We start from the raw sequence: 72,089 nt of genomic DNA on the forward strand, positions 1-72,089 counted from the left end.
CCCACCGCCTGGCTTCACTCACTGTGACTTTTCCACCGCCTAACATCCCATTTAGGACTTTCCCTCGTGCCAAGCTCCCTGCTTGGACTTCTCCGTGCCAAGTCTCCATACTTGGACTTTTCCAGTGCCATGTCTCCATACTTGGACTTTTCGCGTGCCAAGCTCCCTGCTTGGACTTTTCCAGTGCCAAGTCTCCATACTTGGACTTTTCGCGTGCCAAGCTCCCTGCTTGGACTTTTCCCGAATCAGGTCAACCAGGTCAACCTTGACCTAAGGTTGCACCTACAATCTCCCAAACACCTATTCTTGTCAAACATCAAGAATAGAACTCTCTCACGAGTGTCAAACATCAGCATGCAACTCAACTAGGTCAACCTAGACCTAAGGCTGCACCGACAATCTTCCCAAGTCAAACATCAAAATATAACTCGAGTCAAGTCACCTACTTAGGTCAACCATCTTCCAAGGTCCAACAATCTCCCCTTTGATGTTTGACAAAACCCATAATCAAGTTAGGTTAACCCGATAACCTAACTTAGGTTTTCCAGTGTCATCTTCCAATGTCCAATGTTCTTTCCTTGAACATTCTCTGGACATTCTCCCCTTAGGTTAACCCGATAACCTAACTCATCCTCCCCTTAGGTTAACCCGATAACCCAACTTGGGTTCTCATTTCTCCCTTTGACACACATCAAAAGAATTCCAATGTTCTTCCTAACATTCCTTGATATTCTTCCCTAGCTTAGGTTAACCCGATAACCCAACTTGGGTTCTCCAATAATTCTCCAATGAACACTCTCCCTTTGACACACATCAAAAGGAAAAGGAGGGTATCAAGGTCAAGAGTTTCTTCCCAATGAAAGTCCCATACCTTTCATTGAAACTCTTAATTTCCCTTGATACTAAACTCAACAATCAACTTAGTGATAATCCCATATCACTAATCCTCAAAAGTCTTAAGGAGTAAAACTCCCCTAAAAGTCAACTCCCCTTGACTAATAGGTAAAACTCTCCTAAAGGTCAACTCCCTTGACCATTGCACCAACAATGTCTTGGAGAGTTTCAAACCTTTAGAAACCCGAAACTCACTCCCAACTGAAATTTCAGATCACAAATGAAATTCAGAAACTGCACACACCGATCGTCACCGGACCGATCAGGACCCCTCTGGATCGGTCCCCAGACCGATCCAGCCTTCCCTGGATCGGTCCAGTGACCGATCCAGCCTTGGATCAGGCGGTTTCTGATTTCTTCGCTCCCGAAATTCAGAAACTCACAACAAATTCCAGAAAATTCGAAAAATTGTGAAATTTTGAGGATACATTCCTCATACCATATTCTATCAAGGAAAAATAGTTTTCTATGAAAATAGTTTCCATTTTTCAATCTTGATACAAAGTTCAAAAACTTTGAAATAGTTCAAAGTTTAACTCAACTTTGTATCACAATGTTCAATGATGAATGCTATCACGAGGATGACTTCATCAAGGTTTTTCAAATCAATTTCAAAATGATTTTAACCCTTTTGAATTTAGGACCATAATCTTAGGGCTAGATGTACATGACTTGTACACAAGCTTTCCCTATGATCCTTAATTTCTTGAATTAGGGTCATCTAGGTACAAGGACTATGCACCTTGATCCTAACTCATGATCCTAATATCTCACACACATCTAAGGTGTATCAAACCACATTCAAGTCAATTTGATGTGAGATATGGGTTAAGGTCAACTTAGGCTAAGTTCTCATGCATTTTCTAAACACCAATTTGATCTCAATATCAAATTATATGTTTGTCCTTAAATCAATTTCATTGATTATAATGCAAGAGATGATGACATGGCATATAATGATATCATAAGTAAAAACATGTGCCAATGTCATGATGTCATGGCATAAAGTTTGAAAACTTAAATAAAGCATGACATATAAACTAGCCTAAGCATTATCATGACATTTCAAATGATAATAAAATAAATATGATGTCATGGCATGGCATATGGCAACCAATCATGGCAAGTTAGCACAAATAAAATACCTAAATTCCCTATCTAAGTATCCTTAGCCTTAGCTAACTTAAAATCTAACCCTAGATTGCCCATATATCCCTAAGAGAAAACCAAAATCCCAATTATGGTATTTCTCTAGGTATTCTTAAATTGTGCCAAATAAGATTAAAATCGATATTTTTCAAATATGGCACAATTTACTCTTCAAGGAGTAAATAATAATTCTTTTTCATTTTCAAAGGTTATCAAAACCTTGAAAATGCTCCTTGAGTGTCAATTTCCTCAAAGTTGGGTTAACTACCCTTCTAATTGGAGTTGACACTCTCTAACCCATCTATGGAATAGAGAAGATGCTCCTAGGAACCCAATACCTATTTGAGCTCATTGGGTTCACTAAATATTCACTAGGGATGACTTCCCTAGCAACCCTCCTAATGACCCTCTTAGGCTTTGAAGCCTTGGTCATTTGGGTCTCATCAAGGTCAACTATAGGGGTGACTCCTCTTGTAACCTTGGTAATGGTCTTCCTAGCCCTAGGTTTTGTTCCATAATCGAATGGAACATTGTGGTAAGTGGGCTTGACCACTTGGGACTTAGATTTATGACCCAAACCTTTCTTGTCCTGGGATTTTTGACCCTTAGGCCCTAGGGTTGACTTCTCTAAATTTTTAAGGGCCTTTTCTAGGGTATCAAGCCTTAACCTCAAGACTTGATTCTCCTTTTCTATTATCTCAAGTTTTGATTTGTCATTCTTTCTTGAGGTGTTCCTAGGCATGTGTCTAGTTGATTTAGGGTTTCTACCTAGGTTTTCCTTAACCTTAGAAGTGTTAATCCTAGGGTTAGCATTCCTAGTAGTATCTCTATCTAGGTTGACATGTTTAGCACCTAAGCACATGTATTGATTTCTAGTGTTAACATGCTTATCATTATTGACTAATGTAATAAAATTACTAGCATGTATCCTACTAGAATTGCACGAATGAGCCTTAAATGTTACCTTAGGGTTTGCCTTAGCTCCCCCTATCAAAGTGCTCGGTCTCTTGTCCTTGTGAGATTGCCTCCCCCTCGGACATTGACTCCGATAATGTCCCCTTCGCTTGCATTGAAAGCACACCACGTGCTCTTTGCCTTTGCGTATCGGGACTCCGACTTTCTTGACCTTTGGCGCCGGTGGAGTCTTCCTAACCCTCTTTGGACACTTACTCTTGTAGTGCCCAAATTCCCTACACTCAAAGCACATTATGTGTAATTTGCTTGAAATCACAGTGTTTGAGTTACCTAGGGTTGTGGATGTAGATGAGCTTTCTTTTTCATCCCTTCCGGAGGTAGATGCCTCTTCTTGCTCCGATCTTGAACAAGAGCTCTCCTCCTCTTCTTCCTTGGATGTTGAGTAGCCCTCAACTTCCAATTCGCTTCCTCCATGATGTGAGCTACTTGGCTCACTAGGCTCCTTTTCATGGAATTTTGCCAAATTGTTCCACAATTCCTTGGCGTTGTTGTACTTATCTATCTTGCACAAAACATTATTAGGCAAAGCAAATTCAATAATTTTTGTTACCTCGTCATTGATTTCGGATTGTCGGATTTGCTCTTTCGTCCACTCCTTCTTCTTGATAGGTTTTCCTTCCTCATCCATCGGAGGGGAAAACCCTTCTTGTACACAAAACCAATGTAACATATTAGTTCTAAGAAAATACATCATCCTTACCTTCCAATATGTGAAGTTGTCGTGAGACTCGTAGAAGGGTTGAATCGTGACATCTTCTCCATAGAGATCCATCTCTAGCTTGTGCTCCCCCGGGTGTTGATCCGTCGAAGAGCAACCTCGCTCTGATACCACTTGTTAGGATCCTTCGTACGGCTAGAGAGGGGGGGTGTGAATAGCCGACCCCAAATTTTCGCGTTTCTTCCTACACTTCGTTAGCGCAGCGGAAAAATAAACTAGAAACGAAAGGAAGAATATCAAACCTTAACACAGCGATGTACGAGGTTCGGAGATGATACTCCTACTCCTCGGCGTGTCCGTAAGGTGGACGAGCCCTGTCAATCCGTCGGTGGATGAATCCCCGGAAACCCGGCTAAGATATACTCCTTCTGGGTGGAGAAACCTCGCCACAAAATCTTGCAACAGCAAGCAAAGAGTACACGAGATACAACAAGAAATACAAGACAATATGAATGCCACAACACTAGCTTGCCTTCTCGTTGTCGACTGAAGTCCCAGATGAAGCAACAACTTCACGGACGGATGCCAACAAGCAACTCAAAGAAGCTGATCCATGTGGAATGAAGCTCACGCGAAGCTTCAAGAAGAGCTCAAAAAGCTCAAGCACAACAGCACCAAGAGCAGAAGAAGAGGAAGAAGAGGTAATGCAGCAGCAGCTCTCGACCCCTTTATACCGGTGAAGAAGACAGCGAAGAAACTAGCCGCTGCAACGCAACGTTTAGAACTCGACCGATCAGCCACCGATCGGTCATTGCTCGACGGTCGTGGGGACCGATCAGTCCTCGGCTGATCGGTCCCCGCATCGATCCCAGCCTCCCACCGTGAGCGATTGCCTCCTGATCGGTCGTGGAGACCGATCAGATACCTGATCGGTCCTCGACCGATCAGAGCTTTTCTTCACTGATCGCTGCTCGACGGTTCAGGATCGATCAGAACCCACAAGATGCCATCGAGTGGAATTGATCGGTCACCGCACCATCAGAAACATCGAGTTTCACCGGATCGGTCCAGACCGATCCAACTCCTAGGTTTAGAGTGCCCTCTCTACCCTAGTTGGAGAACGAGCCACCGAGCCCTCTCCGACTCCATATGCCAAGCTTCACTCACTTGGACTTCTCAACACCGGATGTCCGATCACCCTTGATCTATCTCGGATTTTCCCTGCCCGCTCACTCACTCAGACTTTCCACCGCTTCACTCACCAGATTTCCACACCGCCAACATCCCAGCTTAGGACTTTCTCACCGCTCGGCTTCACTCACTGTGACTTTCCAACCGCCTAATATCTCGCTTAGTACTTTCCCACCGCCTCGGCTTCACTCACAGACTTTTCCACCGCCTAACATCCCGCTAGGTCTTTCCTCGTGCCAAGCTCCCCGCTTGGACTTCTCCGTACAAGTCTCCATACTTGGACTTTTCCAGTGCCAAGTCTCCATACTTGGACTTTTCCCGTGCCAAGTCTCCACACTTGGACTTCTCGCGTGCCAAGCTCCCTGCTTGGACTTTTCCAGTGCCAAGTCTCCATACTTGGACTTTTCGCGTGCCAAGCTTCCTGCTTAGACTTTTCCCGAATCAGGTCAACCAGGCCAACCTTGACCTAAGGTTGCACCTACAATCTCCCAAACACCTATTCTTGTCAAACATCAAGAATAGAACTCTCTCACGAGTGTCAAACATCAACATGCAACTCAACTAGGTCAACCTTGACCTAAGGTTGCACCGACAATCTTCCCAAGTCAAACATCAAAATACAACTCGAGTCAAGTCACCTCGAGTCGGGTCAACCAGGTTAACCTTGACCTAAGGTTGCACCAACAAACAGCTCGATGCTCTTTTACAGATCAGCCTTTAATTGAGCAGCCTCGGCAGTCAGCTACTCCAAGCGCGCCTCAGAAGTCGTTGATTGGTCGCTCGGAGTGCGTAGTTGCTGGACTTCGTGCTTCAAAAATGTGAGCCTCTGGCACACGGGCAGGCTCTCGACCTAGTACTACATCAACAAAGAAATTCTAAGAGCTAAGCGGATATAAACCAGTAAGTACAAAAGTAGTGCATATACTCCAATAGACATCTGGATGTGGCTGTTTGCGAGCTCCCTTGGAGAAATGACCGCCGCATGAGCCCGGGCATCAGCCCATATTTATATGGGCAGCCCTTGGATCTGTATTTGGTGCTCGGGTGTTCAGGACGCAATATCGTTCGGACTGCGCCACTCATCAATCGGCAAATAGATAATCACCGTTATCTGCCTCTGGCCGCTCAGATCAGAAGGTTCTGAGGTGGCTCTCATGTAGACTGGGGCATGAGGACTAGTTGGATACGGGACACTTAGGCCACCGATAAAGATTAGGGCTGCATGAAGGCGACCGGTGGTGCGCATATTATCCCCAGTGGTAGCCTGGACAACGACGGCATCCGATCGGATGACAGTGAGGTGTGGGGCGCCGTGGCTCCTTGCTCTAGAAGAGCTGGCATGGATGTCTCACCCCATTCAGAATACGGTCGTGAGCTGGCTTGGACTGGAGTTTGTAGGGTGGAATTGGCAGAACAGGAGGACGTTTCCACATGACGCCTCTTATGCTGTCTCAAGGTTCGCTGGAAGTGGCCAACTCAAAAGTTGTCGTGATCGACAGCATCGAGGGTCGTTAGGGAGGAAGATCCGCTATAGCGGTCGCCCCACTATCCACAGTTTGGCTTCTTCCTCCCTCGCTGGTCGGTGCTTCCGTTCCTTCGGGCTCATCGAGCGGATCCTCGTGGGAGCCGACCGGCTGTAAGCCTCATCTCTCCAGTTTGGCCATCACCGCAGCATTGATCTCGGCATCCGCGAGTTTACTCTTGCTGGCCAAACACGCGCTTAACATGATGTGAGATGCAAAAAAAGAAAGCAAAATCTGTTAGATTCAAGGATGAAGGGAAGAAAGAGCATACCTAGGCTGGACGGAAACCGTGTGCAGATCGGGCGCAAGGCGAACATGTAAAGGACGCCCTCCAAAACAACTGGTGAATGTGATATTTCTGACCGACCAAACTGGAAGCTGCCTAGAGAAAGTTCGATCAGCTTTTGTACTTCTCGAGTGATGGGGGATTCGTCACTTCTATCTGTCAATCGGTCGAGAAGTCTGGCCGCTCAGAAAATCGAAGAAAAAAGTAGTGGTCCTTCCAATGCTTATTGGAGGATGACCTCTTATCAAAAAACACCAAGCCCACTCGGGCTTGGAACAAGAAGGTCTCCGGCTCGGACAATTTAGGATAATAAAAATAATCAAAGAGTCGAGGAGTCAAAGGAATGTCGTGCAGGTAGAATAAGACAACGACCTTGCACATAAGCCTAAAGAAATTCAGCACTAACTGGTTAAGGGAAATATGGAAATATTTACAAATAGCGGAGAAGAATGAATAAACAAGGAACCGCAGGCCGATGATAAACTAGTCCTTAAAAAAACACAAAAAAACCGCGGGTGATTCGTGTGGCCGATCGTACGCAGAAGGAATAACAACTTGGTAGTCAGATGAAAATTCATAGATAGATTTCAGACTTTCAATATCGTCCCCATCGAACCTGAACTTGATGGAAGTATACTATAGCTCAGGGACAAGGACGGGGGGTTGTGAAGAACTGGCCATCGAAAATAAAAGAGGCAGGAAGGAGCAGCGAACGGATTCAGATAAGAAAAAGGTGAAGATGCTTACAAAAAAGATCGCCAGAGAATAAGAAAGGGTGAAGCATCGCAGAAGGCTCGAAAACGAAGGCACACGAAGTGAAGAAGACGACGATGCAAGCGAGGTTTATAAACCTCGTGGTCGATCGACCTGAGCCATCCGATCCAGGGCTTAAAAAATTAGGAGAAGATCTGATTATAGAATTTGAAAAGGCGTTTATCACATCACCAGCAAATATCCGCCTATCACGTCAAATATGCGGCGGCAGAAAGTGGGACACATGGCATTCAGCTAGCGGAAGGCATTAATGAGGCTTAATTAAAAGGTTTGGCCTTGTGTTCGGTCATCATTATCAGATATTTGCACGGTCTTCAAGAAATTTGGACGATGTCAGCTACTGTGAAAAGGCACTCATCCGAGGGAGTGCGGGGAAAATAAAAATTTCGCCAAGTATTGTCGCCCATTGTCCCGATCAGGCATAGAGAGTGGGTTATCACACTGCCAAGCGGCCGATTCACTATCTACCTCTGTAGGTATGATCCGAGCAGTAGCTACAAATCAAGCCTGGTGAAATAAAGCCGAACGGCGTGAACTCTTGTTCTAAACAGAAACTCGGGAGCGTATCTCGTCCGATCGGACGTGGAAGCCACCGAAGACTTTACTAGTCCAGTCAGTCGGATTTGCAGCCTCCTTCAACTAGACTTTTGGGGAGGCTTGTGATGCGGTGATAGAGGGACCCACCCGACACTGGTCAACTACCAAGGTGGAGGTCAAAATCAAGGTGGTCAATGCCAAGGTATCAAAAGGCTCACCTGCGGTGGCCGAGCGGAGGTCATCTACAACGGTCGGTCGATGCAATCAGGGTTCGATTGGTAAGAGACTACAAAGGTCGGTCGGGTAATAATTGTTCGGGTGGGCCAACCGTTTAGCTCGAATAATACAGCAAGACAGTCAAACGCTCAGTGCGAAGCAATAGGACGCTAAGGAGACCGGAGGAGCTTGCCCGAACGGGGAGGGCATGCTACTACACAATCACCAAAGGGAAGAGCAACGAAGATCGACAGAGCGGAGGGATCCCGACCGAGCGACTACCCCACTCGGCCAAGCAGCGAGATCATTGTCGTATCTCTCAATATCCTTCTCGGAAATAATATCGTTGACACGAGGCATGGTCGATAGGCGGATCGTACGGCGGAAGCTTCTACTGTCTTGTCAGGGATATGTATGCCCTGTTAAGATATGATGTCAGAGGTACTTTCCTAACAGGTCCCTTCATAGGACATATTGGAGAACGCATTAATACCTCGAGGAGTGTGCACGTCGCCCACTAGGGCTCTATATAAATGGAGGTTCATCATCGATGGGGGTATGTGTTATTACTATTTACACTTGTGTTACTATTGCTCTGTTTCTTTCTACACTTCCGATGACTGATTTAAACATTGGAAGGTCAATACCAAGAATCTCTTTCCTGACTCAGTGCTAAGATTATTTGTTTTACAAAGTGGAGCACATTTTATAACTAGTCAGTATAGTAACTACATCTTTAACTTTTCACCCTTCCATTTTCGGACAAAATCAAGAATTATCTTCTCTCATTTGTTTATATTTTAGGAACAGCAAAAGACGAGTCATGTCCACAACTTTAGGACCTTTTATTTAAAAAGGAAAAAATAATGATACAAAAAATTATTAACAGATAAAAATTAGTACAACATCCTTTATTTTCATCAAACTTTTTTTAAAAATATTATTATAATAATTTTTAATAAAAAATATTGTAATATTAATTAAAATTACTCTAATAATTTGATTAAAAATTTCTAAATCGATCTATTACTAGGACTGTAAACGAGCCGAGCCGAGTCAAATTTTGGAGTGTTCAAGTTTATTTGATAAGATAACCGAGCCGAGCCGAGGCGAGCTTAAAATGAACCAAACTTTTGAAATGAGTGTTCAAGCTTGGCTTGGTTTATTTTTTATAAACTTGAGCTTGTTTGAAGCTTAGCTTAAGCTTGGTTCGTTTAGATGCTATTGATCCGGTAGTAAGGGCAGGGGGCCCCGCCCTGTGAAGTCAACGCACACGTGGAAGCCACAGTGGCAATCGTCCATCCGGAGAGGGCCGGGTCCGAACGGACGGCCGGAGAGGGCAGGGTCCGACCGGACGTCCGGCCGGCCAATGGAATCGAACGCCCGGAGAGGGATGGGTCCGATCGGCTGGCCGACCGGACGATATACGGCTGATGGTTAAAGGCGCCCTGTCGAAATCAGGGTTCCGACGCTCAGTGGAAAAGGTCATGGGCCGAGCGGACCTCACGCTCGGCCAAAGCCATAAGGTAACACTGCTAATAGTCCCCATAAAGCACGTGATGGAGGATCTCCCCAAGTAAACCATCGCATATGTCCAGACAGATGTGGAGGAAGTTGTCCGCCCAGACGGCAGATTTGGAGCAAAGGGGAAAAGGACAAAGGAGGTCTTTTTCTGACAGCAGGTATGTTTCACGTGTAGGCCATGCTCCAAATCTCGTGACAGGGGATTCCGATGTCCCATCAAGGACATGCTGAGACTGTAGCAGTATGGGTTAGGGAAGCTCACTGGCTAGCCCTTACTGGGGTATGGGCCATGGACACGTGTACACCTCGGTAGGTGTACACTCACTTCTCCACTGCCCTATATAAGGGCCCTCATTCCTCGCCGGAGGTACGGTTTTTTACTACTACGAATTCTGAAGCCACTTCTTCTTTTTTGAGCTTCGTCTGACTTGAGCGTCGGAGGGTCGCCGCCGGGAACCCCTTCCCGGCCCGACTTCTGTGCAGGTTCGCCGGAGCTTCAGAGGCCTACGCCATCGACTGGGAGCGCGCCACGTGCCCAGCGTCCTTTGGTTCGGTGATTCGGACAAGATCAATTTGGCGCCGTCTGTGAGAACGCTCCTGCTTCCGACTGGAAACAATGGACGAAGCTGGACGACAACATATGGTGACGCTCTCGAATAAGGAACTCGACGCTCTGATCGAGATAAGGGCTGCCAATCTTGTGGAGCAAAAACAGAAAACAACAGCCGAGCGTCCAGAATAGCAAGCAACGTCAATGTCTGGTGGCCGAGCGGAAGCACCGCAGACCACCGTTGCATTTCATCGAGCCTTATTTCGCACCCCCGAAGCCACAGCAGCTCATAGAGATCGGGGATCCTCTTCGGATGAAATGCCCAGACGAGACGAGAGAAAAGGAAAAGCCCCCCGAGCGGACGCATCGCCCGAGCGGATCAATCGCCAATTTTCAGAGGCTATTCTACGAGATCCTCTGCCCAAGCACTACGTACCCCCCGCGATCGGCGAGTACAATGGGACAACCGACCCGGATGATCATCTGGGTAAGTTTGACAACACAGCTACTCTCCATCAATACACAGATGGAGTAAAGTGCCGAGTTTTCCTCACCACCCTCTCCGGGTCGGCTCAACGGTGGTTTCGGAGATTGCCGGATGGATCCATCACAAGCTTCAAAGATTTCCGAACGGCCTTCCTCCACCATTTTGCTAGCAGTCGACGTTACCAGAAAACGAGCATGAGCCTGTTCGCCATCAAACAAGAAGCCCGTGAATCGCTTCGAGCTTACATCCAGCGGTTCAATCAAGTGGCGATGGACATTCCAACGGCCACCTCAGAGACCATGATGAATGCCTTCATACAAGGCCTAGTGGATGGGGATTTCTTCCGAGCACTCATCCGAAAGCCGCCCCGAGATTATGATCACATGCTACACCGGGCTAATGAATACATTAACGTGGAAGAAGCACAAGCGGCTAGGAAAAAAGAAGCTCCAACCGAGCGGGCTCCTCCGGCCGAGCGGAAACCACACACCACTCATCAGCGGCCCAGAGGACCGAGGGTCGAAGCAATTCGATCCCTCCATGTCCGGTCCCACGTGCAAGAGGTAGCTGCCGCTCGGCCAAAGCCAAAGAAGAAATAGACCCCGATGTTCTGCTCCTTCCACCGGACGGATACGCACAATACAAGGGATTGTCGAAGTCTTCCCTTCGTGGCTCATCCCGTCCCCCAGAATACCAGACGACGATCTCCCTCCGTCGACAGGAGACAAAGAGCTCATAAAGCCGGTCGGACGCAAGCTGATAGGCCACAGCAGCAACAGACTCCCGATCGGCATCGTTCTCCAAGGCAGGAGAATCGCCGAGCGTCCAGGGAACGGTCTCGACCGTCCGCTCGGGAAGAGGAAAATAAAAGCAATACCTCCCGAGGCGAGATCAACGTTATTGCTGGCGGTCCGACCGGAGGAGACTCTAACAGAGCAAGAAAGGCGAACGTCCGCCAGCTCCAAATCCATGCCGTTGGCTGCAGCCAAGAACGGGCGATGAGCCCTGGGACTTGGAAGGAGTTGAAGTACCCACGACGATGCTCGCTTCATCAAAGCGGTAATAGCTAATTACACAATTCACCGTATTTGTTGACAGGGAGCTCAGTCAACATCTTATTCAAGAAGGCGCTCGATCACCGCAAATTGATCGAGCCGAGCGGTACCCATGACAACTCCGCCTACGGGTTTACGGTAACTAAGTTCACCGGCCGGACAACCTACTGGCTACCTCACTGGGAGAAGAGCCCCTCGTAAGGACAAGGACAACAAATTGTGGTGGTCGACTCTCCTCGTCCTACAACGTCATCTTGGGACGACCGGCTCTAAGAAGCGGTAGTCTCAACCCTTCCATGAAGATCAAGTTCCCAGTGGAGGACAAAGTTAGAGAGGTACGGGGAGATCACAGCTCGGCGATGTTACATCGAGATGGTCCGAGCAGAAGCCAACCGCTCGGAAGACGCCCGGATCGAGGTAAGCGCCATCACCGAAAAACCCCTCTTTAATTTATGAAGAAAAGAGGAAGCGCAGATTCACCCATCCCGATCGGAGGCCACAACCTTTATTGCGTCCGATCTGGAGGAGAAGAAAGAAGAGCCGATCCAATGCCTCCAAGAAATCATGATGTCTTCGCCTGGTCGATACATGAGCTGCCCGAATTTCGCCGAGCATAGCGCAAGACGAAGTTACATGTCCGACCGACGCCGGTAAAGCGTAGAAAAGAGATTTCACGAGCGTAACGTCATCATCCCAAGTGAGGTGGAGAAGCTCGAAGCCGCCATATTCGCGAGGTTCAGCTCCCGAGCTGGTCATGAACGTAGTATTAGTCTCCAAACCGGGCAACAAATGGAGAGTGTATAGATTTTCGGATCTCAACAAAGCTTGCCCGAAAGATTTTATCCTCCGCCGGATAGACCAATGGTGGACTCTACTACCGCTGAATTAATCAGATGCTCGACGCCTACTGGATATCACCAAGTGCCGCCGCCTGAAGATCAAGAAAAGGTCAGCATCACCAACGACACTTATTGCTATAATGTGATGCCGTTCGATTGAAATGCGGGAGCCACATATCAGCGTTTAATGAATAAAGTGTTCAGAGAGCAGATCGGGGAACCTAGAAGTTTATGTGGACGACATTCTTATCAAATCCGTCCGAGCGGCCGATCTCCGGAGGACATGGAGGAGACTTTCCGAACCGAGGAGGTATGGTGTCAAACTAAACCCCGAAGTGTCTGTTCGGAGAAGAACATTGTTACCTTGTTCTGAAGGACCGGTATTTCAGAAGGTGAAAGCTCGCAAGAGACGCAGCGGAAGCACGAGGGAAGTGCAGCGTTTGACCGGTCGGATAACGGCTCTCTCCAGGTTCATCTCCAAAACTGCCGACAGGAGCCTCCCTTTTTTCAAGATCTTACGCAAAGCTACAAAATTTCACTGGGACGAAGAATGCGACCGGGCGTTCGAAGATTTGATGGCATACTTGAACTCCCTCCCGGTATTAGCTAAGCCGACTGCGGGTGAGCCACTTCATATGTACTTGTCTTCAACCGAGCATGCAATCGGCTCAGCTTTAGTGAGGTCGAGCGGAGAAGAGCCTGTGTATTTCCTTAGTCACATTTTAAAAGATGCTGAATCTCGCTACACCGGGCTCGAAAAGCTAGCTTTCGCTCTGGTTCTCGCCGCTCGGCGCCTTCGTCCATACTTCCTGGCGCACACAATCGTTGTCAAAACCAATAGCCCGCTCGGACGTGTGCTACTAAATCCGGAGGCATCCGGATGGCTCATCAAATGGACGATGGAGTTGAGTGAATTTGACATCCAATACCAGCCCCGCTCGGCGATCAAAGCTCAATCCTTGACCGATTTTGTGACTGAAGTGCAAAGGCCGGAGCCAGAAGCTATGTGGAGAATATATGTGGATGGGTCATCCACACGGCTCGGAAGCGGGATTGGGATATTGTTACTCTCCCCTCAAGAAGAGAAGATGCACTTATCCGTCCGGCTGGATTACAAAGCTACCAACAATGAGGCAGAGTATGAGGCCCGCATAGCTGGCTTGCAGGCTGCCCGGCATGTGGGAGCTGGTCGGGTAACACTTCATTCAGATTCGCAGTTGGCCGCTCAGCAGTTAGCTGGTACATTCGAAATCAATAGTGTTCGGCTCAAGCTCTACGCTGAAGCCTTCGAGAAGCTCAAAGCAGATTTTAGAGAATTTATTGTCCAGAAGATACCCAGAGCAGAAAATCAAGCAGCTGATGAGTTAGCCAAACTCGCGAGCTCAATAACGCCGGCCGCCATTCAGCAGCCAATTGAAAAAGTACTGTTGGTAGCGCACGTCGACCGGATGGAAGACCTCACATTTCCAAGCGACTGGCGGACGCCCATCATAGAGTTCCTCCGCTCGGACGCCACACCATCCAATGAGTATGAAGCCCAGCTGCTAAGGAGGAGAGCCGGGCGGTTCACACTCATCGGCGATCAGCTTTATAAAAAGGCTTTCTCACGCCCGTTGTTGAAATGCGTGAGCTCGGAGGACTCGACTTACATCCTCCAAGAAGTACATCAAGGATCGTGCGGAGGACATCCGGGCGGACGAGCACTAGCTAAGAAGATCCTGCTAGCTGGATACGGCCGACTTACAAGCGATGCTGGCCGATTGTCAACGTGCCTTTCATGCCAAAAGTACCATAACTTCAACCACCGGCCAGAAGAAATGAAGGCATCAACGGTTTCATGTCCGTTCGATCAATGGGGAATGGATATTGTTGGTCCATTCCCGATAGCGACCGGGCAGGAAATTTTTGCTAGTGGCGGTTGATTACTTCTCCAAGTGGGTGGAGGCCGAGTCATAGCCAAGACCATCGAATGATGGTCAAAAATTATCCGCAACACATCATCTCGGTTCGGCATCCTCGCCGATTGGTCTCGCATAATGGGCGCAATTCATGTGGAAGATGCTAGAGGATTGGTGCAAAAGCTACAGATCGAGCAACACTTCACGTCCGTGGCTTATCCCCAAAGCAACGGCAAGCGAAGTGGCCAATCGGGAAATTCTTCGCACTCGGCTCGACCATTTGGGAGGAAGTTGGCCGATGAAGTCGGCGCCTTATGGGCCATCCGAACGACCAGGACGGGCGTCACACCGTTCCACTTGGTGTATGGCGGCGAGGCGGTCATTCCGGTTGAAGTCGGTGTTGAGTCCGTCCGGAGGATGAGCTATGATGATGGCAACGCCGAACGGAGGAATATGGAGTTGGATTTGGTCGACGAGGAGCGAGCCAAGGCGTCCGTTCGGCTGATGGCGTACCGGCAGCGGATGAAGCAAAACTACAATCGCCGCGTAATCCCAAGATCATTCCAGGTCGGCGATCTTGTCTGGAAGAAAGTCAAGCCGGTCGGCGACGTCGGCAAATTGGAGGCACCGTTGGCGGGCCCCTTCAAAGTTATTGAAAAGCTCCGCTCGGGCGCATATTATTTGGAGGATGAAGACGGGCGGCAGCTGGATCGACCGTGGAGTGCAAATCATCTCCAGCCTTATCGAGCGGGGTGAAAGGTGCACAAATGTAAATCATTTTTGTATATGTCAGTTGCCCATGTCCTTGTAATGCAGGAAGCAAAATTAATGCAAAGGACGACCAATGGATTCTCCGATCGGCAGCGTCAAAATTAACCTGGAAGACCGTCGAGCTCCGACGTTAAATATCGAGAGACGAGCCGGCGTCTATAAACCCTCCGAGCGGAATATCGTCGAGCTCCGACGTTAAATATCGAGAGACGAGACGGCGTCTATAAACCATCCGAGTGGAATACCGTCGAGCTCCGACGTTAAATATCGAGAGACGAGCCGGCGTCTATAAACCCTCCGAGCGGAAGACCGTCGAGCTCCGACGTTAAATATCGAGAGACGAGCCGACGTCTATAAACCATCCGAGCGGAATACCGTCGAGCTCCGACGTTAAATATCGAGAGACGAGCCAGCGTCTATAAACCATCCGAGCGGAATACCGTCGAGCTCCGACGTTAAATATCGCGAGACGAGCCGGCGTATAAACCCTCCGAAGGAAGACCGCCGAGCTCCGACGTTAAATATCGAGAGCCGGCGTCTATAAACCATCCGAGCGGAATACCGTCGAGCTCCGACGTTAAATATCGAGAGACGAGCCGGCGTCTATAAACCCTCCGAGCGGAAGACCGTCGAGCTCCGACGTTAAATATCGAGAGACGAGCCGGCGTCTATAAACCATCCGAGCGGAATACCGTCGAGCTCCGACGTTAAATATCGAGAGACGAGCCGGCGTCTATAAACCATCCGAGCGGAATACCGTCGAGCTCCGACGTTAAATATCGAGAGACGAGCCGGCGTCTATAAACCCTCCGAGCGGAAGACCGTCGAGCTCCGACGTTAAATATCGAGACGAGCCGGCGCCTATAAACCCTCCAAGCGGAAGACCGCCGAGCTCGACGTTAAATATCGAGAGATGAGCCGCCGTCTATACATCCGAGCGGAATACCGCCGAGCTCCGACGTTAAATATCGAGAGACGAGTGCGTCTATAAACCCTCCGAAGGAAGACCGCCGAGCTCCGACGTTAAATATCGAGAGACGAGCCGCCGTCTATAAACCATCCGAGCGGAAGACCCCCGATCTCCGACGATAAATATCGAGAGACGAGCCGGCGTCTATAAACCATCCGAGCGGAATACCGTCGAGCTCCGACGTTAAATATCGAGAGACGAGCCGGCGTCTATAAACCCTCCGAGCGGAAGACCGTCGAGCTCCGACGTTAAATATCGAGAGACGAGCCGGCGTCTATAAACCTTCCGAGCGGAAGACCGTCGAGCTCCGACGTTAAATATCGAGAGACGAGCCGGCGTCTATAAACCATCCGAGCGGAATACCGTCGAGCTCCGACGTTAAATATCGAGAGACGAGCCGGCGTCTATAAACCCTCCGAGCGGAAGACCGTCGAGCTCCGATGTTAAGTGTCCGAGAAGTTCGCCGCCAATATTGTTCGACCGACCCTACGTTCCGCTCAGCTCAATGACCAAAAGTTCTGGTCGGCCTATAGCGAGCGATCCTTGCTAGCAAAACAGAATGCGACGCGTCCGAAATATTTGCCCGAGCGGAAGGGCGTGGCCAAGTACTTCGCAAGAATGCCTTTCGAATGCCAGAGGTGCGATAATAGGCGAGCGGGCAATACACATATTAATTAGCAAAAGGACAGAGTGCAAAAAGATGGAGTGCACGAAAGGAAAGCATTGCATTAAAAATAAAATCCCAGGCCGAGCGGCCTAAGTACAAAAGGGATCATATTTGGTCGAGTGGCCAAATTACAAAAACTACTCGATATAATCGTAGAGGGTCTTGGGAATATCCTCTAGGAGCGCCACCTGATCGCCGGCCTGAATATTGGCGGACTCCGGAAGAAGGCCCTTCGACTTCAGATAGGTCATAGTGGCAGTCATGGCCAAGTCGAAGGCTGAGTACATCCGCTCGCAAATTTTCTCCGAGAATGCGGGCGATCGGATGTAGCTCTGTCGCAGAGCGGTGACTCGGCTCGGCTCAGCATCTTGATATTCTTTGAAAGCCGCCTGGGAGCCTGTGAGGGCCTCGTTCAGATTCTTAAGCTTTTCCGCGTCGGCCGAGCGGCCCGCCCTCTCCCTGTCGAGCTGCTCCGTCAACTCTTTTATCTTCAGCTCCAGGCCCCGAGCCTCCACGTTCTTCTTCTCCAGATCGGAGATAGCTGTATTTTTCTGAGTGGTGGCCAAAGTTACTTTAGTGTCGAGCGACTTGACTTGTCGCTCGGACTCAGCTAAGGCGTGGGCCTGGTCGGCAGTCTTCTTCTGCTCGGCATCCAGCATATCTTGGGCCTTCTTCAGTTCCTTCTGTAGATCGGAATATGAGGGGCCCTGAAGGCCGGACGGACCAACCGCTGCCTTCAGTTGTCGCAGCTCTTCATCCGCCATAGCCAGGCGGTTAGAGACTGCTATCTCTTCCACCCATCGCTGATGCAAAAAGGCGAAAGTGTTAAAGGCCGAGCGGAGAAATGCGAGTGAAGCTCCAGAAAAACAAACTTACCCCCGTGGACTCCTGCATGTGGCTGTTGGCCAAGTTCCGGAGGGGGATCATTGCAACGCGCGCCCGCGCGTCGGCCCACATCTCGGCCAGGGGCCCTTTCAAGGTGATGGTGTGCTCGGGCACGGTTGGTCGGTCGGCTTCTGGCAGCAACTCTTCAGTCGGAAGATGAAGAGTGACCCGTATGGTGCGGCCATGACCAGGTATCGTCCGACCGGGATCAGAAGCCGGCGCAGAAAACTACGAATGAATGGTAGAGCGTTGGACTGGTTGGCGAACGGGCGGAAGGGTGCTGATTGGAACAGCCTCCACTGGAGCAGCTGGCTCGTCCCAATCCGAAGGAGTCCGGTCGGACGAGATGTTTCGCCTCAGCACCGCAGTGACCCGCCGGTGGTTGGACCACAGAGGTTGCCGACCGCATGGAGTCTCCACCGACGCCTCTTGTAAAGGCCTCCTCTCGAGCGGAACCTTCCTCGGGCGTTGGTTCTCCGTAAGGAGTGGCTCCGGCCACGCTTTGCTAAGAAGCGGAGCTCGACTCACCTGAGTCCCGCCTTCCTTCGTGGGATCCACCGCCGATACCCAAAGCTTCCATTTCTTTGGTCGCCGCGGCTTCCAAAGCGGCGGCCTTCCTCTTCAAAACACCGGCCATGACCGAATCCATAACGATGTCCGCTGCAAAGAAAGAAAAAGAAATCAGTTAGCAATCAAAGCAAATGCCCAACCAAAGTTCTTACCGAAGCCGGCCGGAAGAGGGGTCCGTATAGGACTCAGCCCGAAGATGTACATCACTCCCTCGTGGAGAAGTTTGTTGATGTCAAGTCGCAGACCGGCTAGTATATTTGCAACGTGGAGGTAGTCCGGTCGGGTCTTGAACTTCTTCAACTCGGGAGTGGGGGGCAGACTGACTTGCCACTGGGTCGGGAAGCTTGCCTGATTGGGCATACGGATGTAGAAAAAATAATCCTTCCAATGTTTATTGGAAGTAGGGAGTTTGTTGAAAAAGACCAAGTCGGGCCGAGCTTGGAACATGAAGGTGCCCGGCTCGGCTTGCTTGGGGTAATAAAAATAAAAAAAGACCTCCGGTCGGAGGGGGATGTTGTGAATCTTAAACAAAACGACAACACCGCAGAGGAGACGGAAGGTGTTGGGTACTAAACTGCCGAGCGGCACACCGAAAAAATTACATACATCTATAATGAAGGGGTGCACAGGAAAACGAAGACCGGCGGTAAACTGGTCCCGGAAGACACAGAAAGCTCCGCGCGGCGGTCTGTGAGGCCGAGCGGAAGGACCAGCTAAACGAATTTCGAAATCCTATGGGATTTCAAAATTGTCTGTCAAAATATCAAAGTCCCGCTGTTCGAATCGGGACTGCATGGTGGTGTACCATGGGCCGAGCGACTGATCCGCGGGATTGGAAGAACTAGCCATGGGCCGATCGGAAGGAATCAAAAGGCAAAAAGGCAGGAAAAGAACAACGGCAAACGAAAGGAGGCTTCAAGGATCGAAACTGAAGAAGAAATGCGGAGGAAACACCGGAAAGGAGGAAGGAAAGCTATAAAACCTTACTGCGGGGAAAGGGATCGCGAAAGAGGCGCCGGAGAGCGTCGGAGAGCAGAAACAGGATCGCCGGAGCTCCAAAGCGCAGGGGGCAATGGTTGGAATCGCGGAGGCAAATGAGGAAGAGAAGGAAAAACGAAGAATTTATAGGGTGAGGGTCGGGCGGCCTCCACCGTTGGATCCAGGTCACGGGAATCAAAGCATGCATCGAGCCGTCCATTTCGAATCGCTTCGATCACATCAAAACACCACGCCACCGCCGTCGTACACCGATGGCATTGCTCCACGTGGCATTCAATCATTCGGAGCATTTAATGAAAGCATGCTCAACCTTAATGTCGAAGATTGGCGCAGAATACGAGGAGATCCGGTGAAGACCATTGTTGATTCGCTCAAGACTGTCTCTATGGTCGGCCGAGCGGATGATACAAGCACGGAGGAATTGCTCGGCCGGATTCTTAGTCCAGTCAGTCGGACTATCCGCCTCCTTCGACTAGACTTGAAGGGGAGGCAAGTGATCCGGTAGTAAGGGCAGGGGGCCCCGCCTTGTGAAGTCAACGCGCACGTGGAAGCCACAGTGGCAATCGTCCATCTGGAGAGGGTCGGGTCCGACCGGACGGCCGGAGAGGGCAGGGTCCGACCGGACGTCCGGCCGGCCAATGGAATCGAACGCCCGGAGAGGGATGGGTCCGATCGGCCGGCCGACCGGACGATATACGGATGATGGTTAAAGGCGCTCAGTGGAAAAGGTCATGGGCCGAGCGGACCTCACGCTCGGCCAAAGCCATAAGGTAACACTGCTAATAGTCCCCATAAAGCACGTGATGGAGGATCTCCCCAAGTAAACCATCGCATATGTCCGGACAGATGTGGAGGAAGTTGTCCGCCCAGACGGCAGATTTGGAGCAAAGGGGAAAAGGACAAAGAAGGTCTTTTTCTGACAGCAGGTATGTTTCACGTGTAGGCCATGCTCCAAATCTCGTGACAGGGGATTCCGATGTCCCATCAAGGACATGTTGAGACTGTAGCAGTATGGGTTAGGGAAGCTCACTGGCAAGCCCTTACTGGGGTATGGGCCATGGACACGTGTACACCTCGGTAGGTGTACACTCACTTCTTCACTGCCCTATATAAGGGCCCTCATTCCTCGCCGGAGGTACGGTTTTTTACTACTACGAATTCTGAAGTCACTTCTTCTTTTTTGAGCTTCGCCTGACTTGAGCGTCGGAGGGTCGCCGCCGGGAACCCCTTCCCGGCCCGACTTCTGTGCAGGTTCGCCGGAGCTTCAGAGGCCTACGCCATCGACTAGGAGCGCGCCACGTGCCCAGCGTCCTTTGGTTCGGTGATTCGGACAGGATCAGCTATCAATGTCATACTTGAGATTTTGATGGCATGAGTCGAGCTTAAAAAAAATGCCCCCCTCTTATAATATCTTATTACTATTTTAATTTAAAAATTTATCCACACTTTAAAATATGAAAGCCAAAAGTCTTGTCTTATTTCACTATCAAAATCAATAAACCCATAATCCAAATCTCTAAAAGGATAAATAATATCAATGTCATATGCTACAAATTATGTAACAATATGAAGTAAAGACTATAAATTACTATGTGCATTTTTTGCCTCGAACAATAGACATTTTGAAGCAAGTTCCACTAGCTTTGTAGCATCCTCATTGGCATATTGCCCATCCAGGGATGAATCCATTATCATCAACATGCTCTTTTCTCTTATCAAATCTAGTGTCTGACAAAAGACAACAAAAATTCAGTTTGATCATAATCAAATAATATTAGACTAGTAAAAATAAATTATCAGACAATCAAATATATCAAAAAACAACTTGAGATTTATTTATAAACATAAGCATTAAGAAATACAAATAAAATTGAACTAATTGCAATGTGCACAAAGAACTACTAAGCAACAAAAATAAAATAGACCACTGTCATTAAAAAAAAGGTAAGACAATAGTAAACATATAAATATAAATATCAAAATGTAAAATAAAATACACCAATGAAGATTCAATGGTAAGATAGATTTAAGCCTAAAAGAATAATGCAAAATAATATTTACAATGATCTATTAGAAACGTATCTAATTAGAAGTAAAGAATTTCAAATACAACAAGCAAACAAATTTAATGACGTAAACTAATCAAATCGAATTGGATGGAGTTAATAGGAATTAAGCAGGAGTAGAAGCATAGCAGAAGAGAACAAGAATAATTGGCCTTGCTTAATTGCTCTTGTCTCCCTCTCACGATCTCACCTTTTCCCTTGATTTTGTAACTGCACAGAACATTAAACACACAACGCTTCAAAAGCAAGAGAACTAACACCGCAAGCAAGAGCAGTGAGCCAGCAAAGTTGATCGAAAACAAAAACTGGACAAATCGAACAGAATTACATAAACTTACCAAAATAGAAGATGAATCGAAGAGGCTGCTATCGTTGGCCGTGTAGGAGACGAGCACCCTTGAAGAGTAGGAGCTTAGTATCGACGACGAGGGAGGGCCGGAAGTGGAAAATGATCCCTACCGCCCCACGCACGAGGTGGCAGCGCGAAAGAAGTGGAAGGGGAGAAGGAGGTTGGCGGAGGAGAAGACTGAAGGGGGAAGGGAAGGGCGGGCCCGAGGATGACGAAAAAGGCAAAGCCGACGGAGGGCACGATAGAGCCCTTGAGGACAGTGTCCGATTCGACAAAAAGTATCTCGGCAAGTCGACGTCGGGTTACTCACGACAAAATTAGGGTGGAACCATAATTTTGAGCCCCTCTTAAAAATGGGCCTGAGGCGAGCGCCTCCTGGGCCTCACCTCAGGTCCGGGCCTGGATGTTATCAAGCTCTCAATTCAAGCTTAGCTTGAGCTTGGTTTGAGCTTGGTTCATTTAGATGTTATCAAACTCTCAATTCAAGCTTGTTTGTTTGTTTGAAATTTTTAATTATTTGATTGACTATTAAGATTGATAATTTAAATTTATTTATTTATTTTATTTTATTTTATTATTTATTTAGCATATTGAAAAGAGTTTTATTAATAAATATGGTTTGTGAACATTGTTCATGAACGTTGTTCACGAACGTTAACGAACTGAACACATATGTGTTCAAGCTTTTTTGTTTAATTAACGAACTGTTCAAACTTATTTGTTTAATTAATCTTATGTATATTGAACGAACATAAACAAACTCTTACCAAACCGAACACCAAACTTGTTCACGAACGCTTGATTCATTGACAGCCCTATCTATTACAACTATGTAATAACTTATATTATTTTTATTAAAAACTGTTCTAATATGAACTGACTAATTAAAATTATTTAAATTTAATTGAAATTATATTAATTTAGTCAAAATGAATGTATTCTTAATGAAAAATTTCTTAATTTACAGATCATTAATTGAATTGTAAAAAATTTTACAAAAAATTATTACTATTATTATTTTTTTCCGATTATTGATTAATTAATAAAATAACTACGGAGGCGTGGAATTCGAAGGTTAGTTTACAAGATGGAGCCCCCCTGAGGATCGTCGGCGGAAAGCGACGCACACCGAGGTTGGGAGGCTACCGGCTACCTGCTGTAGCCAGTGGATGCATGCGTACAAAAAAAAAAAAAGTGGATAGGGAGGTTTTTTAAGGTCGATGGAAAGAGGTTTCTGTACAAGGAAAGTGGCGGATGAGGGTGCCTGGGGCGACGGTTCTATTCTTAATTATAATATATTTATAAAATAAATTTTCTTAATTAAAATTTATAATTAAAATATATTAAACTTTTAATTTGTTCATCATAAATATTTTTGATTTATTTTAATAACTAATCAAAAAATTAGATACTAAACTTCTGTGTTATTCATCATAAGTACATTTTAATTTATTAATTTACCTTAATAGTCTAGAGAAAATTTTTATAGGGCAGAATAAATCATTCCTTGTTTGACGTTATCTGATTAATCAATTTGTATAGAAAAATGGGGATATCAAATAATAAATAACTGTAATAATTTTTATTTATTAAAGTTTATTCATATAATTAGATAGACAAATTTTTAGTATTTAAATATATCTTAAAATTTATTTTTAGTTTTAAAAAATTAAGAAAGTTTGATAGAAAAATCTTGAAGGCATTCCTCTATATTGACTTTGATCGAAAGGGCTAATTCAAGGACCTTATAACAAGTCAATCTCTAGAATTTTTTAGCAAGGTTCATAAAATATTTATATTATTCCTAAAACATGTAAAATAGAATTACTTTTTATAATAATTTTACTATTTTATTTTTTTTTATTTTGGTTTTAATCAGGCACTCAGGAATCAAATATTTTTTTCAAAAAAATAAGAATTTTTTAGTAAAATTAGTATTTTTCTTAATTTTAAGGGTGCAATTGGAAAGATTCCTCTCATCTTTGGTTGCAAAAAGATCTTATTATCGTCCGTTTAAAAAAAAATAATTGATTAATCAAGTTGAATAACGTTAAGTCTGGGATGATTAATTCAATCCCACGGAAGTTTTCAATCGACCATCAGGATAAATCTGAAAGTGCTCGCAATGGGGAGCCCAGGAGCCCAACATCCTTTAATTATATGTCCTATTTGGAAAATTTTTTTTTATAAATTCATCATAATTAGGATTCAAATCGTGGATATCTGAATGATAATATGAATATCTTATTACTATATCATAATCATGGGGTTATTATTGTCCTTCCTAAGACCGTATAGAAAGAAGATAAATTATATACGATATCAATTAACTTTTTAAGTAGGAGGAACTAATTCTTTAGGGAAATGAATCTCAAGTAATTTGAACTGTACTCTTTAGTTACAGATCTACCATTCAAATTTCAACTCAATTATGTCAACAGAGCCAAGTGGATGGAGTCCAGATCCTCTGCGCCCGCCTCCCGTGCGCCCTCTGTGTCCGTCACTACGCGACAGAAAACCCACGCGCTAAGCACGTGCGTTTCTCCGCTCCAGTAATAAAACCCAACTCCAACGCACACATATCGCTTCCTGCTGATCGGTCTGTTGACCGATCAGCATTCCCTGCACCGCCCTCAATTAATGAATTTAATTTTGAAATCCTTCAAATTCACCCACGTTGTGACGTTTCACATGCTCGTCATATAAATTATCGGTGCCCATTGTATGGGAAACACTCAAATTTAAAGAGCAGTAAAAGGATTAAATTATATAAACAAAATTATATATATATATAAATTTTAACTCATACATACCTGATATATTAAGAATATCTAAAATACTATAAAAACAAAAATTACTAAAAAATAAAAAAAAAAATATTTATGTGTAAGAGTCAACGATGTACTCTATTATTTATTTTAGTCTATTTGAAGATGATAAAATATTATTGAAAGAATTAATTAGAAAATGATCTTTGTCTCTAAGAAATAAGACTCATGTTGTACTTGATTTGAATCAAACGAGACCCGTAGTAATGCAAACTAGCATAGTCAGCAGTGTCAATGTAAATTAAGCACATACAAAGAGAGAGTAGAGAATAGAGAAAAAAAAGTTGCATGCATAAAGGGTGTAAGAACATGAGATAAAGAAAAAAAAAAGTGAGATTTGACAAAGGCACAAAATAGGAAAAAGGTGCTGCTCATTTATTAAAAAAAATTAATAAAGCTGGAATGTTGATCGGTCAGCAAGACCGATCAGCATTCCAGCAGACCGATCAGCAGGAAGCGATATGTGTGTGTTGGAGTTGAGTTTTATTACTGGAGCGGAGGAACGCACGTGCTTAGCGCGTGGATTTTTTGTCGCGTAGCGACGGGCACAGAGGGCGCACGGGAGGCGGGCGCAGAGGATCTGGACTCAAGTGGATGACTATTTAATGTGAGTTATTTGGCCCATCTCTCCTATTTTTGATTCGTTCTTCACAGTATTAATTTTGAATATAAATAAATAAAATCTCTTATTCTTATGATCATTAATTTATTTTAAAAATATCTATTGTTTATCTAAGAATATCCTCTTTGTTTCTTAATATTATCATACCAAAACACCCTTATTCAAATTTAGTCAAAATCCGTAGTTTAAATTATTTTAATACTATTTCATAATATTTATTCAAAATTACTATATATTATAGCATTTTCAACTTTAAAATATTATTTGTTATAATAATTTTCATTAACCTACTATAATATTACTACTTATTATAGTAATTTTAGTCGAAATTTTGTATAATTATATCATAATAAGAATATTTTTAAATAAAAAATATGATGAATATTTTTTAATATTTATTTATTTATTTATTGAATATGCTTTCTTTCTTCCTATTAAATTTTACCAATTGAACCTCATAATTACTTAATTTAAATTATAGGTTCATAAAAAATGGCAACTAAAATGACATTGCCTGTACATGGAGTAAAAATTAAAATTTAGAAAAAGGAGGGTGTTTATTAATGAACTTTCTAAATTATTTATATTTTGGAAAATTGGAGATTTATCCAAAACATCTTTAATTCATGAGGACACTAGCTCCCATTAATTAGGATGTCATGTTACTTACAATGTTAAAAGTTGATTAAGAATCATTAAGATTATGAAAATCACCGACTGTCTAATTTTAGCAAGTGGATGCGTTCCCTTTCTCACTCCACTAAACTCACCATACTGACCCAAATGCGGTTATCTCTTCTCCATCCGTCCGATCGTCTTGTGACGGTCAAGATTAGTCCGCACGAGAAGTTGCTGGAATGAAGCATCTCCAAGTGGACCGGAGTACCGGCTTCTTCCGGTCGGCCTTATTCTTCATTTCGCTGCGTGTATTTATAGAGCAAGCCATGGAGGCTGCCTTATCTCTCCTTCCTCCGCCCCTTCCGCCGCTGCTGCTCGCCGTCGCCGGATATTCCACTTCGTCGCTCCCGTCGTCGGCGTTCGGTGATCGATTGGAGGGTTTTCGGTTGACCCTAGTATGGTATGCTTCGATCTCTATGTTATTTTTTATTTTTTTTGGCTTTTGGAACTTCGATCTCGTTGTTCTTCGTCGTCTCTTTTACTGCTGATCAGATCTGGTGTCGAGTGTTTTAGTTTCGTCTTTGTGGTGGTTCGATGGCTGTTTAGAGGAAGGTCTAGCTTGTAGGGTTGGAATCTGCGAGAGGAGATCCAATGGGAAGTTGATAGGCTTGGCGATGGAGAGCCTAAAACTATTGGTGAACCCTGAAATCAACAAGAGGGTTCTGATCATATCGCCTGGAGTTCATTATCATTTTGGTGCCCTTCTTTCTATCCTTTACCTTTTCCTTGAACGTCGTCTTCCCTCGTTACTTTTTTTTTTCTGTCGGATGCCGACCAGTTGCAGATGGTTATTAGGTGAGGCTACGGCAGCAGCGACTTGATACACCACTGTGTCTGGTTTGCCGGTGGACTCATCAGCTAGCGCCGCCATTTTTTCAAGACATATAGCAATAGTTGAATTGTGAACATATAACTTGCTTTGATTGTGTCTGGCTAATTTGTCCGTATATAGAAATTGGATACGGGTACTCCTTGTACTCGGATCAATCTTTTGTAGATATGATGCGTACTGAAATTTGGTGAATGATTGAGTTTTCGGTTCATTTTTGTAGTCAACAGGTTACCACTTCCTGGTCTTTAGTAAGAATTCAGCTCTAAGTGGGAGATCACAAATTTAGTCTTGGAAATCTTGACGTAGATGTTTCGTAAGAATAATTCACCTTTATCCTGCTTCTACTTCTACCTTCTCTGGCTATTCTTCCTGGTATTCAAGTATCAATCTTGAGTTATTTACATTCAAGAAGAGGTTAAATCCTGTTGAGGAAGGTTGCCCTTTCTTATTTTCATCAGCATCAGTTGAGTAGCAATGGTGTTGGACCTTAACTTGGCTTCTTCTAGTGAATCAACAGCCTTTCAAAATAAGACTGACCCCAAGGGTTCTGTGGAGGTGGAAATGGATGATTCTGGGACAACTAATTCATCCGTCCTTAATGCTGAGGTTTCTGCCGATGTAGCTGAAGAGTACTCTTGCTCAACACGACCTGCAGCTACCTTCAGGTTTGGTATCTTGAAGAGCTCTTCGTCAGTAGCAAACAAAATTGAAGTTGAAGAGGAGTGTGAAGAGGATGGAAGTGAAGCCCAACAACCACTTGAATTGATCACCAAGCAACTCTTTCCTTCAGTGCCTGTGATTCTGGGTGTTTGTCAAGTTCCAGTAACAACTTTGTCTTCATCATCGTGTAAGTTGCCTTTGATGGATCTTACCTTTAGCCAAGATGATTCATCACCAGGATCACAACCACCATATAACCAGCACCTGCTGCATCAACCACAACAACAGCCAAAGAAGAGTCGCAGAGGGCCAAGATCTAAGAGTTCTCAGTACCGTGGAGTTACGTTCTATCGCAGGACTGGGAGATGGGAGTCTCATATCTGGTTTAGCACCTTAATCTTTTTCAATCTTAATTCTTCTCCAATGATATCTGAAAATTAATTAAAACTATCTCTTTGGATAGGGACTGTGGGAAGCAAGTGTACTTGGGTAAGCAGTTAGTCTCCCATATCAAACGTTAGCTTATTCATACTTATACTGAAAAATAAAAAAAATTCTGATGTTTGCATGTTTTTGCATCTATTTGGACAATATTAGGAGGCTTTGACACTGCTCATGCTGCTGCAAGGTGTGACCAGTGCTGTTGCTTTCTGTTATTTTCTTTGCCTATTTAGTCAAAGAATATTCAGCATCAGTATCTACTTCCAGGGCATATGACTGAGCTGCAATTAAGTTTCGGGGAGCTGATGCTGATATCAATTTCAATCTGAGCGACTATGAAGATCTCAGCCAGGTACCTATAGTGCAAATAAACTGAACCTTTTCTTCATTATATTTGTCAATCATTTATATTTTCCTTTTTTATGGATTTGCTTTTCATTTTTTAGATGAAAAATATGCCAAAGGAAGAATTTATCCATATTCTTCGTCGCCAGAGTACAGGATTCTCTAGAGGAAGTTCAAAATACAGGGGTGTGACCCTTCACAAGTGTGGTCGTTGGGAAGCTCGCATGGGACAGTTCCTCGGAAAGAAGTATGAAACTTATATTGAGAGTTTTATCCCACAAATTGTTTAAGAAGATAAAGATGACTTCTTGTTTATGCATGTTTCTTTGTAGATCTCATTTTGTGGCTTGATTCTTACAATCATTAGTTGTATATTTGCATATGGTGGAACACACTGCATGTTAAGTTATATTTTTAGTAGCTATTGTTATTTGGCATACACAAGGATCGATGAAAAACCATCCTTTATTAATGAGAATGCTACGGACAATGTGTAGGTACATATATCTTGGGCTATTTGAAAGTGAAATAGAAGCTGCAAGGTCTTTCCTTAGCATGATTTTTTTCAATGCTTATTTTGGGTTCTTCATAATTTTATGTTCATATAATTTTGTTCCACAAATTTCCCCCTTTCTCTATGTTGTTTCTCCTGATAAGGGCTTACGACAAGGCAGCCATAAAATATAATGGAAGAGAGGCAGCTACCAATTTTGATCCAAGTACCTATGAAGGGGAAATAGTTCCTGAGGGTGATACTGAGGGTATTCTTCACAAATTTCAATCTCTCTCTAAAATAATTTTATATTTAAGCGCTTCACCGGATAAATTACATGGCTTATTGCTTGAATATTTCCAATTTACATGGTCTAGAATTTTCTGAATTGCTTGCAGGACTTGACATCGATCTAAATTTGAGGATTTCTCAACCATCTATTCCCATTCCCAGTGGCAACCAATATTCACTTGGTAGCCAGTTGGAAGGTTTCCACATTGACAAGGCAAGTGTTGCACATTGAGATATTTTGTCATTCTATCTCACTATTACATTCTCTTGCATTTTTTTTTCTCCCTATCCGTTCCTTAATAAATTTTGTTTTGTTCAAAGCAATCTGAGACCACTATGTTTGATGAATTTAGCTGCTAAAAACATGTCCAACCCATTTCTGTTTCGTTCTACTAAACAGTCTATATTGGGGTTGAGAGTTATGCAACTAAACATTCAAAATTGCTCTTCTTTTTCTGCTACTAATTCCTACTCAAAAATTCATGGTAATATCTTGCTCTTCTATTTCATTTTCTCTCAACAAGATTGACTATCCTTCCTTTATTAAATACCCTTGTAGCCAAATGGTGATGATAAGATATCTTCTCAATCACTAAGGTTAATTATCTTATGGATCAGGAGATGACTTCGATTCAAATTCACATGAACCATTTATGTTAATTGGTAATGTAGTTTGAGAAGGCTATGGTTATATGGTTTTCTAGCACTCAACCTTTTTAATTGCACTTCATTTAACTTAAGAAGTCGAAACTAAATTGATAGCTGCATGATTATCTTTGTAGTCTGAACCAAATTACCCTGAATTATTCCCATGAGTCATTCTGTATTCTATCGGATATTATGTCGAGTAAGAATCCTGAGTTATGAGTTTCCCACTAATGCAGGCGAGAGAGAATGACAAGAAGCCTGCGGTTGGTTTCCAAACTCTCCCAATGTGGAGTCAGCCAACAACTACGCCTTCTCCATTTCCAATGTTCCCTTCTGCAGCATCATCAGGATTCCCTACCAACAAGGTGACAGTTGCTGTTGCTCTGCCGCAAACACAAGCTTCGGCAACTCACCATCTCCTTTCCTCTCATGGTTCCGCACCAAATTACTATTTTGGAAACTCGACTTATTAGAGTCAAACATGGAGCAGATTTGTTCATCTGACCCAAGAAATGCTCACCCACATCAGTACCAGCAGAGTGAGACATCCCAATTATTTGCCAAAAAATATTACTTGGTGGCATTCGATAAGCTGAAACCACCGTTACATGTACTATATTTTATACATCTCTCACAATAAGATTTCAGAGCCTTAAATCTTGATTGGCCATTGCATTTGGTCAGATACAATTTCAAGTGTGATTTGTCAACTCTTTTCATTTAATTCTACTTCAAATTGTAAGATCACGAGGGCATTTCACCTCTCTCTCTCTCTCTCTCTCTCTAAATTTTTTATTATTATTATTTCTGCTGTTTTCCTGCAATTACCAGTGTAATGCAGACACTGTAAAGGCGTTAATCCAAACAATGCTGGGCATGGATGATGGAACACAGGTAAGCTTTGCCTACCTGCTCGCCAATGAAGAAAAGAGACATATTTTGACCTCAATTTTGTCAAACGATTGTATGATTCAGGTACAAATGGAACTTCATTCCAAGCATTTCTCCAGTATTCCAGTTATCTCAGACAGGTAACTTACAAAATTCATGCAAAAACTTTATCAAATTTTTTATTCTGCTCTAGATAAACATCCAATCATGATGGAACCTTGTCTCATTTTGTAGTCTTGACCAACTACTAGATAATAATCATAAGGTCTTTTGAAAAACATGATTTTTCCTCTGTAGATTCCTTTTGTTGTGTAGTACGTCACTGCTTATGCAAGCTATCATATTGTTTATTATATGTTATCCTCTTGGCTGATCATCAATCTCCAGACTGGAAATTGGAGGATGTGTTTCGGTGCCATATCAGTGAAAGGGTTTACTTTTTAATAAATTATGATAAACATAATTTAATAGTATTAGAGATGATTATGTGTTTCTTTAATTATTTGATTAGAATAATTAAATGTTGGATTCTTTGTACTTTCTAAACTACCTGTTGTAGCTAGAACCTTTGTGTAGTCTACTATGAAGTCTCATCAAGTGTGGTAGTAGTCTAATTAGTTCAATGCGATTAGTAAGGTAATAACCAAATTTGGCAATCAAGATCTGATGATTTATGGTAGGTTAAGGAAAGTAGTAGGGCAAAATGCCATGCACTAAAAACAAAGATCATTCTGTTTGTTCGCCTAGTCATTAGACATCAAACATTTTGTCGAGCTTAGATCGACATGACTTCAGTTGACTAAACTTGTTTAGAAACGTAGAACACTCGGCAACTTCTTGACTATTAGAGAAAGATGAATACTATTCTAAGTTGGAAAAATATGCTTATTATTTACATTGTGTTCAAATATTTCAAAGAAGCTATGAAACCTTGGAAGTTATTTTAATAATTCTCCTTTTTTTTTTGAATCAAGCTTAAAAAAAGTTATTACAGCTGAAAATTCTCTACTAATTGAATTAGAAAAATATAAGTATGAAAAATAATATGCCAACGCCATACAAAATTGCCAGCATCACGAATATCCAACTACTGCTGCAGTAAATTCCATGCATACTTCATTGTTAGGGTTAAAGGGTGGTAGATTTGTTATAATCAATAAGAAGATTAATTATTGATAGACTATTGATAGACGCATGCTCTCAGGAAAAAAAATCCCTCATACCCCTAATCAACTTAACGATCAATTATAAGTTAACTCCGTGATTAACTTCTTTTTACATAATCTGGCGTCTGATATACGCTTAATTATCTTTTGTTACAATAGAAGAACAATATGTAGTATACAATTTTCTTTATGATAGATGTCATCTCTCCTGAAAATTCAGTTAATCTCTGGAGGCAAGAAGATCAGCCTCTGGAGTGATTGAAAATAATTGATTCTCTGGGCTAATTCAACATAAAATAATGAAAAATTTCTACAGCTTCCAGGGAATTTGTGATATCTTCATAAGTGCCTTGAGAAGTGCTACCTGTTATCGGCATCCATCAGGATTCATGAATGACCAACAAAGAGTGACTAAACAAATTGTTTCTTATAGACAAGTGAAAACAGTAAAAATGTGCTAGATCCATCAAAGTCAGGAAATATATGGAATCCAGAGAGTCTATTTCATGCCAGTAAGCGTCCTTTAAAGAGAATTAATTGTAAAATGGAGAAGGATATTTATTCAATATTGAGGCGACTCAATATGGGCATTGGGCTGTGCCGCTGACTTCCGGCGCAGCAGCGGCAAAGGTTTTTGGCTGCTGATGGAGGGAACACGCTGAATGCGGAGAAGAATAAAAACCAGCAATTTATCAAATGATGCATCTAACTTTATCAAATGATGCATAATTGATCAAAAGATAGGTAATAACGCATCTAACTTTCTAAATTGATCAAAAGGTATGTTCTATTTTAATATTTACTAAAAGAAATATCTTTTTAAATCCACTTCTCATTTTATCCTCATGATGCATTTAACTTTTTCTATATTTTTTTTCTCAATTATTTTTTTCTCAATTATTTTTTTCTCTTCTCTTTTTCTCTCTCCTATGCATGTAACTTTCTTTTATTTTTTTTCCCTCTTCTCTTTCTTCTCTTTGCATAGATGAATTACGTATGATAATATTTTATAAGGTTTGATTGATTTTTTTTATAACATTTAAATATCTTTGGAGAGACCATATTAGGTTCATGTTGAGTCTGATGTGATTTTATATCAAGTCTAACGTAGAAAATTTTGATGATTTTTTCTTATTATATTTTAACACATCCGAGAAGTCAAAATAAACAATGAATAACATATTTGAACTTATTGTAACCCTAAAAATTTACAGAAACTGAAATCGGTACAATCGAAGTTATCTATGTCTATAAGTGGATTTTGACCTAAAGAGTTCCGATTACACTTATTTCAGTTTATGTAGATTTCTGGAGTTGCAAGGAATTCAAATATACTATTCATTATTTATTTTGACTTTTCAGATATGTTAAAATATAATATAAAAGAATCGTTAAAATTTTTAATATTAGACCTGATAGTATATTTTAATTTTTTATAATCTTAGAAATTTATAGAAATTGAAAGAGATGTAATCTAATAAATTTATAGAATTGAAATAGATGTAATCTAATAAATTTAGGGAGAAAAAGAGAAGAGAGAAAATTAATTTAATATATATATAAAAAATAGATTTATCAGAAGATAGAATTGAAAATGCACTTACAAAGCGACATGTATTTTTGATCCATTCATATTAGATGTACTATTTGGTAAATTGCTGAATAAAAAGAAGGTTCGCATTTTGACCATTGTATTGGATACATATGCCGGTCGGTTCGCGGAAGAACGCGCTTTTCACGAGAAGCTGTTGCACTCGCTTGAATGGTACAAGTGTTCATCATCGAGAAGCCTCCCATTTTAAGCTCTTCCTATTTTTCTTCCTCGGCCGTTCCCGTTTCCCCTCTTGCTTCAATCGCCGAAGCGAGGCGGAAGAAGGCGAGCAGTAGGAAGGAGTCCGAGGAGCATCCGTGGTGGCGCTGTCATGGGTGGCTGCATTCCCTGGAACAAACCGCTCACGGCCGACGATTTGGCTCAGCGGATCCCCCGGCCACCGCTGGGTAGTGTGAGAAATCCCTGCCGCAAAATGCCCTCTTTTTCCCCGCAATTTGATTCGATTAGGGTTTCTCCTTCCACGACGGCGACAAGGGTGGCGGAATCTGGTGGTTTGATTTCGTTGTCTTCCTTGAACTCATGGATTTTTCTAGTTTCTTTCTGGAAGTTGGATTTTTTATCCTCGGCTACTTTTGGAGCATTGAATTGAATTTTGCCTTCTTGTGCATGTTTCTGTTGTTGAATCACTGATATCAACTTTGTTCTTCAAGGGAATCAAATGTCATAGACCTCCTTGTGAATTCTGTTTGATGCTATTTAACAACAATGTGACCCTTCATGTAATTTCTTCAAAGATGGATTTCTTTGTTCTGATAAAAACTGTCTGATTAGCAATCAGTTGATTGTTAATGTATGATTGGGTGTTAAGTTTTGGGCAAACGATTGACTATAAAAGTGTGAACCTTGATCAGCTTGTACCTACTCTTTGCATTGCTGATGGGAAAATTAATCATTTCTGTGTCTAATATCAGGAAATTCAAAGTCAGAATCAAAATTCTCAATCAACTTGACGAAGAAAGGTTCAGTTAAGGAAAAGAAAATCTCAAGATGTGGTTCTAAAGGTTCAGTTAAGGAAAAGAAATCTCAAGATGTGGTTCTTCGCAAGCTACTCCCAAGACATCTCCATTTAAAGAGCTGGCTGCGGCAACTGACAATTTCAGGGATGATTGTCTCTTGGGTGAAGGTGGATTTGGTCGAGTTTATAAAGGCAGGTTGGAAAGCATCCAACAGGTTAGTTTTTAATATGATAGTCTTGTCCATTCACTGTCCTAGTAAAGTTGTAACTTTGAAGTCTGTTTTTATATCTTAACTTCAAATAATAAGTCTGAACTTTGAATATCATTAACTTGGAACACAAAGTTAACCTATTTTTTCATCCTAAAATTTTCTATTAATACGTTTCCTATCTCGCTTCTCTTTTTGTTCCCTTACATAACAAACTGTTATTGTATTTTCATACTATAACATATGAACTAAAATAAGTAGAATTCTTATCGACACCAGAATTCATAGGGAAGGAAATAGATTCATGGACATACCGGGCTGACCTAAGTGTGATCTTGATTGATCCTCCACTTAAGGTAAGAGTAAAACAAGGTCACATTTGTAAATTTTATTTGGTTTATTTACACTAGTTTCCTGTAGAGTACATGAAGACCTGCTTTATGATGGTAACCAAGAATCTATGTTTCTTTTGACAGACAGTAGCAATAAGGCAGCTCGATCTCAATGGTGCACAAGGAAAGAGGGAGTTCCTTGTTGAAGTTATGATCTTTGGTCTACTTCACCATCCTAACCTTGTTAATCTGATTGGGTATTGTGTTGATGGAGATCTAAGGCTTTTGGTTTATGAATATATGCCGCTTGGATCCTTGGAAGATCACCTCCATGGTATTCATAAACAGTTCTTTTAGTGCATTACTGATAGTGAATATGGTTATATGTGAATTCTGATTGAAGAATAAAGTTCATGTTGAATTGTTGATGCAGGAGACCTTTCTTCAGATAAGAGGCAGCTCAACTGGCATCACAGAATGAAAATAGCTGCTGGGGCAGCGAAAGGATTAGAGTACCTGCATGACATGGTAAATCCTCCTGTGATTTATCATAATCTAAAATGGTCGAACATTCTGCTCGACGAGAACTATGACCCCAAGTTGTCAGATTTTGGACTGGCAGAGCTTGGTCCTATTGGTGATAATACTCATGTCTCCACCCGAGTGATGGGCACATATGGGTACTGTGCACCTTTTAATATTCAAGGACCGGGCAACTAACAATAAAGTCTGATATTTATAGCTTTGGAGTTGTTCTTTAAAAACTTATAACCGGAAGAATAGCAATTTATTGTTCTAGACGTCCAGGCGAGCAGAATCTTGTTTCCTGGGTATCTTTTTTGTTTCCTTTCCCGACCATTTTATTGTTCTAATATGTATTAGCCATCTCTATTCTGTTTCATTTTAAGCATTCAGTTAATATTTGCAATTATCATGTAGCACTTTTGTTCAGCACTTCAGAATGTTTTTCTTTGTTCCATGCTTGATCAAAGCCATTGTTCAAGGACCGAAAGAAGAGGGGTTCCCCTCGATGATTGACCCAATGCTTCAGGGCCAGTACCCCATCCACGGCTTATACCAGGCACTTGTCATTGCTGCAATGTGTGTGCAGTCTTAACCGAGTTTGAGACCTCAGATAGCAGACGGCAATTCTACCGGACAAAAACCAAGCAGTCAATCCAAAAGTGATTTATAGAGAGGGCAGAATAGAGCTGATCAGTTCATTCGAACTTCTACGCCAAATACTCTTTTGCGATTCCTGTTCTGTTTGTTAACTCAGTCTCACCTTCAATCTCTCCTTTGGTTCTTTTAGTTTTAGGGTCAGCAAATTTTCACTATAAATTTTTAGATAAGGTGATTGTTGGTTCTTGTATCGAAACTTCAATTATTTTACTTCATCTATCTTATCCAAACCAAGGGATATAAATTGCTACTTATCTGTGAATAGGGATCCTTTGCTCGATACATCATATTGTTTTTCCCTTGGCCCGTCTCGCCTTGCGGTTCGTAAATATTCGTAAATGAACTCGAATACTGGTGAGCTTGGTTTTGAAGACTTCATAAGCAAAGCTTAAGATGGTTAGGCATATATTTGTTTATTTATTTATCTAAGGCTTCTTGCGATTTGATTATCGATACCTTTTATAAGTGTCGGTAATCTTGTATGGCGATGAATAATTGCATTAGCATTGAAATGACTTAACATAAGCAGAATTATATAATTAGAAAACCATGGATAAAATTTGAGCAATTAAGCATCGATTGCTTTAAGATTCGTGCTTTTCAATGCAATATTGATAGATTCGTGCTTTTATATTGATCGACTGCTTTAAGTTAATTTACCGATATTTTATCATATATTAATGATTAATAATCGTTCATAATTTATCTTCTTCAATTATGATAAAAGATGAATATGTTCGTTTCAACACCCCGTCAATTAGTCTCAGGATCAACAGGGAGGAAATAAATCACGGATAACTACTAACCTTTGAAATAATGACTAATACATAAAAAAAAAATATATTTACCTTGACTAGCACATAATTTATCTTCTTCAATAACATTAAGACGAATAAATTATTTTTTACCACATATTCGTTCAATAATCATACCTCTACTAAAAATTTAACGCAACAGCCAGCGAAAATACAAATAAACGCACAATAATAGAAACAGGTACAACACAAACTAATTTAACGCGTTTTGGATCTTCGTTTCCTACTTCTCATCCTACTGTCCTAGCAAAATCACCATTAATTCTCTCTTGATAATTAGATACTTTTTGAAAGCGGAAAAATATCTTACAAAACCTATATACAAGCAATATAAAAATAAAACAATCATACAAAATGCGAAGAATTAAATAAATAATTTACATTAAAATAATTTTACTTTCAGCTCTTTGTTATTGCTTTATAATGTCTGTTGGGAAATATAATAACACTTGTCTATAAAATCCCAATCGGCTTCGAAATCTCTTTAAAATCCTTTTTTATAGTCTGTAGGTTGAGATTGATTTTCGATTATTAATCATCACCATTAATTTATTGTTTCATTGATTGAATTCAACTGTTGTACAAGCAAAATGACTCTTAACAATTCTATTTTACCATGAATAATTGAATGTAATTGTTCATTAGTCGATTGATTTCTAAACAATCGAGTATTGCAGTTGATTTAGAAATCTTTTATTTGTTGCTATGAGTCGGTCCTAGATTTTAAATAGTCCGGTAAAAAAAAATTATGTTTTCTGTATTCATATAAAAAATAATAAAATTAATATTATAAAAATAATTTTATTAACTGAACACATAAATTAAATTGATATTTAAGAATTTTATGATTTAGGGAGATGACAATAGTAAAAGGCTAAGGAAAAAAAGTCCGTTGTTGCGTGCATATTTCATATTTTCCTTTTTTTATTGGACACTTTTATAAAAAATTTATAATATTTTAAAATTTATATTTAGATTATTTTAATTTAAATTTTTTTCCGAATACGACGTGGTTTTGTTAGCATTTATTTTAAAAAAAAATACCAAAATTAAAAAAAAGGGCCCGCCATTATTATTTAATTAAAAAAATAGGGTCCGTTTATTATTTTCCACTAATTAACATTTACTTTTAAAATATTAAAAAAAAAAGGTCATGTCGGAGGTGAGGCCCTATGCACTAGCCCCATCTTGACCACCTTAGGACCACTTTGTTAGTAAAACCTAGCATAATAAGGAAGGTAGAAGTCAATGCAAAAATAACATGTATCCTTCAATGCAGCCTTACAAAGGAGGAGCTGAATCAAGTCGGCTCATTCTTTTGCACTTGAGAATGGGTCGGCCCCTTCTTTTGCACTTGAGAATGAGCCGACTCGATTCAGCTCCTCCTTTATAAAGTCGCATTAAATGATACACGTTGTTTTTGCGTTGGCTTCTACCTTCCTTATTATGTTGGGTTTCCAGTTTACGCATGATACAGGTTTTCTTGCGCCGTCAAGTGGAAGCGAGATGCCGGTCTTGATGATTATCCATACCTCAAATTGAGTTTAGAGGTAGGACTCCATTCGGCCCTTCTAGTAGCTGAAGTCTTCCCCGGAGAAAAGTGGTGGTCGGGCTGTGCTATAGCCTTCTTGATGAGCTATTTGAGAAATAAATCTCGCACACAGAAAACAAATAACAAAAATTCCAATACTAGGTCTTGGATTTAGTAGTGCAGGTTAAAAGAAAACAAACACGTGAGCTTGAGTGGTGTTGCACTAACTTCGAGAAAAAATTAGAATACTAAAAAAAACAAGATCGAAAGGCGGCAATAATACTGATCCCGATTGACTCCGAAAAACTGAAAATCACCACGAAAAATATGCTTGATTGGCTATTGCACCAAATCGAAGTGACCCCGCTTTGATACCAATTGTTGGATCGAGATGCGCTAGAGGGGGGTGAATAGTGCCCGTGACTTTCACTTTTCGTTTCGGAAAAACAACGAGTAACGCAGCGGAAATAAAGTAAACAAGAACAATCGCAAACACCAACGATTTACTTGGTTCGGAGCTTGTGGCGACTCCTACTCCAAGGCCTACGCTCGTTGAGCGTTTACTTTGGCCAACAACTATAATCGCACAAATATTACAATTTAACTGAACTGAAATTATACCGGCAATAGGAATTTGAAATTCGCAGCTTCGGGTCGTCGGGGTCTTGTTATGGCTCAGTCGGATCGTCTCGTTAGCAACAAACAGTTGAACGATGCTCAGAAAGTGATGATCTCCAAACTGCTGGTCGAGACAGGTATATAAAGCCCGTTGAGGGCGCCTTCAACCTCTTTGAGGGTGCCCTCAACTCCGTCGATTTCGCAGCGAAGATAAGGGTTGAAGAAGTCGCTGCTCATCCTCTTGAAGGCGCCTCAAATGTCATGGAGGGCGCCTTCAAGGCCATCCGAGGTGCCTCAGTACTCCTTGAGGGCGCCTCCAGCTTGACTCCGCGCGCTCCTTCTTCCAAAGCATCCGAGGCACCTCTAAACTCCATGGAAGTGCCCTGGACATTGTTCATCCGGGAATTTGAGCTCTTTCTTCGTCCTGCAAGCTACGTTAGTCCACAAAACAACAACATGTCCTGCAAAACAAAGTTAGCACATAATAAACATGATAACAGAAGTGTTTGACAGTCTCCGGACTGTCCAGTTTTGACTTCGGATTTCTGACCGAAAATCCTAGGTCGAACCGACACCTACTGTTCCCTCTTCGGGAAACGCGTCCTCACCTACTCCACTCAGGAGAGTATACCTGTTGCCAGTTCAATCCTCCAGATCGACTGAACTTTTGCTCAGCGTCCGAGTCTTCTGGTCTTTTCGCTGGACGTCCGCTCCACGACCCGCCCAGACTTTCCATCAGATCTGTGACACCGGGATTTTCACCTAGAGTATCTGACTCTAGGACTTTTGCCCAAAGATCTCGACCCGCCAAGGCTTTCCGCCTAGGGTTACCACCCTCTAGGACCTAGGGTTACCATCTCCTAGGATTTTCCTGCCTACCTAACCGCAGCTAGAACTTTTGCCTAAGATACCTTAGAACTTTTCCTGCAAACTTATTCAATATATTAGATCACAAATAATCTTAACTTTGAATCCTTTGCCATTATCAAAATTCAGGTTCGATCGTCGAGTGATTCCCGCACCAACAAATAAAAGACTTTGAAATCGAGTGCCCCAAAGATACCTGAGAATATGAAGAATAGCAGCCCAACGAAATGTAGTTAGTGCAGTGACAAATTGACTAACCACATGAACAGTATACGCAATATCTGAACGAGTCACAGTGAGATAAACTAAACTTCCAACAATAGTTCTGTACAAACTAGGATCCAACAAACTAGAGCATTAATATCAATAGGAGTATCAACGACTCTATTATCAGTAAGACGAGCACGCTCAAACAGATCAGATATATATTTTGACTGAGATAAAAGATAATTTTTCAAGGAATAAGCAACCTCAATGCTCAGAAAGTAGCGTAGTATACCCAAGTCTTTCATACCAAAATGACGAGCCAACTCAGACTTCAGCAAAGCAATTCTATCATAATCATCACTAGTAATAATCATATCATCAACATATAATGATAAAAGAATATTACCTGCACTCGTACATCTAACAAACAATGTTGAATCATGATTACTAGGATGAAAACCAAGCGAACTAATCACTATAGAGAACTTCTCAAACCAAGCACAAGGTGCTTATTTGAGACCATAAAACGCTTTACGAAGCCTGCAAACTTCGCTAGATTAGTGTGAAATACCAGGAGGAGGTGTCATATAAACTTCTTCATGAAGATCACCATTTAGAAATGCATTCTTGACATTCATCTAAGATATTCTCCATCGACGAACAAAAGCAACAACAATCAAAGTATGAACGGTCGTCATTTTTACAACAGGAGCAAATATTTCCTCATAATCCATGTCATACTCCTGAGAATAACCTTTAACAACAAGACGAGCTTTGTATCGCGTGATAGATTTATCAGGTTTAGTTTTGATCTTATATACTCAACGAGAACCAATAGTATGCTTTTCTGGTGGCAACAGAACGAAATCCCATGTATAAGTCTGATGCAAAACAGTTAGTTTCTCAGCCATAGCACTCTACCAAAGTGGGTTACAAACAGCTTCTCTATAGGATACATGCTCAGAAAGGCAATGAATAGATCCAAAAAAAAATGAAGCAAAAGAATAAGAATAACATGAGTAAGTAAAATTTGGCAGTTTAGTAGACTTAAGAACATGACTGGATTGATGACAGTGGAGAGAATCCGCAATCTCAGGAGATGATTGGGTAGTGGCAGAAGGAGGAGTATGTAGCGTGGATATCTCAGGAACCAAAGTACCAGATTCAGTTGAGCTACCAGTAGGAGCTGTGGGTGAAACTTCATCAGTGTCGGTATTGAAATGATCAATACAAAGTAAACCTGACTTTGTCATATTATGCAAACTAGCTGGAATAGAAAAGAATGAAATATGCTTAAGAAACATAATATGATGAGAGACATACAAATTTTGACTAACGGGATCAAAACAACGATATCCTTTTTGAGTAATACTATAACCCAAAAAGACACAAAAAGCATACCGAGAGGCTAATTTATTACGCTCAACATGTGGACAAACCAAGTACAACAAAAAACACGCAAAGAGGAATAGAGAGAAGCATACCCATATAATTTTTCAAAAGGTGACAAGTCTAAATTGTGTGAGGTTGAAATTCTATTAATCACGTGAGAAGCGGTAAGGATTGCTTCCCCCCAAAAGGTACTAGGAGCACTGGTAGAGAATAAAAATAAACGGGATATTTCAATAAGATGCCTATATTTTCGTTCAGACACACCATTCTGTTCAGGAGTATCTATACAAGAGGTTTGATGAATAGTACTATCATAAGCAATTAATTATGAAAAATGATTCGAAATGTATTCACCCCCAAATCACAACGAAAATACCTTATGACACTAGAATGTTGAGTTTTCACAAGAGCTCTGAAGTTGTTGAAAATGGTAAGATAATCAGACTTGTGTTTCATAAGATAGACTCATGTGTAACGAGTGCAATCATCAATAAACGAAACATAATACCCTCTTCCCCCTTTTGTAGAATAGGAGAGGGTCCCCACACATCAGAATGGATAAGATCAAATGGAGTAGAAGAAAAAGAAAGACTTTTAGAAAATGGTAAGGTAGAAAAATTGGCCAGTTTACAACCACTACAATCAGAAATATCGAAACTTTTTAAAGGTCCTAATACTCCTGTAGAAAATAAAAACTATAAACGAGATGCTGAAACATGACTTAAAAGGGAGTGTCATAAATAAAAATTAGAAGATGAATGATTCAGATGAAAAGATGATAGATCTATACTCCAAGCTACAACTTCTGATATTTTGAGTTACTCTAAAACATAGAGTCCTCCTTGCCTACGACCTGTCCAAATCAGTCTTTGAAATTGCAGGTCCTGAACATAACAATTAGATGAAGAAAAAGAGACTAGGTATCCATACTCACATAATTGACTAACAGAAACAAGATTTAAAGTAAGACTCGGAATATAATAAACATCAGTAAGAGATAAACAAGATGTAACAATTGAACCGACACCTACTAATAACATAGGAGTACCATCAGCAGTCACAATAGATATAGATAAACATGAAGAAAAAGAAATAAAAGATGATAAATTAGATGACATATGATGAGAGGTACCAGAGTCTAAAATCTATAAGAATGAAGATATACCTGAAATACCAGACGATGACAAACCTATATGAGAGAAAGCTGACATGGTAGAGGGCTGTGAAGCAAGAAACTGTTGCAACTGCTCCAACATATACGGATTAGACTTCCATAAAGTATCTGCACGACCTGGTATGATAATAGAACGAATAATGCTTAGAATAACCAAACTGTAAGGATACACATCTATATGATTCGTAAAAACTGGTGTTAGGACGACTCGTGGTCTCACAGAGAATTTGAGGTAGAAAAGGATGTCAAACGTAGAAATCGGCGGCACAGGGCGTCGGTGTCAAAATCAATAGAAAAGGATGTCAATACTAAAATCGGTAACATAGGGCGTCGGCACTGAAATTGACAAAAAAAGAGCGTTGACGTCAAAATCAGAAGCATAGGACGTCGGCACCGAAATCGACAGAAAAAAGCGTCGACGCCGAAATTGGCAGGGTAGGTCGTCGGCATCAAAATCAATAGGACAGGGCATCGACACCGAAATCTGCAGCAGCAGGAGGAGGCGGCAAAAAATTAGGTCAGAAAAAGAGAAACTTGCTCTGATACTATGTAGAAATTAAGAAAATGAAAAAATTAGTCATATTATTGAATCCAAAATTGATGATTGGAAATACAGAGTATAAGGTTTTTATATAGTTTAGTTAAGAAACCCTAAACTCTAAATATAAAAGGAAAAAAATGATCAAATTGCCTTAAAAGCTATAAATAAATAAATAAATATATATATATATATATATATATATATATATAATCTAACAAAAAGGATTATGGATGAAAAAAAAATATATTATTATAATGAATATATGATAATGGACCCCATGATTTTTTGATAAGATGATGAATATTATAATGATGATGCATTATGGATACTTTAAGAGTATCTACATTCATGTTAAAGTATGAGTATTATAACCGTCTTCCTCGAATATCTACATTCATGTTAAAGTATGAGTATTATAACCGTCTTCCTCGTTTAAACAAATATGAGTACATGGCATTGAATACATTCAATGATACATGCAGGATTAAAAAATAATAATAATAAAGAGTGTCACATGGTAAAAGCATGGGAGGGTCGCATGGGTGCCCTCCCATGCATTTTTTTTTAAAATTAAAAAAAGTTAAAAAATTAAAAATTAAAATTTAAAAATTAAAACTTAAAAAATAAAAAATAAAAAATAAAAATTTAAAAATACAATTGAACTAATGGTATTTTTTATGAGATTAAATAAAAAATTAAACAGCTAGTTAATAGCCGGTAGATCCAATAACGACTAGTTAACAATTAGTAAATTTACACAACAGTTAGTTAATGACTATTTTAATAAAAAAATTAAAATTTCATTTATAAATATTCATCATCTTGCACAACTTATTTCAATCATACAAACACCTAAATGCCTCTAAAAATCCTCTCTCTACTATTTTCCTCCAAAATGAATGAAAATAATCGAGGATTTTTTAGAACAGTAAATCTAGTTGGCTAGAATCTGACCAACTAGAAATGAATTATAATGTATACATGTACATACATGTAATTAATATATGAATATGATATTACTAAAATGCCCTTAATAACTTATAAAATATATTCTGGCGGGCCAGATTCTGGCCATTTAGTACTACCTTTTTAAAAAATGATTCTTCTCAAAATAATATTATTTAAAAATAATAATATTATTTATTTTAAATAATAATAATTTAAATTGTGTAAGTAATTAAAATTAATTTATTTAATGTAAAATAATATTAAAGATGAATGAGTATACAGAGGGACCCACAAATAATGAGTGTTAATGTTAAATTGAATGTGAGAATGAATATATTAATATAATGTGCATGTGATATGTGGACTCAATAATAATGAGTGTTAATATTAAAATGAATGTGAGAATGAATATGCTAATATAATATGTATATGGTATATGCATCCCATAATAATGAGTATTAATGTTAAAATAAATGTAAGAATGAATATGTTAATATAATATGTATATTTTATGTGGATTTCATAATAATAAGTGTTAATGTTAAAATGAATATGAGAATGAATATATTAATATAATATGAATACGATATATGGACCACTTAATAATGAATATGAGATAATATAGATGTTAATATAATATATATATATATATATATATATATATGGCATATGAACTTTATATTATTTTGACAAGATAATAACTATTATAACACCTATTAATATGGATGCTCTTATCCGAGAGATCATACACTCAAAACACTAGAAATTATTGACTTAAATGATTTATCTAATGAAACAAGCTTCTAAAATAATTGTTATTTTGACTTTTTAGAAGTTTGACTACTCTGGCAATTTAAGCTGTTTTAATATTTGTGTGAATTTTGGAATTAGAAAAGTGTTTGAAGTCAAATTTATTTTTGTCAACTCTAGTTACGTTTAGAAGAAAACATGCATGCTAATATAAGAGTACAGCGAAGGTTCAGTTGTAGAATACAAATAATTACAACAAAAATTACGGGTAAAAATAAAATATATATCCCTTTTTTATTGTCATTATCATAAAAGATGCTCTATTTAAAATATACTTTATTCTTTTTTTAAATTTTTTTTATTATAGTAATGATTATGATTGATATAATAATCTTAAAAGAAGAGTATTTTAAAATATAAATACAATATAATGTTATTTTATTTTATTTTTATAATAGGACACTTTTTCTTATTTTTTTATTTCAAAAATGATCATGTGATTTCTTTTCTCTTCCTCTTAACACAATTAAATATTTGACAAATCAAGGGCCTTCACGCAAAAAGTAATGATCCTTCTAGAATATACGCCGCCCAGATGACTAGTATAAGTCTTCAAGTCAAAATCATAATTACCAAAATGGAAAGAAATTAGATATGAACTCATTGTTCGATTGGATGAGCCGCAAAAACGTGGGGCCCATTTAATCACATCAAATAATAAATTTGTTTTTTTTTTCAATATAAAATCGTCATTTTCGTCTCAATTATTTATCGAATTATTCACCAAATTAATTTAATTATTATGATGTATATTTTCACATAATAATAAAAAAACTTAACTAGATTGATCTTTAATTTTCAATTAAAAAATTATCCAAACAAAATTAATTGAATCGATTAGAAATTTTAATTTTCAAGAAATTATTAAATGTGACAAAGAGATTATTACATCTAGGATTTTAGATTGGAGGTGCATATTAAATGATGAGTATCATATTAATTATATATATTTATCTTCAGAGTAGATTCTAGGAGAATAATCGAAGTACTTCAGTTTATAAGTAGACAATTTCTACATTTCATCTTACTCTTCTTTTGTTTTGATGTTCATGTCTTCCGTTTTCTTGTTCAGCGGTTGGCAATTGTGTCATGAAAAAGATTTCAGTACTTTATTTTGTGTTTTGGTGGAATTGATTGTGAAATCGAGAAAACAAAAGATTTTCATAGCCTATTAGGATAGATATGGGAGCACAAATATGGCAATTAGATTAGAGAAGTCTGATGGGAGTTGAGGAAATAAATAAGGGGTCCCTTGTGGGAGATTTCTTTCTTCTTGATTATTAAATCAAGAGTAATTATTTTGTCATGAACTTATGTAAAGTCATCAGTCTTTTGAAAACATGTTTTTATCATCGTGTCTCTTCCTATAAGTCAGTACAAACAATGTTAAATTAGCGAGTGTTATCTAAATCTTCTGTTCGTATGCAACTGTGAAAGTTATACTAATTATAACCTTCTATGTTAATAAATCCTCTGAACATGGAGTTGTTTTCTGAATTACCTTCTGAAGATTAAAATTTTCTTAACTCTATTATGATAAAAAAGTGATTCAAATCAATTCTTATTAGCCTATAATTTTAGATGAAAATTAGATAATTTAATTTTGAAACTTTAGGGGAATAATGAAATTTAGCATAATTACAAACAACTAAAACTATTTCATCCTTACAAATCCTCTTTAAGAAAATTTAATTTTTGAGATTAAATAATTTCTTTAATCAATTAAAAATAAAAAAAACTTCTCCCTCTTCGCTCTTCCCTTTCTATGCCTCCCATCTATTCTCTCTCCTATCTTCTCTCTCATCTCTTCTATTTTTGTTTTCACAGTGAACACCACAAAAACAAAAACAATCAACTTTAGCGACCTAATATTCGGTCGCTAAAGCGTCACTAATATTATTTAACGACCGATCAACAATGGAAAACACAATTCGTTATTTTTTCCGTCGCAGGGTGTTTTAGCGACTGAATTATTCATTCGGTAGTTAATTTAGCTACCGGAATTTAATCAGTCGCTAATTTTAGCGACCGAAAATATAAATCCAGTCGTAAAATAAGCAACGGAATTTTTTCCCCTAACAGGACTATAACGACCGATATTTATATTTTGATCGTTATTTAACGACCAATATTTAAATATCGGTCGTTAAATAACGACTGAAATATAAATACCGATCGTTAAATAACGATAAATAGCGACCGATATTTATATTTCGGTCGTTATTTAGTGGCCGAGATTTAACTATCAGTCGGTTCAAATTTCCTTTACCGATTGTAATTAGCGACTGAATTTATATTTCGGTCGCTAATCCTGGAAAAAAACAACATCTCTTATTTTATTCTTTGTATCATATTTACAACAAAATACTACACAAACAATACAACCAATATCATACACGATACAAACACATCCAACTTCACAATCAACCATGACAACACAAACATTATCATAAACTTTAACATCAACCAATATTATATACAAATATATACACACAATAGAAATGTCAAACCATAAAGTGTCAACCAAATAAAATCCAGTTAATACAAACCAAATCCAATTACATATACATGCAAATCAAATCCAGTTAATACAAACCAAATCCAGTTGATACAAAACAAAAGCAATAAAGTAGACGATATCCAGACATTGATGATAAACATGTCAACGTGCTCAAAAATAAAATAACAACCTTTTTTATCCAATCCTGCATCAAATAAAATATAATATATTATTAATTAAAACAAAAATAGAAAGAGATGTTTAACAAAAATATGGATCATGGAATACATGTTGCATATATATAGAGCTTAACTCTTACTTGCAATATATATGCACTTGATACGAGTCAAGTTAACTCTAAATCTAAAACTCTTTAAGAATTTTTTTAATAACGAGATCTAAAATTTAAATAGAAGCTTACCGGTAGTGAAGAGGACAGAGAAGTTCAGATGGACAATACGTCGCTTTGCGTCTCATTTTGCTGTTGGAGTGATGGTAAATCTACAAAAAATCACAAATTAACTTTTATATTGAAATCAAGGTAAATAACATGTTAAAAAAATACTAGTGCTACGATCCTTACTAGATCAGGCCCAACACACCTCATAATTTCTATTTATCAGGATGATATGGGTCTTGAGTTTCTTGTGAATCAAAACGATGCGGTGTTGGAAAAGCAGAAGGACTCATTACTGAATAGCGATCAAAGAATTCTCGCACTTGTCACTCAATGACTACCTTAACCCTATCATCCATTAATCGCTCAGATTGCTCTACTGCCGCCTTGAATCGATCATTCATCAATCTCTCAGACTGCTCTACTGCAGACTTGACCCGATCATCTATTGACGTCTCTACTGTTGTGACCCGATCCCTCAAATCTTGATTTTCTTGACGTAAGCCTTGAATATCAGTGGATGAAGAACTGGGACCCCTGGGCCTAGGAGCCATCTCACGATCATATGCAACTCGTGCTTGAGAACCAAGGCCGTAGAGGGCGTTCTTTTTACTTCCGCCAACAACTTCATAATAAATATCATTTATAGCTTCATCTGATAAAATTGGTACGCCCCTCCCTCTACAACAGGCTGAGATGCCTGTGCAACACGATCGATCATATTGTCCTGTGCAAAAAATTTATTAATATCTAATAAACAATTAACAAAGATAATCCTTTTAAAAATTGGGTGGTAAACAAGATTATATGCTTACATCAATGGCTTTTGATCGAATCCACAAATGTGCCATCCTTTTTCTGGTGGGTTACGTTTTACGAAATAAATCCCAACAAGTACCAGATTTTTGTAATGTCTTTTCCTGCACGAATAAAATATTTAAAAGATTAAAATACAATTACTTTCACTAATTAGTTCTAAAGGTTATTGTAAACATACCAATTCAATGGCATGCTCAACCATAGATCGTGATCCAGCCGTGTGCTTTGAAGATCCCGTACTCGTGCCACCGACCTTAGCTTTTCTATTGCTTTGCGCAGTCGCTGACTTTCGCTGCCAATTTTCTGCAGTCCAAATTTTTTGCCATGCAACCCAAATATCCTCTGGTATATACGATGGTTTTTGTTGCATTTCTTCTCCACTTGTACATTAAATCCTTGTACAACTTCTGGCAGTAATTATTCCATGTTGCTTTGAATTCCACCTCATGTTCTGTGTCACAGGTATATTTTTTCTACAACAATACAAAAATAATTAGTATCAAGGAATATTATTCAGTGTCCAATATAGAAAATATTACTTACCAGAAATTCATTATAATAAAAGTCTTTCATTTCTTGATCTACATGCCTCCAAGTGACACCAGAGGCGCATTGTCGTTCCTTAATTTTTTTTCGAAATGTATACAGCCACACTATGACCATTGGGAATAAAACTGTATAATAAAATAAATCATGATTCAATATAAAGAAAGGTTGAATTTAAAATACTAATAACATAAATACATACCAACCCCCAACAATGGTTAATACAATCTGACCACATACTGGTGCACTAGACATGATTATATATGCAAAATAATATTAAAACACATAACAATCGAACATGTAGAAAGCAATCATATCCAAAACAATAACAGTTTTCAAGCCTAATATATAATCATCATTACAATCAATAACATTAACCGTTTCTATTTCTTCCTCGCTAGATTCTATTAGACCCTCACTACTCGACATCTCTCCATCATCTATGTCCTCGTAAGTGACATTTACATCTATAAGTAATTGTGAAGTAGATTGAATCTCTGAATCAACTGAATGTATCTCCACTTCCTCATTCTGAAATGCATCATGGTTTTGGGTTGTGATGGAGTCCGGCATTTCTATATTCGAGCGAGGCTTGATTCGACAAACTGATAACCATTCACTAGATCTCCTTCGCTTCGTCGGATATTTAAGATAGAAAACTTGGCCAGCTTGCACCGCGAAAATGAAATGTTCAAATTTATTGAATCTTTTGTTTGCATTCACCTCAACTAAATTGTAATTTGCATGTATTCTAGTACCTGTTCTTGGAGTTGGATCATACCATGAACATTTAAATAACACACACTTTTTTATGGGTAAAGCAGGATATTCGACCTCAATGATTTCTTCAAGTATGTCATAGTAATCAAATTCAGTACCAGTATTGGTGGATGATCCTTTAACACAAACACCTGAATTAGAGGTCATTGTATGTGAATCATGTTGTGCCACGTGAAATTTAAAGCCATTCACATAGTACCCAGAAAAGACTCTTATATTATGAAGATGTCCTAATGCAATATTCTTTATCCTTTCATCTTGCACATTTGAAATTCTACAATCCTTTACCTAAAAAAATAGTTATGATATAAATTGATTATAACATACATACTATGAAAAAAAATTATTCTTTAACTTACATAGATTTCAAACCAAAGTGCAAATTCCATCTCTATCTTCTTCTCTACCTCACTTGCACTTATTGATGAATTTTCCAGTTGCAGTTGTTGTTCGTACAATCTATTAAAGAATATAGTTATAAATTGCATATGGTATAACAAATATTACATAGAAGGATAAATGCATCTAAATTAAAAGTTAACTCACTTTAAGTAGGGTTTGACCTCGTCACAGTTCAGAAATATGTATGTTCTTGCTGCATGATACTCATTTGGATTTAACCATCTACTACCAGATGCACTCATTATCTTACCATGAAATTTGAAAATAAATAGTATCTCTGAGTCTATTGGTTGAGAATCATAAGAATTCCGAGGGCACTTGCGATGTCTAGTTTTTACAGTATCAGGAAAATAATATGAGCAGAAAGGCGATATCAAGAAAAGGTCGAGCTTAGGCTGACTGAGTTCACGCCGGCCAAGGAAAGGGCGGCCAAGAAAAGGCCGAGTTCAGGCTGACCAAGAAAATGCCGAGCTCAGGCCGGCCAAGCTCAGGCCGACCAAGGAAAGGTCGGGCGGCGTTTACGGTGAGGAGGCGACACCGAGGAGGAGTGAAGGAATAGATGTTTACCCGCGCCGGAGAAAAGCTAAGTCGGAGGAGATCGCCGGCTAGAGAGTGATCACGTGTGAGAGAACGACAGAAGGAATCGGGCGGAGACGGGAGAAGGGGATCACGCGGAGACGGGATGGGAAGAGGAGTTCAGGATTTAGGGCTTGTGAACGGGTTTTTTGGGAGATAATAGCGACCAAATAATTTATTCAGTCGTTATTTAGCGACCGCCTATTTTATTCCGTCTCTAATTTTGTGACCAAATTTAAAGTTTAGTAGTTAAAAATGCACAAAATTAAAGTTATATCTACACTTAAATTACAAAATTTATTGATTAATTTATTTTACGAATAACATTATTAGCGGAAATCACTTAATAATTTAACAAGTAAAATAATTTATTTGCATCGTTAAATTAGAGATCGATATTAAATTTAATTTCAATGTATACAATTTATTAACCAATTAGCCATAAATAATGTTATTAAATAACAAATTAAGTTAAACTTTAAATGATAAATATAATGATAGCTAATTATTCAACGCATTTGAATACCGCTATTTGTAAATTAGCTACAGCAATTAATTTCGATCTCCTAATTTAACGAAACAATTGAAATTCATTCGTGAAAGAAGGGGTGAAAGCTTTAGACATTAGCGACCGCTATTTAGAATTGGTAGCTAATTTGCGACTGAAATTAAATTTCGGTCGCTAATTAGCTACCGATTCTAAATAGCGGTCGCTAATTACCTATCGAAGTTTTAATTTCGGTGGCAATAATTTACCCCTAAACGCTACGTAACTACAAGACTCACTAGTTGAGACCGAAAAATTAAAGCAATCGCTAAATCGGTCGCTAATTTTACGTTTCAAATTTAGTTTGTCGTTTCGTTGCTAATTTAACGACCGAAATTATTTCGGTCGCTAAATTAACGACCGAATTATATTCGGTCCCTAAATTTGGGACCGACTTTATTACGGTCGTTATATTAACGACCGAAATAATTTCGGTCGCTAAATCGGTCGCTATTATAGCATTTCCTTGTAGTGGTAGGAGAATAAGAACATAATAACAAGAAAAATTGAGTGGCTCAAAATTTAAAACTAATAAATATTAATCAGAAATTATTAAATTTCCAATTTTTTTCATGAATCTTGATTTTAGATTTTTAAATAAATATTATTATTTAATAATATTTTAGGAATTTAATTGTTAAAATTTTATTATGACCCGATATAATTTATGACAAAAAGTTGATCAATATATGCTGGGATTGAGCCAAAAAGGGGATGATGGCTCTTCACTCTTCCCTTTCCCTTTCTCTATCTATGTTAGATTTGTACTCATCTCATCTTCTCAGGACGATCCTATGATTAAAACATAAGATGTTATCAGATTAAATTTTGGGATAGAAATTCGCTATGTTATATCTTAGCTTTTTTTCATATTTTAATCATTACATTAATAGCTAATAATTATCTATTATTTATCTTATTCGTATTAACTTAAGGACGAATTGATAAAATACCAAAAGAACAAATTACTTTTATCATGTTAGATTTGTACTCATCTCTCTTCTCTTCTCTCTCGAGTGCCTTTCTCATCTTCTCGTAGTGCCGCATTATGAATATGGGGGACCGCGTTTTATGGCCGTGGCCCTGTCTTAGTTTTAATCGTCCCTTGGATTAAAAGGATTTTGAAGGAGATTTATAGACTTAAGAAAATAATAACAAAATAAATTGAGTGGCTCAAAATTTAAAACTAATAAATATTAATCAGAAATTATTAAATTTTCACTTGAATCATGATTTTAGATTTTAAATAATTATTATTATATAATAATATTTTAGTAATTTAATTCTTAAAATTTTAGATTATGACCTGATATAATTTATGACAAAATGTTGATAAATTATGAACAATATGATAATTTTATAAGTAGAGGAAGGTCATGTTTATGGCTCAAATATATTATAGAAGTGAGCATTTTTTTTTCTTTCTTTCTTTTTATGACGAGAGAGAGCAATGATTTTTTGATGTTTTGAAAAGTCTAAAGTTTATTATGTGGACTTTTGCGGGCATACAAAGACATGCATTAACTAAGGATGACATTAACTCTAACTATTTGAGGATGACAAATACTCTAAGGAACATCAACTATATATTTAGGGATTCAAACTCGCCCAACACGATCTTACTTATCCATGACGACTATGTGAGGATGATACTCAAACCCTTCGGCGAGGAGAGTGTTGAGTTTTGAGTTTAATTCAAATTATTTTATTACTTTTTGTAATGCATAGATGTATGTATTTAGTTTCACATTGTTAAACAAGGAAAGGTTGAAAGACCTTATATACAGAGTCTTTCCATCATTGCTTAGCAAAGTTAAGGGGACCTACACGCATGCGCGGGCTGAGCCCAAATCAGGTGGTTTCGGGGGGTTTGAGCTGGAAATCCATAAACCGGGCGTGACGCACGCGATCGATCATCACGCGCAAGGGGGGTGCAAATCCCTAGCTTGCAGGCGGACTAGTTTGTTTTTGTCAGTCTCTGGTTTGGTAGTCTTCAGAGTGTATAAATACACTCCCTGTGTTCCTGGTTCAAACACACCAAAGCCGAGTGTGTCGTTCGTCTTGGAGTGCACCTACGAACGACGCGAGTGGTTGTCGGATCACACTCCCTGTGTTCCTGGTTCAAACACACCAAAGCCGAGTGTGTCGTTCGTCTTGGAGTGCACCTACGAACGACGCGAGTGGTTGTCGGATCTTGGGAGGATTTTGCCAGAGAGCCTCTGCACCGTGGGCGGTAATAAATTATCTAAAGACAGTCGGCACGCCGACGCTTCAACCGGAGATACATTTTCTCGACCTCTCTTTTATTTACCTGTTTACTACATGCTTACTATTTTGGTATAATTTTACTACTGTTAGTGCTCTCATTATAAACAACATAGAGTAGATCTAGTAAAGATTTTGCATCACTTTCCATTCTACACAAGCACATCCATCAAGCTTTCGATAGACACAATTTTGGAGAAAAAGGCATTAGTGGAAAGGGATTTAAAACTCTCTTCATCAATTATAGGCAAAGGGATTCCTCTTAGATTCAACTCGAGTCAGTAAAAAATGTTCACACTAAAATGAAGTTGTTTGACATATTGAGTAAGCTCCCTTAGAGGTCCAAGGCCTTGCCGTCCATAGCCAAATTCAAATTACCGATGTGTGTAATTCAATGTTCAAAACCTAATCTTGGATCTTTTAGAGCCAAAATTTATCATACAATAAACTAAACTTAGATATCCCAAACTCAAAACTTCGGTTAAACTAAAAAAAAAAGTTAACTATTTTTTATTTTCCCCCCTTCACCATGTTTAAGTAATCAAGTGAAAGTTTAATTAATGAGGCAAATGGCTCTCAATCAAAATCCACAAAAGAAAAAAAAAACAAATGATTTACTTTGAAATTTCTAAGCATGACGCATGTCATAGAGTAATGAAAAGTGTTTTTTTGGAGGAAAAAAAAGTCTTTTGGCAAGTTCCTTTTCCTGTACAACAGCTCTCCTTTGTTTTTCCTCATAGTGTTCTCGCTTTCGTGCACATGTTGCTCTATTACTTTGCTTGTACTAATAGTGACATTTCAAGTTAGTTACATTGTATTGTCTAGTTGTTGTTTCCAACTTGGCGCCATTGACAAACAAACCTTGCCATTCAATTTTCAATCGCGAGGTCACATTTCGTACGAGGGACCGAAGAAGAAATTCTCGATGATTTCCTATTGGCAATAATAAGCATCTTCGTCACACATATAAAAGATGAGATGACCAGCTCAAGACATAGGTCATTAAAGCATATGCCTAGGACCTCTATTATATTAGGGCATACCAAATTATATATACATATAAATATTAATTTTAAAATATATAAATTTGGATATTAAATATTTAAAATTATGATTAAAATAAATTTTAGTTAAGATTTATTTTCATCGATAATTTTAATTTTTTACTAGCTAAATTATATTTGATCAATAATTTTTAATTTTTTAGATTTAACTAATAATTTTTAATGTTTTATAAATTAAAGTTAAATTTGATTATTTTTATTTTTTTTACCTGTGTTAAATTTGGTTGATAATTTTAAATTTTTAATATTAAAATTAAATTTAATTGGTAATTTTTTTTATTAAAATTTGATTCATAATTTTTAATTTTTTACTGATAAAAATTTAATTTAATAATTAAAATTTGACTCATAGCTAGTCTTTTGGCAAGTTCCTTTTCGTGTACAACAACTCTCCTTTGTTTGTACTAATAATGACATCTCAAGTTAGTTACATTGTATTGTCTAGTTGTTTCCAACTTGCCATTGACAAACAAAACTTGCCATTCAATTTTCAATCGCAAGGTCACAGATCGTACGAGGGACCGAAGAAGAAATCCTCGATTTTGTCCTATTGGCAATAATAAGCACCTTCATCACACATACAAAAGATGAGAACATGACTAACTTAATGCATAGGCCATTAAAGCATATACCTAGACCCCTATTATATTATATTAGGATCCACCAAATTATATATATAAAAATATATGAGTTTGAATATTAAATATTTAAAATTATGGCTAAAATAAATTTTATTTAAGATTTATTTTCATTGATAATTTTAATTTTTTACTAGTCAAAATATATTTGATCAATAATTTTTAATTTTTAAGATTTAACTAATAATTTTTAATGTTTTATAGATTAAAGTTAAATTTGATTATTTTTATTTTTTTTACTTGTGTTAAATTTGGTTGATAATTTTAATTTTTTAATATTAAAATTAGATTTAGTTGGTAATTTTTCTTTATTAAAATTTGATTCATAATTAAATTTTTTACTGATAAAAATTTAATTTAATAATTAAAATTTTTACTGATAAAAATTTAATTTAATAATTAAAATTAAGTTTGATTAATAGATTTAAAACATTTATTAACTATACTTAATTGATATTTTTCCTATAAAGAAAGTCAAAAGCATATTTAATATTACACTATTATTTCTCTCTAAATTTTATTTTCATGCTAAATATTTTTTATTAAAAAATTTAATTTATAATTTATCGAAGTTAAAATTGATAAAAAGATAGCTTGATTCACGAAAGTCCTGTAGGATCGTTGCGCTAGAAAAAGGGGGGGGGGGGTGTGAATAGCGCTCGTTTTAAAACTAAACTCGGAGATAGGTAGCAGAATAAAGACACAACAAAACAATCGCAAACACCAAGAGTTACTTTGTTAGGAGCCTGTGGCGACTCCTACTCCAAGGCCTGCACGTGAGAGTACTTTCGATGGGCAATCACTAATCAATCGAAAGAAGTACAAATACAATGATTGATTACAAGTAATTATAAGACTTAAAGAATACCAACGACTTGGAAATAAAGATCTTCAACACAATGGTCGTCGGGACAACTTTTGAGCATCGAGGACGTGTTTTCACAACAACGCGAAGAAGGAAAAGTTGCTTGGAATGTTGTTGTTGTGCATCTGGTCGAGACAGCCTTATATAGTCTGCTGAAGGTACCTTCAGCCTCCATGGAAGGTGCCTCCAACAGGGATACTTATCCCTTCCGCGTCAGAGTCAATAGCTTATGTGGCTTGCGCTGTTTATCCATCCGAAAGCGCCTTCAAGCTCCATGGAAGGCGCCTTCCATCCAGCATCCAATAGCACCCGAAGCGCCTTCGCACCTTGCTGCACGGAGCCTTCACCTAAAGCACTCGAGGCACCTCCAACAGCCTCGGAGGCACCTCGGACACTGTTCATCTGAGCCTCTTAAGTCCTTTTCACTCCTTGCAAGATATGTTAGTCTAAAATACCAAATATACCCTAAAAAATAGAGTTAGCATAATAAAATATGAAATAATAAATTATTTTGATAGTTTCCGGACTATCCGATTCTGACTTTGAGTTTCGCTGAAATTCTAGGTCTAACCGACGCCTATTGTTCCTTCGTCAGGGAACGCGTCCTCACCTACTCCTCTCAGGAGAGTTTACCTTTTTCCAGACTGGTCCTCCAGATCGACTGGACTTTTGCTCATCGTCCGAGTTTTTAGGACTTTGCTGCTGGACGTTCGATCTCCGACCCGTCCAGTCTTCCACCTAGCTCACGACCACTGGGATTTTCACTTAGAGTCCTCGACTCTAGGGTTTTGCCCAAAGTGCTTAACCCGCCAAGACTTTCCACATAGGGTTACCATCCCCTGGGATTTTCACTTGCCTAACCGTAGCTATGACTTTTACCTAAGAACACTTAATTAGGACTTTCTTGCAAGGTCATTCTAACTTGTTAGGCAACAAGTAACTTTAACTTTGAACCCTTTGCCATTATCGAAATATAGGTTCGATCGTCTGATGCTTCTCGCACCAACAATCTTCTCCTTTTTTATTATGACAACACAATTTAAAGTTAAGTAAAATATATAGCAATAAGTATAAGAGAAAATGCAATAATTAAGACATGCAGAATATAGAACAAGTTAAGAACAATTAATTGTTGGGATCTAGCATGCCAAAAGACGCGGAGACGCAGCGAAAAAATACTAGATCCTCTTATCCAGCGGATCCATGCGAAGGGAAGAAACAATTTCTATAAACTAATCTATGCTAAGCTACATGATAGGATTATACCGTTGTTGCGTGTCCTTCGCAATCCCGACAGCAACCTTTTGTTTGGATCCAGATCTCAGCGCGTTCAAGTGTCCGCGCCTCTATGGTATCCACACGAACATATCCTTCATTCGTCCCACGAACGAAGCCTTTGGAGAAGAACCATCTTCTTGTGCTAGCAAGAAGTATGGTTCGGCCATGGAAGAAAATTCGGCCATGGAAGAAGGAGGAAGAAGGAGGAGGAAGATCAAGAGACACCCATCTCATCTAATGAAAAATCTCACCAAAAACCTATTTATATTCATCCAATGAATATGAAGGGTTTTTGTCTCTTTGTATTCCTCTTAATGGGTTGGATTATTATATTGGATTAACCATTAATCCAATAACCCAATAAGTCTAACCCATTAGTGTAACCCATCAATCCAATTTGTCTAATTCGGATTGAACTCAATCCAATGAGTGGGTTCATTTGAGCCTAACTCAATTAGTAACCAAAAGGCCTAATCATCTCATGATTGTCTCTTAGGGCGAATTACTAATATTAATTTGATTTGTTAACTCCTCCTTAAGTTTCTTCTTAATTTGCTCTCAGCTCCCCCTTATTTTTCTTTTTTTCCTTAACTTTAGTTTCTCTCTCCTTTTGACATATATCAAAAACATTTTCAAGAGAGTTGAAAATACTTTTAAACAGACTAAGGTTTTGAAGGTTTAGAAAAATACTGAGTTTTGAAAAATAAAACACTTAGTCTATATTAAGCTTTATAACACTTAGCTTAAAAAAGATTTTGAGTACTTAGTTTTAAAAAATTGAGAATCTTAGTTTGAACTTTTTAAAGAAAAGAGAAACAATTTTGAAATTTAAAACACTATAATTTTTTAAAAAGGAGTTTAACTTTAAAAAAACTTTATCTTTTTTTTTAAACATTAAACTTTGAAAAATAACTTTAACTTTTCAAAGAAATGAATTTAACTTTAAAAATAACTTTAATTTTGGAAAATTATTTTAAATTTTTACTCCCCTTGTATTAATGGCAAAAAAAAAATATTTTAGTGCTTTAGAGTCCAAGCATGAGTATTTAAAGAAAAATAGCTTCATCATAAACATCTTCCTTTCTTAACAAAATGTCTAACCTTTAGCTACTAGCTGTTTACCATGAGGTAGTAGCTTTCACTTGGTTAGTCAAGTTAAGTAGGTGTTCCAGTTAGTTTGACTAAGCATGGATAACTTAACTTGATTAATCTGATTTTTGTTTTTATTGCCCAAACTTATGTCGATGCACAGACAAGCATTCTGAAGTTCAGGCAGTAGCTTATGCATCTCACACCATTCTAAGTGTTTTTCATACACAAGTAAGGCAATCCTAGTGTTCTTGTGAGATACTCTGGCTAAAACCTGAGGGTACATGTTTTCTAAGGGGAAAGTCCTAAACTATTTCCAAACTTTGAAAATATTAGTAAAACTGGGAGTTTTGAAAATATTTTTCCTAAAATTTTAAAACATGATTTTGAAAAAACTTAATAAAAGGAGTAATTTTGAAAAACTTTAAGATTTATTCTACTGTGCACATACCTAATTATCTTCTAAGTATGCTGAACTCAAGTTCAGGTAAGGGTTTTGTGAAAATGTCTGCTAGGTTTGATTTGGACTCAACATAGTCAAGTACAATATCACCCCTAGCTACATGATTCCTTACAAAGTATTGCTTAACTTCTATGTGTTTAGTCCTTGAATGGTGTATTAGATTTTTGGTTAAGTTTATTGAACTTATGTTATCAATTGAGATTTTTGTATTTTTATATTCTAGTTGATAATCTCTTAAGGTATGTATCATCCATAATAGTTTTGATGCACACTCACCCATGATTATGTATTCTACTTTAGTGGTGGATAAGACAACACAGTGTTGCTTTCTGCTAGAGCAACTTACTAGGCACTGACCTAGAAGTTGGCATCTATCACTTGTATTATTTCTATCTAGTTTGCTCTTAGCATAGTCTGAGTCAGAATACCCAACTAGGTTAAACGTGCTAGTCCTAGGGTACCAAAGTCATACATTTAGAATTCCCTTAATGTATCTTAGTATTCTTTTTATATTGGTTAAGTGTGATTCTTTTGCACATGATTGGTACTTAGCACATATACCTACTACAAATAAAATATCAGGTCGACTTGCAATTATGTATAATAGACTTCCTATTACACTCCTATAATATTTCAAATATACAGGTTTTCCTTCTAAGTCAGAGTCAGTTTTAATATTAGTTGTCATTAGGGTATTTATATTTTTAGAGTTTTCCATTCCAAACTTTTTAATTAATTCCTTAGCATATTTGGTTTGAAAAATATGAATTCCTTCTTTTGTTTGTTTTATCTGTAAACCTAAGAAAAAATTAAGTTCTCCTATTAGGCTCATTTCAAATTCATTTTCTATTACTTTAGTAAATTCTTTTAGGAATTTAGTATTTGTTGAGCCAAAGAGAATGTCATCTATATAAATTTGAGCTATAAAGATATCTTTTTCTAAGGTTTTAACAAAAAGGGTTTGGTCTATTTGGCCAAGGTTAAATCCCTTAGATATTAGGTATGTTGAAAGTCGTTCATACCATGCCCTAGGTACTTGTTTTAGTCTATATAAAGCTTTCTTTAGCCTAAGGACATTGTTGGATCGAGACGCGCTAGAGGGGGGGGGGGGGGTGAATAGCGCTCGCGGCTAATTCGTTTTTCGAATCGCAAAACTTATCGGAGTAAAAACACGCAGCGGAATAAAATGACACAAAGAGATAAGGGATTTTTACTTCGTTCGGAGCCTGTGACGACTCCTACTCGAAGGCCCGCGATCCTTGATCGCTTTCCGTGGGCAACAACTATAAGCTCGATAAAAGTACAAGTATTACAGTTAAGTGTAATGGAAAAAGTACAGTTATACCTACGACAAAATCGTAATCTGAAGATTTCGGAGCTCCGGGTCGTCGGTGTCTCGTAGCAGCACTTCGGGATCGTCTCGTGAGCAGCTTGTAGCAGAAAGATCGCTTGGAAATCGTTGTGGAGAGCTGCTGGTCGAGACCTCTTATAAAGAGGGTTCAAGGCGCCTTATATTGTTCATCAAGGCGCCTTGAACGAGCCGAGTCACCCGCGTGGATCAGCACTGACCTGGTCGAACTCTATCTGGTTCAAGGCGCCTTCAGCCTATCCAAGGCGCCTTCAACCTCCGGTCCAAGGCGCCTTGAGCTCCATTCAAGGCGCCTCCAGTCTGCTGCGCTGGCCTTTTCCTGGCTCGCACCCGAGGCACCTCCAAGCTCCATGGAGGCGCCTCGGACACTGTTCATCCGAGTTGTAACTTGCTCCTTTGTTCCTGAAAAATGTGTTAGTCCAAAACACATACCCTGCAAAACAAAGTTAGCACAGTACACATGATAAATAAAGTATAGACAGTCTCCGGACTGTCCGAGTCTGACTTCGGGTTTCCGACCGGAAACCCTAGGTCGACCCGACGCCTACTGTTCCCTCTACGGGGAACGCGTCCTCACCTACTCCACTCAGGAGATTTACCTGTTGCCAGTACGATCCTCCAGATCGACTGGACTTTTGCTCGGCACTCGATGCTTCCGGACTTTCTGCTGAACATCCGCTTCACCGGCCAGTTCAGACTTTCACCTGGTTCGCGACACCAGGACTTTTCACCTAGAGTTACCACCCCCTAGGACTTTTGCCTGAAGCCATCGACCTGCCAAGACTTTCCTCATAGGGTTACCACCCCCTATGACCTAGGGTTACCACCCCTTAGGGTTTTACCTTGCCTAACTGCAGTTAGGACTTTCCTGAAACACTCAGTAAAAGCTGTCAGACAACAAAGCACCTTAACTTTGAATCCTTTGCCATTATCAAAACTTAGGTTCGATCGTCGGATGCTTCCCGCACCAACAATCTCCCCCTTTTTGATTATGGCAACACATAATTCAAAGTTAAGAAAAAACAACATTTGTAATAAGTGCATAAAGTTAACCAAGCTTAAGTAAATAAACTTTAAATGCAATAACAGTTAAGCTGGAAACTTTTAACTTTATAATATTAGACTCCCCCTTAATAAAAGTCCTCCTTTAACTTTAATTTACCTACTCTCCCCCTTTGCCATATATAAAAAATAAACCAGTTTGAAAGTAGATTTGTATTTTCTGAAGGAAAATTTTCAAAGAGGGTTAAAAAGTAAATTTTCTTCTTAGCAAAATGACTTATTGAATTTTGGAACTTGCCAAATTTAAAAATTCTTAGCTATATATATATTCAGCTTCGAAATGATTTGTATTGATAAAATATTTTGCCAAATAGCTAAGTTTTAGAGTACAATCTAACAAAGTCTAGTTAAAATAGTCTAAAAATTAACTAGGTTTGAAAGTATGAGTATTTGAATTTTCAATAAAAGGATTTGCTTAGAAGTTATAAAATATGAGGTCACTTGAAAACTTAAAAACGTTATAAAAAGTTGACTAGATTTGAAACTATTTGAATACTCAATTACATGGACAAGTTTTGAAAAACTGTAATTAAGTTTTGAATACGCATTTTGAAGAAACTTTGATATCAAAGAAAAAAATATTTAGTTTTAGGACACAGGGAGTAGCAGTAGTTTGTTTTCTAGTCCAAGCATGAGTCAAATTAAATTGTTGAGTTTAATTTGATTAAGTATCAGAGCCTTAAACTAATCAGGTAAAGTAATTTGATTAGAACCTTAAAGTACAATCATGCTTAAACAAAAACTTAAAACACACTTTTCCCAATTGTCTAACCTTTAACTACTTGCTGATTGCCTAGAGGGCAGTAGCTTTCACATGGTTAGTCAAATTAAGTCCATTTGGTCCAGTTAGAGTTGACTAGAGCTGGAAGACTTGACTTGATTATTATTTATGATGTCTTTAACGCCCAGACTCATATCGATGCACAAATATAAGCATTCCTGAGTCCAGGCTGTACCCTATGCATCTCACGCCATTCTAAGTTTGTCAAACACAAGCAAGGTATACCTAGGTGATTGTGAGATGCTCTGGCTTTAATCTAGGGGTACATGATATCTAGGGGAAGGCCTAATCTAAATCCAAATTTTAGAAATCTAACAAAATTGGAGTTTTGAAAACTGTTTTCCCTAGAATTTTAAAAGCAAATGATAACCAAATTAAAAAACATTGTCTATTCTACCCAACACATTCCTATTTGTCTTCTAAGTGAGCTGAACTCAAGTTCAGGTAAGGGTTTTGTGAAGATGTCAGCTAGATTTGATTTTGACTCAACATAGTTGAGTATAATATCACCCTTAGCTACATGATCCCTTACAAAATGATGCTTCACTTCTATATGTTTAGTCCTTGAGTGATGAATTGAGTTTTTTGTTAAATTTATGGAACTTATATTATCAATTGAGATTTTTGTGTTGTGATAGTTCAGTTGATAGTCTTTAAGAGTGTGCATCATCCAAAGCAATTGAGATGTGCGTTCACCTAAGGCTATATATTCAGCTTCAGTGGTAGACAAAGTCACACAATGTTGCTTTCTACTTGACCAACTTACTAGGCATTGTCCTAGAAATTGACAACTACCACTTGTGCTTTTTCTATCTAACTTGCATCCGGCGTAATCCGAGTCAGAATAGCCAAGAAGATCAAAGGTGCAAGTTCTAGGGTACCAGAGTCCTATATTTAGAGTACCTTTAATGTACCTAAGTATTCTTTTAACATAGGTTAAATGTGACTCTTTTGCACAAGATTGGTATCTTGCGCATATATCAACCGCAAATAATATGTCGGGTCAGCTTGCAGTTAGGTAAAGCAAGCTTCCTATGGCACTCCTATAGTACTTTGGATCTACTGGTTTTCCTTCAGGGTCAGAGTCTATGTTAATGTTGGTTGCCATTGGAGTATTTATTATTTTTGAATTTTCCATGCAGAATTTTTTAATTAATTCCTTTGCATATTTAGTTTGATAAATGTATATTCCATCTTTAGTTTGTTTTATTTGTAAGCCTAAGAAGAAATTAAGTTCACCAACCATACTCATTTCAAATTCATTTTCCATTAATTTAATAAATTCTTTTAAAAATTTAGAGTTATTTGATCCAAAAATTATATCATCAACATAGATTTGAGCTATGAAGATGTCTTTTTCTACAGTTTTTACAAATAGAGTTGGATCTATTTGACCTTGGTTGAAACCTTTGGATATTAAGTGATTTGATAATCATTCATACCATGCCCTAGGGGCTTGTTTAAGTCCGTACAAGGCCTTTTTTAACTTATATACATGATTAGGATATCCTAAGTCCTCAAATCCTGGGGGTTGGCTTACATATACTTCCTCTTTAATAAATCCATTTAAGAATGCTGACTTGACATCCATTTGGTATAGTTTAAATCCTTTGTTTGCTGCATAGGCTAACAACATTCTAATGGATTCGAGTCTAGCTACTGGGGCATAGGTTTCATCATAGTCCAAACCTTCAACTTGGCTAAATCCTTTAGCTACAAGCCTAGCCTTATTTCTAATTATTTCGCCTTGATCATCTAGCTTATTTCTTAAATACCCATTTTGTATTGATTATTGATTTATTTGAGGGTTTAGATACAAGTTCCCAGACTTGATTTCTCTCAAATTGGGCTAACTCTTCCTGCATAGCTATGATCCAGTCCGGGTCAGGTAGTGCTTCTTCTATTGTTTTTGGTTCGATTTTAGAAATTAGGGCAATCTGACTGTGGATTCTATAGGAGGATCTAGTTCGGACTCCTAGATTTGGATCACCCAAAATTTGACCAGATGGGTGAGAGGTACTGGCCCTAGTTGGTCTTATAAGTGGGTCAGGGGCTTGTTCCTCTGGTTTATTAAGATTTGGTTGACTTTCATCATCTTCTATATTTCTTGGATCAACATTCTCATTTATATTTGGTAGATTATTTTCTTCATCAAATATTATATTAGTTGTTTCTTCAACTTTTAGGGTGTTTTGATTGTAGACTCTATAGGCTCGACTGTTTGAGGAGTATCCTAAAAATATTCCTTTGTTAGATTTGGGTGTGAATTTTCTTAAATAATCTTTAGTATTTAAAATGTGAACTTTACATCCAAATACTTTTAAATAATTTAAGTTAGGAATTTTATTATAATATAGTTCATAAGGGGTTTTCTTGTGAAATTTGTTGATCAAGATTCGATTTTGAATATGATTTGCAGTATTAATTGCTTCTGCCCAAAATTGGTGATTTAAATTATATTCATTTAACATGGTTCTAGCGGCTTCTTGTAGAGTTCTATTTTTACGTTCCACCAGACCATTTTGTTGGGGGGTTCTAGGACATGAAAATTCATGTTGATATCCATTTATTTTACAAAATTGGGTAAATTTATGATTTTCAAATTCCCCTCCGTGATCACTTCTAATTCTTTTAATTTTAGTATCTTTTTCATTTTCTATTAATTTACAAAAGTTACTAAATATTTCATAGGTTTCATCTTTAGTTTTTAGGAATTTTACCCATGAAAATCTAGAGTAGTCATCAATTATTACTAAACAATACTGGTTCTTGCTTAGTGACTTAGCTCCATGTGAATCAAATAAGTCAAGGTGAAGGAGCTCAAGTAAGGAGCTGGTTCTTTCAAGATTTGTTGATTTGTGTGTTGACTTAGTTTGTTTTCCCTGTTGACAAGCATTACAGATAGAATTTTTAATGAATTTTAGTTTTGGTAAACCTTTAACTAGACCATTATGACTTATTTTTGAAATGAGTCTAGTGTGAGTGTGACACAATCTTCTGTGCCACAAATCAGTTTCCTCTTCTTGTGTTAGAAAACACTTTGTTGAGGATGTCGGTAGATTAATTGAATACATATTATTTATCCTAAGTCCCTTAAGTAAGATTTCAGGATTTTCAATGTTTTTAACTAAACACCTGGTTTTGTCAAAAGTTACTAAGTATCCACTATCACACAATTGACTTATACTTAGTAAATTAAACTTGAAATTTTCAACTAAAAGGACTTTTCGAATAATAAAATCGGAGTTGAGTTCGATATTACCTCTTCCGATTACCTTAAGTTGACCTTCGTTACCGAATGCAACTGATCCTAAGTTCTTGTACGTAAGTTTAGTAAACTTCAATTTATCTCCAGTCATGTGTCTGGAGCAGCCACTATCCAACATCCATTGATCCAATTCCTACATAGGAAGTGGTTGAATTGTTTTAATGGATTTCACGATAGTTAAATTGAGGTAAACTTGTTAGAGATAAATTGTGAAAGAGTTTTGAGATTGAGTTTTAAAATAATTTTGAAATTAAGTTTTAAAATTGAGTTTTAAAATAATTTTGAAATTTAAGTTTTTAAAATAATTTTGAAATTTAAGTTTTTAAAATAATTTTGAAATTTAAGTTTTTTTTTTAAAATAATTTTGAAATTTAAGTTTTTAAAATAATTTTGAAATTTAAGTTTTTAAAATAATTTTGAAACGATTTTGAAAGGATTTTATAAATAATTTTCAAATGAATTTTATCACTTAGTCATCTCACCCGATCTAAATTTTCAATCAGGGAAATCCTGTGATTGATGTGAGATGATTTATAATTCAACTTTTAGGTTTGGGTTAACTTTGTGTTAAATTCAGGTTTAGCTTTGGGTTCAACAAGTAAGCATTCTTTGGATAAACTTCTGGGCTATGGTGAGTCACAAGGAACTCATTAAAGTAACCATGCCTTCGAGGTTTTCCAAATAGTCCTACCCATTGAGCTTAGTACTAAACCTTGGTCTAACTAGTTATGATCCATTTAAGGGTAGCTTCGGTCAGTTCCACTTGGCCAAATGCACCAGGTCGAAACCATATCTTCCTAGACATGCGATGCCCAAGCTTCCCTAACGTACTATCATCCAAAAACTTCACCAGTACTGTGGTTCAAGTTAACCTTAGTCCGTTTTAATCTAACCTTAATTACCCTGCCGGGTAATCTACTCTTGTTTTACCCATTTCGGGTAGATTAGGTTTAATTACCCTGCCGGGTAGTTTAGTTGGGGGTGCCAGCGAGTCTGGATCCCTCTCTTCATTTTGAGTTTTAATTTTGAATTTTGAATTTTAATTTTAATTTTAAATTTTGAAGTTTGAATTTAATTTCTAATTTCGAATTTCGAATTTTGAATTTTTTTTTTAATTTCGAATTTCGAATTTAATTTTTTAATTTTAAAGTTGATTTTGAATTTGAATTTTAAATTTTTAGGATTGTTTTTCTTTTTGCTCCCCCTGGATCATGGTCTCGATATGGTCTATCGATGTAGTATATTTGATCCTTCGGAACCCAGTATTGGCCAAGTCCAACTTGATTGACCAAGTTAGACTTGGAGACCCATGCTTGGACTGATTTAACACTTTGTTTGTTTATTAATGATAAATAAGATCTATATTTACTTTTGTATCCCAGCCCAGTTCTGTTGTAGACGGCTCTTTGTGTCACAAGGATCAAGTTCAAATTCTTGGAGCCCAAAGTAAACCGTTCTAAGGTATTTTCTAAATCTTTAACCTGATTTGTTAGACTTGAATTTTCTTCCTCAAGTTTTTGAACTTGAGTTGGTAATTCAGTCTGACTCTGGTCAGGTAAAGGTTTGGTGTTAGCCATTTCTTTAAGGACACTTACTTCCTTTAGAAGTGACTTAACTTTCAGGTTTGACTTAGCTAATTTGCGCAATAAATAGCTAACTAAAATGTTCAACCTGGAGATACTTACAGCGGGGTCTGGTCCTTCGGAAACGGATACGGATCCGTGGCTTTGCTCGGACTCTGCCTCAGACTCGCTCTCGCATCCGTATTCGACGACTTGGTCCCGGGCCATTAATGCGAGTAGACTTGTTTGTTCGAGCTCGTCGTCGTCATCCTCCGATGAAGATTCGTCCCATGTTGCCTTAAGGACCTTTTTCCTTCTTTGCTTTTTGACCTCCTTCAGGTTAGGGCAGTTGGTTTTAATGTGCCCTTTTTGGTTACACTCGTAGCATGTAACTTCAAACTTCATCTTTGTATTTTGTGGGCCTTCCTTTGATTTCACTGCCTTCTTTAGATCTCTTTTGTCGAATCCTTTCGTCTTGTAGAGCTTCTTCACGAGATTTACCAGCTCGGTTGTAATGTCACCTTCTTCATCATCAGAGTCTGGTTCAGCTTCCGATGCTGGTTCGGTTCTCCGTCGTGGTCTCGGTTCCCGGGTTCGGCTTGTACCTGCAACCAACGCAATACCTTTCTCGGTAGGCTGTGCATTAGTCTGCTCATGAAGTTCAAATTCACTAAAAAGTTCATCTAGTTTTAAAGAAGATAAATCCTTGGAAACTTTGTAGGCATCTACCATTGATGCCCACAATGTATTCCTTGGAAACGAGTTTAGGGCATACCTTATTACGTCCCGATTTTCTATCTTCTGGCCAATTCCGTGAAGAGAGTTAAGGATGTCTTGTATTCTCGCATGAAGAGAACTCACCGTTTCGCCTTCCTGCATTTTTAGATTATATAATTTATTAAGTAAAAGATCTCTTTTACTTACCTTGGTGTCGTCAGTGCCTTCGTGGAGTTCGATTAGCTTTTCCCAGAGCTCCTTTGCAGAAGAGAACGGGCCAACTCTGTTGAGTTCTTCTTTGGTAAGACCACACTGGAGGGTGCAGGTAGCTTTGGCGTCGGCTTCAACCTTTTTTATTAAAGAAGCGTCCCACTTCTCGCAGGGTGTTGTTTTGCCGTCGTCATCGATTGGCAGTTTCAGTCCCGTCTTTATGATCATCCACGTTTCAAATTGTATCTTTAGATACGTTTCCATTCTTCCCTTCCAGTAGCCAAAATCCTCTCCGGAGAATAGCGGGGGACGTACAGTGCTGAAACCCTCTTGTTGGGCCATTTATAATATGTAACAAAATAAAACAACAGAATATGTTCCAAGACTAAGTCTTGGATTAGTAGTGCTGGAAATAAAGAATAATAAAAACGAACTCGAGTGGTGTTGCACCTACTTCGAGCAAAAGTCGATTCGAGGGAAACAAAAATTAGAATATAGCTATAAGGCTAAATTCTAATTTGACTCCGAAAACGAAAAAAAACTGCGAAAAATTTGTTTTGAAAGGTGGTTGCACCAATTCAAAACGACCCTGCTCTGATACCAATTGTTGGATCGAGACGCGCTAGAGGGGGGGGGGTGAATAGCGCTCGCGGCTAATTCGTTTTTCGAATCGCAAAACTTATCGGAGTAAAAACACGCAGCGGAATAAAATGACACAAAGAGACAAGGGATTTTTACTTCGTTCGGAGCCTGTGACGACTCCTACTCGAAGGCCCACGATCCTTGATCGCTTTCCGTGGGCAACAACTATAAGCTCGATAAAAGTACAAGTATTACAGTTAAGTGTAATGGAAAAAGTACAGTTATACCTACGACAAAATCGTAATCTGAAGATTTCGGAGCTCCGGGTCGTCGGTGTCTCGTAGCAGCACTTCGGGATCGTCTCGTGAGCAGCTTGTAGCAGAAAGATCGCTTGGAAATCGTTGTGGAGAGCTGCTGGTCGAGACCTCTTATAAAGAGGGTTCAAGGCGCCTTATATTGTTCATCAAGGCGCCTTGAACGAGCCGAGTCACCCGCGTGGATCAGCACTGACCTGGTCGAACTCTATCTGGTTCAAGGCGCCTTCAGCCTATCCAAGGCGCCTTCAACCTCCGGTCCAAGGCGCCTTGAGCTCCATTCAAGGCGTCTCCAGTCTGCTAGCTTGAAGGTTCGGTCGACCGATCCCAAGGTTCGGTCGACCGATCCTGGTCAGTACTAACCTTGCACAAAAGTATTAGTTTCCTGCAAAACAGAGTTAGAACACAAATGATAAACAAATGTATTGACAGCCTTCGGACTGTCCGGGTCTGACTTCGGGTTTCCGACCGGAAACCCTAGGTCGACCCGACGCCTACTGTTCCCTCTACGGGGAACGCGTCCTCACCTACTCCACTCAGGAGATTTACCTTATGTCAATCCGATCCTCCAGATCGACTGGACTTTTGCTCGGCACTCGATGCTTTCGGACTTTCTGCTGAACATCCGCTTCACCGGCCAATTCAGACTTTCACCTGGTTCGCGACACCAGGACTTTTCACCTAGGGTTACCACCCCCTAGGACTTTTGCCTGAAGCCATCGACCTGCCAAGACTTTCCTCATAGGGTTACCACCCCCTATGACCTAGGGTTACCACCCCCTAGGGTTTTACCTTGCCTAACTGCAGTTAGGACTTTCCTGAAACACTCAGTAAAAGCTGTCAGACAACAAAGCACCTTAACTTTGAATCCTTTGCCATTATCAAAACTTAGGTTCGATCGTCGGATGCTTCCCGCACCAACAGACATGATTTGGGTGGTCTAAATCTTCAAATCCTAAGGGTTGATTTACATAAACTTCTTCTTTAATGAGCCCATTTAGGAATGCAGATTTTACATCCATTTGGTATAACTTGAATCCCTTATGTGTTGTATAGGCTAGCAGCATCCTTATGGATTCAAGTTTGACTATAGGTGCATAGGTTTCATCATAATCTAATCCTTCTACTTGGCCGAACCCCTTTGCTACTAGTCTAACCTTATTTCTTACTATTTCACCTTTATCATCTAGTTTATTTCTGAATACCCACTTAGTGCTAATTATAGATTTATTTATGGGTTTAGGCACAAGTTCCCACACCTGATTTCTTTCAAATTGGGCTAATTCCTCTTGTATTGCGATTATCCAATCTAGGTCAGGTAAGACTTCTTCTATTATCTTGGGCTCAATTTTAGAAATAAGAACTATTTGACTTAGGTTTCTATAAGATAATCTAATTCGTACTCCTAGGGTTGGGTCACTCAAAATTTGATCAGATGGGTGGTTGGATCTTATCCTAGATTGTCTTATGATAGGGTTAAGACTTGATTCTTCTGATTGACTAGTTTTAGGTCTAAGTTGATTATCTTCTTCACCATCTATTTTTCTGGTAGTTTGAATATTATTTTTACAGATTTCAATAGGTGAGTTATTTTCTTTATAAAAAATTACATTAGTTGTCTCTTCAATTTTTTAAGTATTTTTTTGTTAAAGACTCTATAGACCCTATTAGTCATGGAGTACCCTAAAAATATGTCAGCTGTAGATTTTGATGTAAATTTACCTAAATAGTCTTTAGTGTTTAATATGTGTATTTTACATCCAAAAACTTTTAGGTAATTTAGATTGAGTATTTTATTGTAATACATTTCATAAGAGGTTTTGTTGTAAAATTTATTTATTAATATTCTATTTTAAATATAATTTGCTGTATTTATTGCTTCAGCCCAAAATTGGTTACTAAGATTATATTCATTTAACATAGTTCTCGCAGCTTCTTGTAATGTCCTATTCTTTCATTATACTAGACCATTTTGTTGGGGAGTTCTAGGGTATGAAAATTCATGATTATATCCATTAATTTTATAAATTCAGTAAATTTATCGTTTTCAAATTCTCCTCCATGATCACTTCTAATTCTTTTAATTTTAGTATCTTTTTCATTTTCTATTAATTCACAAAAATCCTTAAAGATTTCAAAAGTTTCATCTTTGATTTTTAGAAATTTTACCCAAATAAATTTTAAGTAATCATCAATTATAACTAAGTAGTATTAGTTTCTACCTAGTGATTTTGCTCTGTGTGAATCAAATAGGTCTAAATGTAGGAGATCAAGTATTGAGTTGATTCGATTTAGGTTTGTTAATTTATGTATTGACTTAGTTTGTTTACCTTGTTCGCAAACATTACAGATTGTATTTTCTAAATTTCTTAATTTGGGTAAACCTCTAACTAGACCATTTTGACTCATTTTTTAAATGAGTTTTATGTGAGTGTGACCCAGTCTTCTGTGCCACAATTTAGTTTCCTCTTGTTGTGTCAGGAGACACTTTAGTGAGGAGGTTGGTAGGTCAATAGTGTAAACATTGTTTTTCCTAATTCCCTTAAGTGTAATTTTAGTATTTTCAACATTTCTAATTAAACACTCAGAGTTGGAAAAAGTAACTAAATAACCAGAGTCACACAGTTGACTTATGCTAAATAAGTTAAGTTGAATTTATCAACTAATAGTGCTTTTCAAATAATAAAATCGGAACTCAATTCGATATTACCTATTCAGATTACCATAAGTTTTCCATCGTTGTCGAACGCAACTAACCCTACGTTCTTGAGTTTCAGCGTAGTGAACTTCAATCTGTCTCCAGTCATATGTGATATGTCTGGAGCATCCACTATCCAACATCTATTGGTCCAAATCATTATTTCCTACACATAAAATATTTGATTTAGATCCAATTTGATGAATTAAAAGATAGTTTGATTGAGTTCAATCTCTTAATTTTCCATCTCACTCAATCTAGATTGTAAAACATGTTACACCTACGGGTGATCATTGTGGGATGATTTATTTTAAGTTGATTTGATTTGAATTTAAGTTTAATTTAAAATTGAGTTTAAGTAAGTTTAATTTAGTTT

At 38.8% G+C, this 72,089-nt stretch overlaps 1 protein-coding gene and 1 pseudogene across 1 annotated transcript; both read left to right on the forward strand.

Moving 5' to 3' along the window:
• The first annotated feature begins 26,246 nt into the window (after positions 1 to 26,246).
• On the forward strand, positions 26,247 to 30,413 carry LOC122015394 (annotated as a pseudogene).
• A 3,237-nt stretch (positions 30,414 to 33,650) lies between these two features.
• On the forward strand, positions 33,651 to 36,272 carry LOC122013622 (probable serine/threonine-protein kinase PBL7). The gene is made up of 4 exons (XM_042569872.1): positions 33,651 to 33,831; positions 34,353 to 34,510; positions 34,981 to 35,170; positions 35,270 to 36,272. Exons 1-4 carry the CDS (start codon positions 33,651 to 33,653, stop codon positions 35,554 to 35,556), a joined length of 816 nt encoding a protein of 271 aa, XP_042425806.1. The 3' UTR covers positions 35,557 to 36,272.
• The last annotated feature ends 35,817 nt before the right edge of the window (positions 36,273 to 72,089 follow it).

This window comes from Zingiber officinale, chromosome 8B (genome assembly GCF_018446385.1).
Source record: "Zingiber officinale cultivar Zhangliang chromosome 8B, Zo_v1.1, whole genome shotgun sequence".
Lineage (NCBI taxonomy): Eukaryota > Viridiplantae > Streptophyta > Magnoliopsida > Zingiberales > Zingiberaceae > Zingiber > Zingiber officinale.

What these genes read in the sequence shown, in the direction of transcription:
- LOC122013622 (XM_042569872.1), top strand. Translation starts at nt 33,651, where the DNA reads ATGGGTGGCTGCATTCCCTGGAACAAACCGCTCACGGCCGACGATTTG. An exon ending in AAGGGTGGCGGAATCTGGTG is followed by an intron (nt 33,832 to 34,352) that starts GTTTGATTTCGT and finishes GGTTCAGTTAAG; the next exon opens with GAAAAGAAATCTCAAGATGT. An exon ending in CTTGGAAGATCACCTCCATG is followed by an intron (nt 35,171 to 35,269) that starts GTATTCATAAAC and finishes TTGTTGATGCAG; the next exon opens with GAGACCTTTCTTCAGATAAG.